The sequence below is a fragment of the Garra rufa genome, chromosome 2, assembly GCF_049309525.1.
Source record: "Garra rufa chromosome 2, GarRuf1.0, whole genome shotgun sequence".
NCBI classification, from domain to species: Eukaryota; Metazoa; Chordata; class Actinopteri; order Cypriniformes; family Cyprinidae; genus Garra; species Garra rufa.
In genome coordinates, this window is record NC_133362.1 from 18569371 (window position 1) to 18641459 (window position 72089).

At 36.8% G+C, this 72089-nt stretch overlaps 4 protein-coding genes across 4 annotated transcripts in view; 3 read left to right on the plus strand and 1 right to left on the minus strand.

Annotated features, from left to right (window-relative positions):
• The window catches only part of vti1b (vesicle transport through interaction with t-SNAREs 1B), a 15652-nt gene extending 5842 nt beyond the window's left edge, over nucleotides 1-9810 (plus strand). Inside the window, exons 4-6 of the mRNA XM_073834932.1 lie at nucleotides 8039-8212; nucleotides 9282-9343; nucleotides 9444-9810. Coding sequence (XP_073691033.1) covers nucleotides 8039-8212; nucleotides 9282-9343; nucleotides 9444-9537 — 330 coding nt within the window. The 3' untranslated portion in view covers nucleotides 9538-9810. The remainder of the gene's footprint in view (nucleotides 1-8038; nucleotides 8213-9281; nucleotides 9344-9443) is intronic.
• Nucleotides 9811-11761: 1951 nt separating this feature from the next.
• On the minus strand, nucleotides 11762-19103 carry arg2 (arginase 2). Its single transcript, XM_073833821.1, has 8 exons — nucleotides 18692-19103; nucleotides 18534-18606; nucleotides 15106-15280; nucleotides 14569-14728; nucleotides 14324-14418; nucleotides 13649-13753; nucleotides 13075-13211; nucleotides 11762-12984 (listed from the first exon to the last, which is right to left on the minus strand). The coding sequence occupies exons 1-8, from the start codon at nucleotides 18800-18802 to the stop codon at nucleotides 12797-12799; spliced, it is 1044 nt and encodes a 347-aa protein (XP_073689922.1). The 5' UTR covers nucleotides 18803-19103; the 3' UTR covers nucleotides 11762-12796.
• A 2264-nt stretch (nucleotides 19104-21367) lies between these two features.
• On the plus strand, nucleotides 21368-37303 carry rbm25a (RNA binding motif protein 25a). The gene is made up of 18 exons (XM_073833823.1): nucleotides 21368-21504; nucleotides 21720-21819; nucleotides 21894-21943; nucleotides 22182-22340; nucleotides 23020-23077; nucleotides 23266-23426; nucleotides 23741-23929; nucleotides 26062-26145; nucleotides 29467-29714; nucleotides 30268-30379; nucleotides 31592-31681; nucleotides 32835-32908; nucleotides 33099-33249; nucleotides 33326-33701; nucleotides 34568-34875; nucleotides 34998-35096; nucleotides 35179-35226; nucleotides 37008-37303. The coding sequence occupies exons 2-18, from the start codon at nucleotides 21738-21740 to the stop codon at nucleotides 37098-37100; spliced, it is 2382 nt and encodes a 793-aa protein (XP_073689924.1). The 5' UTR covers nucleotides 21368-21504; nucleotides 21720-21737; the 3' UTR covers nucleotides 37101-37303.
• Nucleotides 37304-40377: 3074 nt separating this feature from the next.
• On the plus strand, nucleotides 40378-42315 carry kcnf1b (potassium voltage-gated channel, subfamily F, member 1b). The gene has a single exon (XM_073834933.1). It carries the CDS (start codon nucleotides 40679-40681, stop codon nucleotides 42131-42133), a length of 1455 nt encoding a protein of 484 aa, XP_073691034.1. The 5' UTR covers nucleotides 40378-40678; the 3' UTR covers nucleotides 42134-42315.
• Nucleotides 42316-72089: the final 29774 nt, after the last annotated feature.

Consider the following 72089-nt stretch of genomic DNA (forward strand, 5'->3'; position numbering starts at 1 on the left):
TTTAAAAAGGTTAGGGTTAGAAGGTGATGATTTTCTCTTACCTGTGGAACACAAAGTGATTAATGGGGGAAGATGGTCATACAATAAGGGTAAGCAAATGATGTCACAGTTTTCTGTCTCGGTTGTACTGAACCTTTAATGACAGCAGAGAACACATTTATATAATGGTAAACTCATGTTACCAAGGATAGACAAATTTTACCATCATTGACTTGGATTTACACTTACACATATAATACTCCTTGATTACACACACGACTTCCAAACAGCTTGATTGACAGGTGATCTGACCAATCGTGACAATGAATCCTCCATTATGTCTGACAATCAAATCAAACAGGAAAGTAGAATAACTTCGGTGGACATAAACTTAAAAAATTGTGTGTATTGACATCTTTCTGTGCTTGAAAATATGTTCTGATATCCATTCATGTTTATTTTGTGTTCAAGTAAATAAGAAAAGATAATCGGTTCACGTTTCGATTGTATAAGGCAATACAGTAATCTGTCATGACACATTAAAGAGCCACAAAACGGTATTTATTGTTTGAATTTCTTAAATGACAACATTTTAAAGTGGAGACTTTGTTTCATAACAGAAGTAACCTGCTCTGTCTTGTCTGTCTGTGTGTTGTCAGTTTCCTCTTTTTTCCGCAATGTTCTTTTCACTGTGTGAGATTATGATGTGTAGTGTGAGAGTGGCATTGTTTGTTGGACATAGCAACATTAACTAAAGTGGGTGGGTTTTTGCGAAGGGTCAATTGCACAATGATGATTACTAGAAAATTTCTACATCTTTCCTGTTGGATCTAGTTCTCATCCAGCTGTAACTGGCTACACCACAAATGGGTATTCCTAAAGGAAGTACGTAAATCTGTTGACCTTTTTAGATCTTAATCATCATGTGTGTTTTTTAATGACACGCCTGAAGTTGTCTGCATTCCATAAGTTAATGTGTTTCACAATAACGTCCTTCTCACCTCAGGCTTCTGGTAATTCTGTTGTATGTTATGTTATGAGAGAATCTGGTTGCTTGTTCTCAGAATGCGTTAATAACATACCAAGCTTAGCTTAATAACAGATTGCTATACCATACTCTTTGGCTATACCTTGAGGGGTAAACTGATATCAGATATAAAGAATGCACTGTGTTTTTTAGCACAAGATGGTAAACATCTTCTTGGTAGCTAGACTTTTGATTTTTTGATTAGTTGATTGAGGGGAGGGGAATATACATTCAAACTTCGTTAATCTTCAAAACACAAATTAAGATATTTTTGATGAAATCCAAGAGTTTTTTGACCCTGCGTAGACAGCAACACAACTTCATTCACAACAGTCATTCCGTGTGAATTCAAGTCAAGTCAAGTCAAGGCAAGCTTTATTGTCATTCCATTACATGTGTGAACATACAGTGGAAAGAAATTGTGTCTTGCGGGACCAAATAAAAACACACAACACTAGACGTAAGAGCAATTTTCTAAACCTATACATAGCTAACTTACTGAAGCGGATATCTAACTATACATATAATATAAAAAGTTGACTATACACAACCTAAGACAGACTATGTACTACATAATACTGTACAATATTGTGCAAGATATTGTGCAAAAGAGATATTAAGGTCAAAAAGCACGTCATGCAATATGTTAAATAAATACACATATATGCATTTGTGTTATCTTGTTGAGTCTTTGTAACATGGAGTGTTTGTAAGAAAGTGTCTGGTGCATATAGAGAGAAGAGTGTTTCTAGAGGTGGTTTGATCAGCCCACTCAAGTGTGTAGCAAACTCAGAATTGCACTAATTTTTTGAGGTTTTCAACAGATTTCATGTCGTTTGGCGAGACATATTTACCGATATTTTTTTCTGAAGAAAGTTAGACATGTAAAGTAATGAAAGCCAAAATTTTAAATGTCAGGGATGAAAATTTACTGAGTAATTTACTGTTTTGTAGAGGGGGAACAAAATGCCAAAATTCACCTAAGATTCAGTCAAATTACAAATGACTTAAGAAAGATGGCAGCATCATAATGTTAATTTTACACAGAGATTGGGAGGTCTTTTAGTAAAATCTGTTGACTTCAGCATTCTTTGTTAGATTATATGCCAATAATGACCATTCAAAAATGGGGAAACAGCACTTTTTAAGTTTTTTTCTCAAAGGTTTGCATGCCGGCAACTCAAGAAGTATTAAAGATATCTTGATGTCCTCTGATATATTGGGTCTTAACAAACTTCTTTTGGCATATACATTTTTAATGCCCTGTATGATTAGGTTCCAGAGATTTTGGAATTTTAATATGGCTCCAAGAGTAAATCGTTAAAATGTACACCCATTTATGAATGGTTACCATTGGCACATAATGCAATAAAGACAACAGATTTTACTAACAGACCTACCAATCTCTGTGTAAAAGTAAAATTCTGAAAATTGCCATTTTGATCCCTTCTTCACAAAATAATAGATTGCTCCGTACATATTCATTCATGACATTTATAAGTTTGGCTGTCATCACAATACATGTCTACTTTCTTCAGAAAAAATAATAGCAAAATCAAAAAGGGAAATTTGGTTGATTTGACACGGAATGACCCAAATGACACGTTCAAAACGTTCTAAATGTGTGTTCCGAAGACGAACAAAGGTCTTACGGGTTTGGAACAACATGAGCGCGAGTAATTATTGCCAGAATTTATATTTTTGTGTGAACTAACCCTTTAAGTAGACACAACAAACATATTTCAAAAATTACAACTAATGCTTGTAATAATAACAACATAAGGATAATATTACAACGTAGGGATATAAGGACAGCTTTGTATATTGACCCAAAGTTTTCGTCATTGTTATGCAATTCTAAAAATAAAACTGAGATCTATAACAGATCCACCCTGTTTGCCATAAACATGCATAACATGAGGCTGCAACGATACCTGTTGCACTGGAATGGAACAAACTTTCTCTTTTGCATACACAGAAGGTTGCCTTGAGCAAGGTTATGCATTATGTCCCAAGAGTCCTGTTTCTAAACTCTTTGAAACTGAGGAAGTGAAGGTCATCAGAAAGACCTGAAAAGAAGAACATATTCTTAATTTTAAATGGACTTTACAGATTTATAATGGATTTATTTGTGTGCGTTTTTTGAGTACTTGTTTGATTCAGTGACAGTCAAAAGGAAAGGAGGTGAAGTGAGGCCAAGTATGGTGATCCATACTCGGAATTTGTGCTCTGCATTTAACCCATCCAAGTGCACACACAGTAGTGAACACACACACACCGTGAACACACACCCGGAGCAGTGGGCAGCCATATTGCTATTGCTGCAGTGTCCGGGGAGCAGTTGGGGGTTCGATGCCTTGCTCAAGGGACTCACCTCAGTCGTGGTTTTGAGGGTGGAGAGAGTGCTGGTTATTCACTTCCCCCACCTACAATCCCTGCCGGACCTGAGACTCGAACCCGCAACCTTCGGGTTACAAGTCCGACACTAACAATTAGGCCACGGCTGCCCAAAAGAGCAATAGTCAGCAACAGTTACTGCTCACTTTTCTCATCGGTGTTCAGTTCGATACATAATCGTCCCATTCATTTTTTGGTCACCTTTCTTCAGTTAGACATGCTAGACAAGACAAGTTTTGAATCGCATCAATCAGCGTTGAGATGACAGACTTACATAATTGGAGTCCATGCCAAGAACATATTTAAAGATCAAACTAAAATAAAATGACTCATCCCATGATACATTTTGCATAATTGGAATGAACCAAAAAAAGCATACATAATAGGACTGTTGTGTAATGCTATATTACATAAGGTTTTAAATTATGCAATATAAGTAGGTCATATTATAATTAAATCATTCAACAGAAATGTCCACTTTTGGTATGGAAATATGTCTTAAAATGTATTTATTTAAAAATGTATTTTATTTAAACTTAGACTACATTATTAGATTACCTTTTGACTTTATGAATACTGTGACGAGTCGGCTGCCTCCCCCCCTAATTTTCATCACCACCCCGTCCCTTATTCGCCGCCCTTCTCCAGGCTCCTGACGGGAGTGGGTGTGTAGGGGAGAGGAGGGGCGAGTAATCGGCTCGGGCTGGCGGCGTGTGATGAGGACACGTGAAGGAAATGAAGCCTCATCACCGCCGCTGTTTAAATCCCGAGCGCGCCTCTCCTCAGGAGACCGGTCTCTCCCCCGTGCATGCACGCTGGTGTCCTCGCGGGTTCAGGAAGGGGTGAAGAGGGAATCCCGCGCCGACCAGGAGGACGAGCCGCCGGACCCGTGGTCCGGCTGAAGCCGCCAGATGCCGCCGCCCCAGCACCGGACATCTCGAGAGGGATGAAGCAGCCAGAGATGCCGCCGCCCCAGCACCCCGGTGCCAGCACGGGGAGCGCGTGCGGCCGCCGGACTCCGCCCCTTTCCTGGACCCTTCCCCATCGGACACTCCCCATCCTCCACGCAACCCTAGCACTCGAGGACACCAGATCCCCCTTTTATTTTGGACACTTTATTTCCCTTTTGGACACTTTTCCCCTTATTTTCTGTTTAATAAAAGCCTCTCCGAGGCCTGACGCCACACCCACTGTGTCTGTCGTTTGCCCCTCCCGCCACAGTGGTGGAGAATGCGGGCAAGGCGGGGCTTAGACAGCGCAGTGGGCAACACCTGATGACGTCATTCCCTCTCGCTCGCAAAAGTTCGTGAAAACCCGGACAGGGACGGAGAAACGACGGAGACGGCCTCCCAGCCGCAAGAAGGGTAAGTGATGTTTCAGTTAGTCCCTTATCCTGCGGTTGGTTGAGGCTGTCGACTAATACTGGTTTTTCTGTCCCTGTTCCGGTGTGCTGCGAGAGGGAGCGTTGCCTTGGAGAGGAATCCCCGCCCACTCCGACCGCTGGAGCCTGGATGAGGAAGGTAGCACTCCCGCGTGGGCGGCGACCTCATGACGGGGATGTCGCTTGGGGGGGGAATGTGACGAGTCGGCTGCCTCCCCCCCTAATTTTCATCACCACCCCGTCCCTTATTCGCCGCCCTTCTCCAGGCTCCCGACGGGAGTGGGTGTGTAGGGGAGAGGAGGGGCGAGTAATCGGCTCGGGCAGGCGGCGTGTGATGAGGACACGTGAAGGAAATGAAGCCACATCACCGCTGCTGTTTAAATCCCGAGCGCGCCTCTCCTCAGGAGACTGGTCTCTCCCCCGTGCATGCACGCTGGTGTCCTCGCGGGTCCAGGAAGGGGTGAAGAGGGAATCCCGCGCCGACCAGGTGGACGAGCCGCCGGACCCGTGGTCCGGCTGAAGCCGCCAGATGCCGCCGCCCCAGCACCGGACAGCTCGAGAGGGATGAAGCAGCCAGAGATGCCGCCGCCCCAGCACCCCGGTGCCAGCACGGGGAGCGCGTGCGGCCGCCGGACTCCGCCCCTTTCCTGGACCCTTCCCCATCGGACACTCCCCATCCTCCACGAAACCCTAGCACTCGAGGACACCAGATCCCCCTTTTATTTTGGACACTTTATTTCCCTTTTGGACACTTTTCCCCTTATTTTCTGTTTAATAAAAGCCTCTCCGAGGCCTGACGCCACACCCACTGTGTCTGTCGTTTGCCCCTCCCGCCACAATACACATAAATGACTGCTTTATGAATTTTTTTTTTAATCGTTTTTGTGCGTTTATTTAGCCATAAGGAAGGTGACACCAGTGACAATTTTGGTGGAAAATAGCTGTTGTAAGGTCTAAGGATGTCAAACCACATTGTCAATCATGGTATACTCACTAAATTAAGTAGTCTAATCCATTTGTATTCTTTTATAAGAATACAAATTAACGTGCTGCGTTAACGTGCTGCGTTAACGCGCTGCGTTAACGTGAAACTCTTATCGCGCGATAAAAAAAATATCGCCGTTAATCTATTCTCAAATTTGGGTTGGGAGCTGGGTCTAAACTACGCAAGCTATGATGACTTTCACCTTGATAGTTTAACGCGGATGTATACCGAAGACTATAGAATATGGTCGCGCGTTTAAGTCTCCTCCGCCAAAACACAGACGGGATCGCGTCGTCCTCCATTCATAAAAACCGAATCTACTATAGCGAAATGCCACGTAAATTCGTCGTTTTTTGGATTCATAAATCAAATGTTGGTCAGTCACTTAATTCAAATCGCGATATGGACTAGTGTATGTGAAAACTGAAATGCAAAAAGACAGTTTTAATATGAATCCGATATGTTCCGTTTGCCTAGCTGTATGTATGCATTGCGGAGACGAGCTTTTACTACACGCATACTGAAACACACGTGACGCTCCCGGTAATTTTTGGCATTTTCATCTCACATGAACAGATAAACTCAATCTCCCAAACTGCTGTGAGTGTCACTTTTACCGTTTCATTTGAGAAAACTAGCATCATATCATACTGTATGACACAGAAACTTCACGGCAACCTGTCAAAATAAAAGTACGGTGTAACATGTAATGGGCTGGGTAGGTGTTGACGTTAAAAAAAACACAATCTAATAGGTAGAAAAAATAATTTCATTGTTAGTTAGTTAGTAAACACAAGTACATCTAATTGAACATAATTTATTTTCATCAACAAATTATCATAGAACAGCTTTATGAGCTTTATGATCCATTCTCAAAGACTTTAAGTCATTATTTGGGTAGCACACATATTCTGAATGCCTTCAGCAGAATTCAAATTAGCCATTTTAATCTAGATTAATCTAGATTAATTCCAAGATTTAATCTAGATTAATCTAGATTAAAAAAATTAATCTATGCCCACCCCTAATATATATATATATATATATATATATATATATATAATTTTTTTTTTTTTTTTTTTTTTTTACAATTTTGGTTCATATGAGGTCATACCAGTGAGTTCATTTAAAGCTTCATATGAAATTATAAATTATGAGAATTTCTGAACCAGTGGACTTAGCATGGGCCTTTCTTCATAGATTTTCAGGAAATAGAAAGAAGGAAGTCAAATGATGTCATCAGTGTGATTTTTTTTTTATTTCAAAATAAGAAAAATTGTTAAACAGTAACACAGATGACACAACTCCAGAGGATTTAGTTTTTTTTAATGATATTTACATCATATATTTGAATGAATACATTTAAATTGTTTAAATTGTTGGCAAAAAACAGTTTTTGACCTCTAAATAAAGCACTTTCCCTTTGTACCAGGCTGTGGGGATGAGCAGGTTTGTGGTGCATGGAATTCGATATAATTAATAAAACAACAAATATTGCCACATGGCTCAAGAAGGTGTAATTGTTCAAATAACATTGTTTTATTTTAAAATATAAAGAAATTGCAACTGTAAAGTGTTTTTCAAGCGTAATATAAGTCTAGCGACAAAAAAAGGACCTTTCCATAGAATGACCCATCTTTATAACAATTTATCTATAAAATTTTTATCTATCTATTTATCTATATATACATATATATATATACACATATTTGTAAATAGGTTATGATAATTATGTATATCTATGAATATATATTTTTTTATGGTAGGTCTATCTTAAAAGATGTTTCATAACTTTTGGAATAATTATTTTAAGACTACATCCAAAATATTTAAAGTCAAGTTTGATGTCTGTCCTACTACTGCAGTTGTTAGAATTCCCAAAGTTCGGACTTGGATTTCTTCCAGTCAGTACTAGCCTTCTCTTCATTAGTAGCTAAATAGATGATCTTATTTCTATTTTTCCATGGCATGTGGATACTTTGTATTTTCTAAAGCTGGAAAAGATAAGAATGTTCCCAGTAGGGCAGCTCTGGTTCTTTCCATGATAAATGCCAATGCTTCATAACATTTTAACTCACTTTACTGCTGATTACAATTGTTATGAATTTAATTTTCCATTCAGTGAACGAAAAATTAAAAATTGTGCTCTGTTGCAGTAATGTCTGTATTTCATGTCAGTAATTATGAGTGAATACAGTTTACACTTGTATTATAACGGAGTATGCCGCAGTTAAACAGTTACTAATTGTTGAAATGTTTGTTTTTGCAGACTCATCTGCAGTCTCAGCGTGCTTTGCTTGTCCAGGGGACAGAGTCTCTAAATAATGCGTCAAAGAGTATTGAGCGAACTCAACGGATTGCGGCAGAGACAGACCAAATTGGCACAGACATCATAGAGGAGCTCGGAGAACAGAGAGATCAACTGGACCGCACCAGAGACAGAGTAAGAGAGATATCTAGCCCATCGCCTGTTGTTAAACAAGCAGATACAGTTGCGGTCAAAAGTTTAATGACCCTGTTCAAAAGTTTACATCCCTTTGATTCTTAATACTGTGTTGTTACCTGAATGATCCAGAGCTGTGTGTTTTTGTTTAGGGATAATTGTTTATGAGACCCTTGTTTGTCCTGAACGAGTAAACTGCCTGCTGTTCAGAAAAAATCCTTCATGTCCTACAGATTCTTTGGTTTTCTAGCATTTTTGTGTATTTGAACCCATACCAATGACTGTATGATTTTGAGATCCATGTTTTCACACTGAGGACAACTAAGGGACTCATATGCGATTATTACAGAAGGTTCAAACGCTCACTGATGCTCCAAAAGGAAAAACGATGCATTAAGAGCCAAGGGTGTAAACTTTTGAACAGAATGATGTGAACATTTTTTTATGTTGCCTAAGTGTAATATTTTTTCATTCAGTACTGCTCTTCAAAAGCTAAAGAAGATATTAACATGTTTCCCAGAAGACAAAAGAAGTTAAATTAAAAAAAAAAAATCTTTAAAAGTTAAATCTTCAAATTCAAAAAGTTTTCACCCCCCGCATATGAGTCTCTCAGTTGTCGTCAGTGTGTAAAGATGGATCTCAAAATCATACAGTCATTGTTAGAAAGGGTTCAAATACACAAAAATACTGCAAACCGAAGAATTTGTGGGATTTTTCTGAAGAACAGCTGGCGGTTTAACTGTTCAGGACAAACAAGGGACTCATGAACAACTAACACTAAACAAACAAACAAACAAAAAAAACTCAGCTGTGGATCATTCAGGTAACAACATAGTATTAAGAATCGAGGGGATGTAAACTTTTGAACGGGGTGATTTTTATATATTCAACTTTTCTCTTATTGACTATGTGTAAACATCTTTTATCTGAAATATCTTATTCAGGACAGTACTAAATTAAACTTTTGACCTCAACTGTAATACACCGCAGAAGTGAAATGTGTACAATGACTTCACAACTTATCTTTCTCTGCTCTTACCGCCACCCCCTTCTCTTACTTCATCATCAGTTGGTTCACACTGGTGAGAACCTGAGCCGCAGCAGGAAAATTCTGCGCGCAATGTCCAGACGGTGAGACTCTTATGAAACACATTTTACATCACTAGAATCGTTTCCAAATCTATTTCTGAGAACATACTGAGTCAAACCTCTTCCTTCCCTGTCATTACAGACTGGTGACAAACAAACTGCTACTATCAGTCATTATCATCATGGAGCTGGCTATCTTGGCAGGGGTGGTCTACTTGAAGTTCTTCCGCAAGTAGGCAATGAGACACATGAGACTTTATAAGACTCCACCTTTCCCTCTTCTTATTTCTGATGTTCATGGGTGTCTGACCCGACGACAATGTGCTGGATGCTTTTGTGACTGTGAGTGTCACATGGACGTGTACGGGCAGTTATTTTAAGCGCTAAACTGTATTAGCGTTAAGTACTGCTCTCATGGTTAAAGTTGAGTATGGTACATTGAGACTGCTGGAGGATCAGGACTTGTACAAAAATGGCTGATGCCGTTACTTCCTCCTTAGCTGTCTTGAACAAGGTGCCATATGTAGTGGATGTATGGATTGACGAGTAAACAGAAGGAACCGGTGAAAGAAGTGACAAATAATATATATGCAACCTGTCTACATTTTTACACACCTCAATCATTTTAAAGTGATGGATCACTCAAAAATGATAATTCTGTCATAATTTACTCACTCTTATGTAGTTCCATACAGTGAAATGGGGTCCAAAACATCACTGGTTGGGAATGGAAGGATTTTTTTGTTTCTGAGTGAACTGTCCCTATAACTAATACTGAACTTTGAACTTTTAACAAAATGATCTCAATAGAAGTACATTTTGTATTAGACTTTTTTTGAGACAAGTGTTAACGTGGCATTAAAGGTAATGGGTCTTGGGTTTCATTCTAAAAAAAAAGGGTGTGTTTTCCTTTTAGCTTTTCCTCCAATCAGTCAGAACAGAGCTGAGTGTACTCCAGGACAAGAGAGTGACAGCTATAAACATGCACGTCACTTGCTTCACAAGCCCTGGTTGGATGAAAAAGGGGTGTGTTTAGCCTGTCAGATACGGGGGTAGACATTACTGTAAACATGACTGAGAATAAAGTGACACGAACACCTGCTATAGTGGAAATACCAGTGTCCAGGGCTATCAGGTCACCTTGACATACTGACTTTTTGCCAGCTGACTGATGGTATTTCTAGTCGTGTTAGGGCAAAACATCAGAAGGATGAGTGGAGGGCAGTTATACGCAGTTGTGTTTATGTGAGAAGGTCATTCACCTCTTATACGTTGTTTATAATCCCCATCACGTTCTGCAGACATGTGCTGACCTTTTGATAAGTAACAGGTGAATCAGGTGTTGACTGAGTTATAAGTTAAATCATGCTCGTACTGTTTACTAAAGTAAGCATTTGAGTAATTAATCATCAGAAACAGTAATAACATTTTGCTTATTAATCAAATTAAAATGTGTGTCTGTCTAACTGTAAGTTTCCACATTGTCTTATAAAGTATTTGCATATACGTCACCATTTGTTCAGTTACCCGGACATGTGGCCATATCCGTGATACTTGGATGTAAACAACAGCAGGATTGTTCTGCTAATTTATGCTGTCTAAACCACAGAAAAAACATGTTGAAGCTGCTAAATCATAACGAGAAGGACTTAGTAAGCAGGAAAGGGTGCAATATTTTGACAAACAAAAGTTAAAAGGCAAAGAAGCAGTATTAATTAAGATATTAGCCTAATATTTCACCTAACTGACTGGAAATAATAAGAACCAATATGAATGTTGTCAAGATTCTTGCTCTGGAAATCCTGGTTGAGTTTGGCCAACCACAAACACATTTTGTTTCTCAGACAGTTTTTTGCACACTTCTCCTTGATTTGTTATAAATTTTGGCAGTCTATAGTACTCTAAATGTTTTTCCCAGTCCGGCTGATTAGTACAGCCCAAAACATAACAATGAGTGATCATTTTCAGGAGGAATAATCAGCAAAGTTATGCAAGTTTATGTTCAGTCTTTGGGCACAAAAAGTATTCTCATAGCTCCGTAAATTTAAGGTTGAACCACTGATAGATGTTCATATGGACTATTTTAATGGTGTCTTTACTACCTTTCTGGGCCTTGAACATGGTAAATGCATTACTGTCTATGCAGGGTCAGAAAGCTCTTGGATTTCATCAAAAATATTTTAATTTGTGTTCCAAAGATGAATGCAGGTCTAATGGGTTTGGATCATGATGAGTGTGAGTAATTAATGCATTTTCATTTTTATTCCATTTCAGTTTTCATTTTTGGGTGAAGTATCCCTTTAAAAGTGTGAGGAGTGTTATCTGCTTGACAAACATAAACAAATAAGTTCTGTATGATAAAATAAGTTTAAGATTATTCTTGAATATTTTAATTTGATGTGGTTATCAACTGGTCATCAGGCGTTTGTCTAATGAATCAAAGACAAGTCACAGTCTATCTCCAGGATGTGCATTTATTGCAATAAAACATTTTTACTGAAACAGAAAAATGCAACAAATCAAACTACCCTTCTTTAAGAACAGGGATGTCAAACAGCCCTGCAGAGTTTAATTCCAACCCTGCCCCAACACACAAACCATGTAGTTTTCAAATAAGCCTGAAGGACTTGATCAGGTGTGTTTCATTAGTGTTGAAGTTTGACACCCCTGCCTAAGAAGATACTGGTACTGGTGGTAAATTCAGATCTGAAAGGGTGTACAAAATGCAATCAAACATGATTTTTCAAAGGTTTATTTAAATAGATATGAAAATTACTAAAATAACTTACTTCAGATGCCCTATTTAAAAATAAAAAGATCACTCAGTTCTAATCTGACCAGACATATAGGATTAGATCAGCCAATAAAAGCAGTCCCACTATACAAAAACAAACAAACATAAAAATACAATAAAAACCAGTTCTGGTCCAAAAGTGCAAACATGTTTCAAATTAAAGGAAAAATCTATCAGTCCAGCACAGTAAGGAGTCACCTCAGCCTGCAAAAATAAGTTACGTATATTTGCATTTAGATGACTTTTCCTGTAGCAAGTCCCAGAGCATGATCAGGGCTACCTACTAATCCCAGCTGTCAAATGTTAAAAATATTTGTTTCTGCTAGATTAGTCTTCAAACATAAGGCCAATTCACACTGCCCCAACAAACACCAACAACATGTCAGGTAAAAACAAACTCCGACCAAACGGCAACAGATGCTTACAAGGAGGTAACGCTGATTCAACAAAACCAAACAAACGTGTTCGTTGGAATTTGTGCGGTTGGAATTAGTCTATAGAGAATCCTGATCTTAGCTCTTTATTAACCGAAGCAAAATTAGTGGTAAGCTTAATAAAATAAATCTCACCCATGTGCTTACATCAGCAATTTTTTTTTTTTACCAAGACTACAGTCTCTGCAAACCCTTCAGTGTTGTTCTTTTAAACTTTGGAATGCAAAGTGGTTGGTTCGTCAAAGTCCTCGATGAATATCTGGTGGTCTAAAGCCGCAGCTCGGTGTCTTCTTGTGGTTCGGGAATCTTCGGGAAGGCGATGTGCGCACCTTCGCGCGTCTGACCGAGAGCAGATGCAACAACGTCGACGGCTAGGCTAGTTGTGGTCTCCACGGCCTCAGGTGTTGCTCCTAGTGTGGGGTTCACTTCAACCACGTCCATCACAGACAGTAAACCTATGTAGACCGAAATGAAATATATTAGCATCAGAATTGTAGGATTTATTTGATTTCAAAGACATGGTTATGTGCATGGTAGATATGTACCTGTGTTATGGATCTCCTCTGTTATGTAGATGCCCTCCCTATAAGTCAATCCTCCATTAACGGGGGTTCCTGTGGCGGGAGCCAGGGACGGATCAAACGCGTCAATGTCAAAGCTCAGGTGGATTGGCCTTTGTTTCCTGATATAAAAACAAAACAAAGTGTGCTACATTGTATTTTAAGGTGACGTTAAATTGACATTTCACCCAAAAATGAAAATTCTGTCATTAATTACTCACCCTCATGTCGTTCCAAACCCGCAGGACCTTCGTTCGTCTTCGAAACACAAATTAAGATCTCTAACCCTCCATAGACAGCAAGGATCCTACCATGTTCAAGGCACTTGCCGTTTATGGAGGGTTAGAGAAGCACTCAGTTTCATCTAAAGTATCTTAATTTGTGTTCCGAAGATGAACGAAGGTTTTACAGGTTTGGAACGACATTAAGGTGAGTCATTATATAACCCTTTGAACATGCAAGTCAGGTTAAATGAGGCCACTTGTGAGCAATTTGTCTCTGGTTGTTTACAGAAGCACAACTACTAGTTAAACAAGTGCTTTTCGCAATTTCACTATACCTTGCCAAGAGGTGATCCAAAGTGACCTCCATTACCCTCTGAATTCCCATTCTGTCAATATCCCGCATGGAGAAGTATTGGATTCCCAGGGTCTTCAGGATTATACTGAGAAAGCGCAAGAAAAAGCAAATTGGTTAGTTCAAAGTAACAACGCAGCTTTCTCTTTGCCTTCATCCACCAGGCTTCGGGTCTCATTGTGTCCAGCTATTTTTGGCTGTACAAAACAGCTTGTCTTGCAACTTGATATTGCAAATTGGTGTGTCTTACCATGTTATTTTAATGTTTTATCTTAATAATGAACACACTGGTTTGTAGTGCAAACAGTTTTACTGTTTACCGCACAGTGCTATTCTTCTCCTTTTTTCCCAATAGCGGCAAATGAACTGGTAGTCTTATCCATAGGCTTACTTCAGTGTTAAAGAAAAGGGTGGATATATAAGGTACACACATACTTTATATATTATAGTGGATTCACCATTGAATTGTGTCTGATTTAGTCACAGTCTTGTGTTGGATTCATCATAAACATTTTAATTTGTTCCCTGTTGGTGCTTACAGGTAATGTCAGTTATATAAATAGGCTACAAATTGTCACAATTGGTGATTTAGTAGCCTAGGCTTTAGAAAACATGCAACAGGTGCCAAATCCTGGATGACAGAACATAGGGTACTTACTGCTCGCCTGGATCCACATCTCTGAGGCCGATGTAGACCAGATCTCTAGCAGACAGGAAAGGCTTTAGCCAGGAAAACCCAGGAACTTCTGGCATCTGCAGGTAAGAAGGCAGAAGATAATGGCTTTAGATGTTTTCAGAGACATGTTTTTTCTCTTTTGAGATAAAGGAAGTCGTGTCAGAGGTCGCATGATATCAACATTTCTTTGAACTGTTGACGTAATTGTGCACATGAATGCTAATCACCTTGTTCTGCAGGTCCTTAAGCAAGAACGCTACAGACTGGCCATGGAGGTTTCCAGACGGTGAAGTCAGGGGAGTGTTGATATCTGCGTGAGCATCCACCCATATCAGACACAGGTCAGGGCACTGCTGAGCGTGACCTTCTACCGAACCAATCGCTAAGCTGCAGGGATAAAAGCATTGCAAATGTTAATGTTTGATGATTCAGGATTTTAATAGAACAAATTCAACACAGTCTGAGATTAAACTGGTTTATTCGTCAGACTAGTCATGATTGGATAATTTTGGATTACGCTATCTGGAAATGCAAACAGCTTCTTGAGTTGAAGAGATAAACCTTGACCTTGTAGAAGTAAAGTTATAAAACGGATCTGTTTGGCCAGAGCGCCACAACATTTATTTGTTCCTTGAATGAACAGAATAGGTAACTAATTATAAACACTATTATTTTCTATTTGCAATGACTCATAACTAAAGCTTTGTACATAAAAATATGTATTTTTAGCCCAAGATTTTACAAGGCTTTAAAATTCTGTGTACCTATGGTCTCCTCCCAGCATGATGCAGGTGTGTCCCGCTCCCACCGCACCGCTCACAGCTCCCGACAGCAGCTGATTGGCACGTCCAACTGTGCGCGGGAATGGCACGTGCATAAAGTGCTCATCTTTTTCCAGATGCTTGAAGGTCAGGTCTCCAAAATCGTGCACAGCGTAGTCTACAACAAGACAGGGCATATTAATAAACTAATGACATGTCAAGGTTTTCTTCACATTTCAATCTACTCTGACCAAGCACATGCTTCTATCCAAGTTTACTTGGTTGACAGCTTCTGTTACTCAATCCCAACTTGAATCTGACCAAGCCATGTAGTGTCATATTGAAATGTAGGTAGAGCCTCCCATAGGTGGACACTCATGAAGGTCTAAACAGCTGATGGGGCCCAGGATGACAGAACCAGACCAGTTGCAGAGTGAGTGTTAAATTACTCATCAGATTTTAAATGACCAATGATGGACTTGCATACCATCAAGTGGCCTCTTAACAGGAATAGACATGAACATGGTGGCCCAGTTAAAGTTTAAAAAAGTATGAGATGATTTTTGATTGAAAGTAAGCAAACTATGAAGGACTTAAGGAGTTGGCCATGATAGAAGCATGTGGGATGGTCTTCATTGGCTAAGATGGAGGGAAGGCTGAAACTTGTATTGACTTCACTGCGTTTGAAGACGTTAGGTTCAACCTTTGCAGTTCTTGCTCATCCAAATTTTTGGATTTTTAAAGGGAGCGTGTTAAATTACAGCCATCTTTTGTGTAATTATCCTAACACCTTGCTGTATACAAGACATTTACAACCAACAGTTGGTAAAGAGAGCAAGACATCTATATATATTGCATTGGATAGGGTAAGCTCTGATATAGTTTAGTCAAGAATGCTTGCCATATAAGGTGCTATGGTTATTTTCACAACTCCAAACACGTGATGCCAAGCCTCTGCTAAAGTGATGCAACAAATCTTCATTGCATCAGGTTGTACAAATAATTTTATACAATATAGCGGAAATTTTCGGCAATTCTGATATTAAACTCATGAAGTGTCCGAAGAAAAGAAAAGAAAAAAATCTGCAAGAGACATCAGTCTGTAAAAGAGCTAATTAGACAAAAAAATATATACACAGCGCCCCATTTTTAGCGATAATAAGGGAAAATCCTCCACAGTTGAGGTGAAACGGGGTCTTCGATGCTGTGTCATAAGTCATTTGTTCACAACCGCCGACGGAAAAAATCCCAGGCTGAAGATAGCGGGAACTATCGCATTACATGGAGAACATGGAGTTACGTAAAGCGACCCTGCGGTCGGCACGATGTTTATGCGATTAACAGCTGACTGTCTGCAGGCGAGACTGACTAGGTGACTTGCACATTCTGACTAGTAACTCTGGAATGTAATGACTGTGAAGCATTTGACTTTGAAGAGGAATTACGCCTTCTTTGCTGTGGTTTTATTTATTATTGTTGTTAATATTCGTAATATGAATAGTAAGGTATGTCAAAAGTAATACTCTGGTAGCAAGTCAAAACTAAAATTAAAAAGACGTAATTATATCACTCTCTCTACAGTACCAGCAATGGCGAGCGCACGCGCCACACGTGGATTCCTTGCGCGCTCGCGCCTAGCGGGTAACGTGGGCGCTCAGGTGCTTATTCTAGTCTATGGCACGAACAGCTTTCAAAATTCTGTGAAAATCCTTGGTAATATTCATGGGAAACTATAACAGTAATTTTTGAAATAATAAAAATAAAAATTCATAACTGAAACAAAGCAATGTAGCACTGTTTTGTGTTGCCTGTATTTTGTTTAATATTAGTTTTTGCTTTGGTATTTGGGCCATTCTACAGAATTGGTTCAAAGTCAGAACAAAGTTGAAATTATCTTTGTATGCTGATTTAATTATGATTTTATGTATGTTTACTGAGAAATGGATCGTGGTAACATCTAGAATACTTAAATGCTTTTTAAATGTGTTCTTTGGTTGTGGGACAGCAGTTTACACCAATTCTGTAGAATGGCCCAAATTGATGTGTCGAGAATAGTGACAATTCACTGGCGTTGCTGTCGTGACTACTGTAGACAGTGGAAATTTTCCCTATCCACCTCATTCTTTCCAGACAGAAAAAATAATGCACGACGCAGTCATTGTTTATTTAGCTCATAAGGAATAATTAATTATGGAAACTTGTAATTAAAAACCACGAACGTTCTCCAGTAATTTGAAGCCACCCGTCCCAGAGCTTTTGTAACGAAGTCCTGGCGGGAACTGCTTTCACATTTACTGGCAGCGGTTAATCCACGACAGATATCCCATGACCTCATCAGGTTCTTTTCTGACTAGCCGGAGCGACCTAAAATAACATCTGCCTGAATTACGCTCCTCCTGAAACCTGCATTCAGGTACAGATCATTTTACACGAGTCTGCAGCCTCAGCTCAGTGAAACCTGATCCTCACTACAACCCTATATAAAAGCACAAACATTAATAAAGACCATTAAGACCAGTAATAAAGACCCCTCTCTCGCCTCCGCTCCTCCTTTTTCTGAGGAATTCTAGAAGTTTTTGTTTCACTTCTCATTGTCGAACCTCTGTGATGAATCGCTTTTGTTAAAGGGTCATCCACGGGACGCGGGGCAGGGAAATGACTAAAAACTTAAGTTCCAGTCAAGATACACGTTATTTAAAAGTTAAGCCGCGGTTTTACCTAAAAAAGCATTGCAGAGGAACGGTTTGAACACACCCGTATAACGTTCTTGAATTTACCGTTGCTTTAAATAGTTGAGTTTATTAATTACTTGCAAGTTCCCTACTGCGTCATCTCTAAAGTATTTTGTGAATGACAATACTCTATTGTTATGTGCATCTCTGATTGTGTGGAGGAACTGCAGTGACTCACGTAACAGTTAGCCTACATACTGTAAATCTACTCCTTCCTTTCTCTCTCACTGCGGCCAGACAGCATCTAAAACTTATTTACTGGCCGAAACTCTTTGATTTAAGGTATTCCAGTTATAAAATACTACAGCCAAACTATTATTGCTATATAAAACAGATTGTGAAGTGGCATTGTGAATTTATTCAGGTTGGACCGTTGGATGATGTAACAGCTAATCCAGCGCCCCCTTTTCAGATTGTCAGCAGTCAGCCCGCCACGAATTTATTTAAAGAAACATTTCACCCCAAAAACGAAAATTCACATTCATGGCGTTTTAAATCGGCATGCCTTCTTTGCTTAAGTATGATAGACAGAATGACAATCTCAGTCATCATTAACAGGAAAATGATGCAATAAAGTACATAGTCACTTAAAAAAACAGTACCCATCCTTTAGATGTAAACTTAAACCAATGATGACAGGATTTTCATATTTGAGTATTCAAGATAATACTAGATAAATAATACTAATGATGTACTTACCCAAATTTGAAAGTCTCTCCACCAAGCCCGCATCCCGGATGGCTTTGGGTCCATGTTCTACCCCTCTCCTTTTCTGAGTGAAAAATATAAAAAATACCGTCACATCACTGTGTTATACATTTATGCGAGTTGTAATTAAATAAATGTATATTTCTTACCTGTCCTTTGGAAAACGGAGCTCCCAAAATGGCAACAGAATGCGACCGGTTCTGTTGGCAGGAACTCAACGTGGATCTCAATAATCTAGAAAGTGGTCCTCTCAAGGCCATGCTGACTCAACTGCTGAGTTCTGAAATAAAATAGAAAAACGCAACGGAAGGCTGTCTCAAACGAATAGTCTGTCGCCCGATGCGGCTTTTTACTCTTCTGGCTCAAGCTGTTGAATTTGAAACTGCCACGACGTGTTTCTTTAAGTCTTCCAGTTAATTCATATTCATGAGTCGGTAAATAGCGGAAGGTGAAGATCTAGCTACACGCTTTGGATGAAATCTCAAGACCGCCCCCAAAAATCTAACAATCCTCCAGCATCCAATTGTTTGCTACACAGTTTCTCTATGCATCCGCTCAGTGCGGCTTGAACCACGTTTTTCTATTCATAGAGCGGGCGACTTGCGTCACACCCGATGACACACCTTCCTCCCAGCCAATCAGAAGCTCCGCCAGCGTGGGTTTGTTTCGATGAGCGTGGCTTTCGGCGAATGAGATGTGGTGCCTTTTTTGTGGTGTTGGAAATTTCCATCTCTGCACTGTCGACCTGACTGCATGTGTTTTTTGGCTTACCTAATGTCTCGTCAACAAATTCCCATCTTACTTTTTGGAAAACAGATCCAGTGTCCATAGCATGGCTGTATGTCTGAATATTTATGTTCTATAGAAATGTCTGGAATACCAGTATGATGAGGAGTGGCAAGTTGTTGACAACATAAATAGTCCTTTGGCCTAATATCAGTGTTTATATCCACCACGAGCAAATACACAGAGGTTACTCATTATATATAACTACATATTCATATATTATATTGAATTTCCAAATGTGTTGGTTGGTCAGTTTACTTGTTCAGCTAATAACTGATCTGTAATACAGAATATATATATATATATATATATATATATATAGAGAGAGAGAGAGAGAGAGAGAGAGAGAGAGAGAGAGAGAGAGAGAGAGAGCGAGAGAAAGAGCGAGAGAGAGAGAGAGCGAGAGATCAGTGAATTGAATCCATATTCTCTGCACTTTGGCTCCATCTGGTGTTTTTTTTTTTAATGTTTTTTTTTTTTTTTTAAGATTCTCTTCCGCCTGTATTTATTTGATCTAAAATACAGCAAACGCAGTAATAATGTGAAATATATTTACTATTTAAAATAATAAAATCATTCTAATATGCTGACTTGCTGTTCAGTAAACATTTCATTATTGTTACAGTTGAGTATTTTTTTTTTATTCTTTGATGAATAGAAAGATTGAAAGATCAACATTTATTTGAAATAAAAAGCTTTAGTAACATTATACTACCATTAAAGCTTGGAGTCAGATTATAAAATTGACCAAAAGTGATGATAAAGACATTTATAATGTCACAAAAGATTTCTGTTTCAGGTAAATGCTGTTCTTCTTTCTATTAATCAAATACACCTGAAAAAGTCTACTCAGCTGTTTTCAATATAATAATAATAATAATGTATCTTTTTGAGCAGCAAAACCTTTGAAATCACAGGAATAAATAACTTAATATATTCAATAGTAAACAGTTATTTTAAGTAGTAAAAATTTAAAATGTACTGTTTTTGTTCTGTATTTTGTATCAAATAAATGCAGACTTGGTGAGCAGAAGAGACTTCTTTAAAAAAACATTTTAAAAATTTTGACTGGTAGTGTATTTCGCTGTTACACGGCCACATTTTGCATTTAATGTCATGTTGAATTTGTGTTTATGTCAGACTGCCTTGGTAATGCATTATTTGGCCGATATTATTGTGCCTTTATTGGTCTCCCAGCCTCACCAGCTAAGGAAGTATACAAAACTTCTCTAAAAGCAGCCTGCTAAATAAGACCAGGCTAGATGACTAGTTTAAGCTTTGTTTTAGCTGTTTTTCTTTTCAACAGGATTGCTATTTCTGCAAAAAGAAAAGTCAGCTGGACGTTTGGTGGCGCTGTAGCATTGATGTGATGTTGTGTGCTGTATATCAAACCATTTCCGGGATGCTTTACTCGTTGGGTGGAATGTTATTAGTTTTTGTTTCTGTGCACAAACAGCAGTCTTTCTCTAGGGGGCGCTTTCGGGCTCAACAAGCGAATTCTCAATTCGATCGCATTCAAATCGTAGGATGTTTTTGCCTTTCTAAACGCATTATAAATCTAAAAACGGTTATAAAATATAGTAGTCAGCATTTGAAGTGGACAAAAACCTTTAATCACAGTTGTCCTAAAACCAAAACATTACTCGTTCTAGCCTTAGGACAATTTTGATGAACTGTTTTTGACTTAAAAAGTTGACTACTGTAAATTAATCAATTTTAGCGATTTGTGTCTGACCAACAACAGTCGCTTAATCCAACGAATAAATACCAAACAAATGTGATTGGTCCGTCCTAATGTGCGGTGTGAAAAGTATCAGTCAACGTGTTACGTCAGTTATCTTCTTGGAAATATTTTAAACTTTAATAATCACTCTTACAACTTTTAATAACCAGTTAAGACACAATTCTCGGTGAACACTTGAGAAAATATTGTAATCCTCCATACTAGGTCCCTAAGCCCCTCCTATCTGTAACACAGTTGCATGCTAAAGTGCCATTCTTGTCGCTGGCGATTTTTATTTGGGTTTTCTATGGATGCTCTTTATTATCAGAGGAACGCATGACCAAATTAAAGGAGAAATATTCATTATTTTACTGAACGTGTTATATATATCTATTCCTGTGACGGACAGAAGATCTTATTTTTTCACCGGCGTTGATACTAAAACCGAATTGGGTGAGTCTTGATCAATAATATAGTAAATACAGAGGAAGATCTGTATTTTCCAACCGGCCTCCTAGTTCTAGTAGGCTATAATGGAGTGTAAGGATTTATTGTGGATGCAATGGATGTTGATCATATGATTGGTATTATACCCAGAGCGAATCATAGTTAAAATGAATTTGTATGGCCAAACGCTTTTTGGATCTGACATAATATCTCTCTGACAGGTCGGTGTATCAGCAGACATGTCATTCCCTCCTCCTCTGAACCAGATAGCCCAGTTGCCCCCTGGCATTTCCCCCACACAATTTGCTGGGTTTCCTACAGGTACGTCATGAAGATAAGTATGTTCACATGTGTTGACATTTGAGGTTGTTAATCTTTGTTTATTTTTTTCTCAGCAAGTCCCTTAATTCCAGTCCCTGTGGGAATGATGACTCCTTCTCCAGCGGTAAAGAAAAGCTAAAATGTTTTACAATGTGCTGTATATGTGTAATGTCTTCGAGACCATACCATCCAAATTCCATACTGAATCCTATGGTGCTTTACTCCTGATCATTTCAAATAATAAGCATACAAGCCTGCATTTCATACATTTCATAATCAGATGCATGGAATTGTCAGTCTGGTTGTGTTCATTTTGCTCTGTGCAGTTGAACGTTACTGTTTGTTCCTGAAATGTGCTGCAGGTTTTGGTACAAACTGCAGTGCCAGTAGTTCAGAAACTCACTAAGGACTCCATTGCCCGTAACAAGAGCCCAGATGAAGGTACAGGGCCGACCACCACAGTGTTTGTGGGAAACATCTCAGAAAAAGCCTCTGACATGTTGGTGCGGCAGTTGTTGGCGGTAAGTGTGGGGAATCTATTCACCAACTTTTATCTGTGCAGTAATGTTAAAGTTTTAAGACACAACAGCTTTAAAGTGTTACTTCGTCTCAAAATTTAAGTTCTGTCACCTTTACTTACTCTTTTATCATTCGTATGTCCACCTTTATTCTTTAACATGGAAGTAAGCCTATGGGTGAGACTTTTGATTCATTAGCCGCTATAGGGAAATAACAGGAAGAATAACAACAATCACAAAACGGTAAAACTGTTTGCACTACAAACCAGTGTGTTTATAATTAATACATTAAAAATAATATGGAAAGACACTCCAGTTTTCAATATCAAGCAGCAAAAGGAGCTGTTGTAAAAATAGCTGGATGCAGATGAGACCAGTTTCAACCCAGAGCCATAAAATTTACTAATAGTGGCGCTCACTCTTATGGAAGAAATAAGTTGGATAGAGCACATCAAATATGGTAAAATGAAGTTTGAACTTACTTGCTTGACACATAAGAACCAATGAGATTTTTAGTATGTGTGCTGATCAAATTATCTTCGTTGTTGTTTAGAATATTAATAAAAGTCATGTGGGTTTGTAACAACATGAATAAATGATGACAAAATTAAAGTTGATTAACACATGCATTGCTTGATCTGATGTTCATGGGAGTGTTTGTGCTGTTTTCTTTCTTCTGCAGAAATGTGGTTTAGTCCTCAGCTGGAAAAGAGTCCAGGGGGCTTCTGGAAAACTGCAAGGTATAAAGTAAGACTATAATAATTATCAGTGCGTAGTGTGTCAGTCTTTTGTACACCACAGTTATTAACAAAGATCTTATTGGTAAGTTCTAGCTATGCAGATTTTACATCTGTCATCTGTCCACCCTGTCTGACTCTGACCCAATGCTATGAACTTTATATATTTTTATGTCTGTTTGTATGTTTAGCGTTTGGGTTTTGTGAGTACAAAGAGCCGGAGTCCACATTGAGAGCTCTCCGACTGCTTCATGAGCTACAAGTGGGTGATAAGAAGTTACTTGTGAAGGTGGATGCTAAGACCAAAGCTCAACTGGATACCTGGAAGGCCAGTCAGAGGAGACGAAATGGGGTAAACCAAAAAAAAAAAAACTTTTATTCAGCAAGGACACATTAAATTAAATGAAATTTAAAAGCAGATTGAGCACTAAATCCGCATGTTAGAATGAAGTCTGAGGGATCATGTGACACTGAAGACTTGAGTAATGGCTGCTGACATCACAGGAATTAATTACATTTGAAAATATATTAAAACAGAAAGCAGTTATATAAATATAAATGTTCCTTACCTGGTTTATTGATTGAAAGAGCGTGTATGAGCTCTTGTTTAGAGGAGATTGCAATCAATGATATTTGTCACATACAAATATATATTCCCCTATACAGGCTCCTCAGACTGGAGAAGAGACTAAAGATGAAGAGGAGGAAGAGGTTCTGGACGAGGAGACGAAGCGGCGTGATCAGATGGTGAAAGGCGCCATAGACAGTCTAATCCGGGAATACTCAAGTGAGCTCTCAGCCTCCTCACAGGATGCTGAAGCCCATCAACGCAAGAAGCGTAAAGAGAAGAAGGAGGTATTTTTGCTTTCACCATGGTAACCATACTGACCTTGCAGCCCTGTCATAATGGCTTAACTGAAATACTGGGACATTTTCCAGAAAGTTTTACTTAAAGAAATAATTAGTCATTATTTGCTCACCCTCATGTTGTTCCAAACACATATAACTTTTTTGCTTACTTTCTCAAAAGATATCGTATAACACATGTATAATAGCATTTAAGTCATACAGTGAGGAAAAAAAAATTGATCTCGTGCTGATTTTGTACATTTGCCCACTGACAAAGAAATGATCAGTCTATCATTTTAATGGTAGGTTAATTTGAACAGTAAGAGACAAAATAATGACAAAAAAAAAAATCCAGAAAAATGCATTTCAAATAAGTTATAAATTGATCTGCATTTTAATGAATGAAATAAGTATTTGATCAATCTATCAGTCAGCAAGATTTCTGGCTCCTGTGTGTCTTTTATACAGGTAACAAGCTGAGATTAAGAGCACTCTCTTAAAGGGAGTGCTCCTAATCTCAGTTTGTTACCTGTATAAAAGACACCTGTCCACAGAAGCAATCAATTAGATTCCAAACTCTCCACCATGGCCAAAACCAAAGAGCTGTCTAAGGATGTTCAAGGATGTCAGGGATGAAATTGTAGACTTACACAAGGCTGGAATGGGCTACATGATCATCACCAAGCAGCTTGGTGAGAAGATGACAACAATTGGTGCGATTATTCGCAAATGGAAGAAACACAAAATAACTGTCAATCTCCCTCGGTCTGGGACTCCATGCAAATCTTGGGTGAGAACCTCCTTCCCTCAGCCAGGGAAGGGTTCAAATACTTATCTGTCACTCACTGTTCAAATAAACCTGACTGAATGTTAGACTGATCATTTCTTTGTCAGTGGGCAAATGTACAAAAATTTTCTTCAAAGCTCCAGTCTCTATTCATTGTAATTGTCTGAAAAATATCAACTGATAAATTATTTAAAAGTCTAATTTTGTGTTCCATGGATGAAAGGTACTTTCGAACAACATAAGAATGAATAAATAGTGACAGAATTTTCATTTTTGGTTAAAATGTTTCTTTCAAGATTATTATTTAGGAAGCTGTGGACCACTAATTCTGAACTATTATGCCCTTTTTTAATAATATAATAATAAGTAATATAAGTCTCAGGTGTCTCCAGAATGTGTCTGTGAAGTTTCAGCTCAAAATACCCCACAGATCATTTATTATATCATTTTGAAAATGCCCATTTTGAGTAGAAGCAGAAACACGCTGTTTTCATGCATGACTCTTTAAATGCAAATGAGCTGCTGCTCCCCACCCCCTTTTCCAGAATATAGCTGTGCCTTTACAGATCATACGTCAGAAACTTTTGATTATGATGTCTATCGCACTGAAATCATGCGTTTTTAAAGTCATATCAGTTTAAAATTTTAAAATCAAGGTTTTCTGAGCGCACACGTCCGAAGCACATGCACAGAAAGTTGCTGTCACTTGGCATGTAGTACTAAACTAAGTTCTTTCATGTCTTACTGCGCTTAAACTGTCAAATACACACAAGTTTATGTTAAAACACACATGAGGTACAAAAACAGTCGGTTATGTCTGTGAAGGTAAACAGCTGGGAAAGAAATTGCATGTTTATATTAGATCAGTGTGGCAGCACCGTACTATACAGTAAATAAATCAATAAATCCACTGTTATTTTGTCTCCTTGTTCTTGTTCTGTGCTCATCCGTGCAGCCAACGACAATGTTAGCATGCTTTGCTTGAACTTTCACCATGGCGTTAGAACTGGTACACTGTTTTCGCTTGCGAAAAACAAAATGACAGCGCCATGGGTGGAAATGTGCATTAAGGGATGGAAATATTATAATAAGATCCTCTAACCACGTCACAGGGAGCGAAATCTGATGTGCTGGTTTTTGCAAATGCTTGCAGAAAAAGGCTCAACAAAACAAAGTTACTGGGTTGTCTTTTTTTCATGTTTTCTGGGTTGGTAGATGCACTGGGGACCTGATTATAACACTTAAACGTGGAAAAAGTCAGATTTTCATGATAGTCACCTTTAAAAAAAAAAGAATCTATTTGCTCATATGGTCTAATCTATTCAACTTTATTTCCCCCCCCCCCCCCCAGGATGATATAAATGCAATGGAGCTGGAAGATGACAAGCGAGACCTGATTTCCAGAGAGATTAGCAAATTCAGAGACACGCACAAGGTAACACACTACTTTTTGCTTTTCTCTCTCTCTCCTTTTCTTAGCCTAGTCTGTGGACTGAAGACGGCCACATCTAGAGTACTCTAAACCCACGTTATTATAACTGAAACTACACCTAAGTAGAGTAAATTCACACAAATGAACTCTGTAGGAATTTAATATATCCTGCCCATTTTAGACAGCTGCACAGAACAATTTATTATTCTAAGAAACATCATTATTCACATTTATTACGAATAAGAACTCTTTTGTTGTGTTTTTTTAATCTTGCAGCATCTAACAAAATAGATGCTTAGAAATTTGTCAGATTACAACTTTACAAGCTGTTCTCTGAAAGAATGATTATAGATTGATTAAGAGATGGCAACAATGGCAGCAGTTGGGCAGGACCAGTTCAGGCTAGATTTACCACACACAAAAAAGTGCATGAACGAACTGTAAACCTCCCTCTAAAGCTAATCTGTTCATTAAACCCCACCATTACGGTAGAGGTCATATGGTGACTAAAGCAAGATGAATCTCAGAGCTTTGGAAAAAACTTGCTGGAATTGAGGATGTAAGTATGAGCTTCCTTTTCTATTCTTCATATTTTGGGCGCCCCCTTCTGGAGGATCCACAAAGGCGCAACTGGCTCTGGGTCTCGGATACTGTAGTGTTAAAAAGACCCACTGAAATCTAACACACTTTGATGTATTGACCTCAGGAGACAAACTGTAATCCTGAGTGTGTGCGATCAGCGATGGTTGCTCAGTAAACCATATTTTTGGATGGTGTTGTGTGGGCAGAGCTCAGTGAACCTTTGTGAGTCCTCTGTGTAAAAGCGTGGTTTTGGTGAGAAATGCAGTACTGAATAACCACTGCAGTATTTTTCACTGCAGTCTGAGGGGGGCGCCCTTTCACAGCACGCACAAAGCTGAAGATTCCTCAGGTAAGAAGTCATATTTCTTTCATGTCCCATTTCCTTTTTCTTTCCGTTTCTGTCTGTTTTTCTTTCTGTTGTTACATTACATTTGATACAATAATGCGTTACATCTGTGATGTATTATCCAATTTTATTGGCCTGTATATGTGTATTTAAGAAATCCTCAAATTTTCCTTGATATGTTGAGATTCAAGCTAATTGCATGATGGAAAACAGACTGATTAAAAAGGTCTCTAATCATTTAACAATGTAAAATGATGGCAAACCTATAACTTAAGGGGACAGAAGTAAAAATTGTCTGTGCGAGGTCAGTTCAAGGGTAGAAAATGGGCATGCATAGACTATTTAAATTAAGAGATATAAAAATAATAAAATAAAAGCTACTATCTGAACCAGCTGTCTTTGTTTATTAAGAGGTAAGTTCACCAAAATTAAACTTTGCATAATAGACTTTTGGCTCATTAAAATTCAGCGACGGCAAAGTCAGTCCCACACAATTTCACTTCTTTTGTGCGCATCTTTTATTCCTTATTTTCTCTCTGTTTCTTTTAGCATTTCTTCTCTTTTGTAACCGCTCACCATTCAGAGCAGAGAGTTGCTGTTCCCATCAATCATTCAGTAAAGCAGACAATATCGCTTCTGTTGCTGTAGCTATTTGAAACTTTCAGTTTTGCAGTAGCCTCTCTGTCTTTGGATGGTCAGCAACTGTATTTATATTTGTTAATATTTGTTGGGCGACTGAGGCCTGGGGAACAACAGAAGACGACAGTTGGGTGAGATTCCACCTCTCTGATTTCATTCATTTTGCCAAAGTGAATGTATTTGGATGATACAGTGTATTACAGATCTCTGCAAAACCGATTTAAAAATAAATCCGTAATTGGAAATAATGAACTTTAAAATTTGATGGTGAATTGTGAGAGAAATACACAGGGTTTGTTTGGAGTGAGGATGTACAGGGTCAATACTAACATACAGTGTAGTATCAGTCAATTTGGTACCAGAGGACTTTCTGACTGACAGGTGCGTATTTCTGTGACTTGGACAAAATGGCCGTCTTGAAGAGGTATTCATGTAAAGGTTCTTAAAAATTTGTTTTTAAGGATTGTGTAAAAACATATTTGAAGTGTAAATGCACCACATAGATTTGTTGCTGTGCATTATGTTATTAATATTAATCAAACACTGCTGTTTACTCCAGTAATTAGGCTAAAAATGCTATTTTCCTTAGTTTTAGTTTTGTTAATATTTATGTTAACATTTTTACTGTATATACAGTTGAGGTCAAAAGTTTACATTCACCTTGCAGAATCTGCAAAATGGTAATTATTTTACCAAAATAAGTGGGATCATACAAAATTCATGTTATTTTTTATTTATTTAGCACTGACCTGAATAAGATATTTTGCATAAATTATGTTTACATATAGTCCATAAGAGAAAAGTTTTGTTTAAATGTTTACGTATGCTTGGTTCTTAATGCTGTGTTGTTACCTGAATCATCCACAGCTGTGTGTTTTTGTTTAGTGATAGTTGTTCATGAGTCCATTGTTTGTCCTGAACAGTTAAACTGCCTGCTGTTCTTCAGTAAAATCCTTCAGGTCCCACAAATTCTTTAGTTTTTTTTTGAATCCTTACCAACAATGACTATATGATTTTGAAATCCATTTTTTCACACTGAGGACAACTGAGACTCGAACACGATACATTAACTTGGGGGCGTGGGGGGTCATTGTTGGAGAGGCAACTATCACTAGAAAACAAAAACAAAACTGTGGATCATTCGACAACACAGTATTAAGAATTAAGTGTATGTAAACTTTTGAACAGGGTCATTTTTATAAATTAAACTATCATTTTCTTTTGTTGACTATATGTAAACGTCTTTTATGTGAAATGTCTTCTTCAGGTCAGTACTAAATAAAAAATTACATGCATTTTGTATAATCCCTCATTTTTTGGTAAAATAATTAACATTTCACAGATTCCGCAAGGTGTATTTAAACTTTTGACTTCAACTGTATATATTTCACAGCAATCCTGGTAGAGAGGCCCCATTAAAATTATTACTTGCTTTATTTTAAATATTTCAGATGTTTTAAGTGGACCGTAATCATGTGTGATGAATTATATTATTACTCAAATTTTTTTTTTTTTCACGGTTTCTCCAAAATCATGTGTAGAAGGATGAAACTTTATATGGGAGAGGAATACTGTGTGTGCATCTGTTGGAGTGTAAGTGTTGAAATCATGAGATTTTCATCATACTGAGACACTGGCTTCATTATTTAAACCTCTTTCTGTTTCCAGGGAGATTCTGGAACTTTGCCCTTGTTCTATATGTGTGTTCTCACACTTATTTGAACTAATATCTCTCTTTCCCCACCGGAACCCTGCAGAAACTAGAGGAGGAGAAGGAGAGAGAGCGGCAGCAGATTGAGAAAGAGAGGAGAGAAAGAGACAAAGAGAGAGAGCGAGAGAAAGAGCGACGCGATCGGGAGAGAGAGAAGGAGCGGGAGAGAGAGAGACAGAAGGAGAGAGAAAAGGAACGAGAGAGAGAGCGAGACCGCGAACGCGAAAGAACGAAGGAGAAAGAGCGGGAGAAAGAGAGAAGTCGTGATCGCAGTAAAGACAGAAGCAGATCCAGGTGTGTATGAATGTAGAATCTTTACAAACATCTGTTTTTCTTTTTGCCTGACCTTTGACGGAAATATAGCATAATAAAGTTGTGCAAGATTTCATTTATTATATTATTTTAAAATTATTTTCCATTTCACTTGAAAATAAATCACATTACCTACTTATAGGGTTAGTTCAACCGAAAATAAAAATTGTGTCATTAATTACTCACCCTCGTCATTCTAAACCTGTAAGACCTTCATCTTTGGAAAACAAATTAAGATATTTTTGATGAAATCCTCTGACCCTCCATAGACAGCAAGGGTCCTACCACGTTCAAGGTCCAGAAAGGTACCAAGAACATAAAAAAGCGTATAAAATACAGAAAAAAGCTGTTGATAGGTTTACTTTTAGTGAGCTTGAGACTTTTTAGAACATTTCTAGAACCACCTAAAAGGTTCAGCTAGAATCTTTGTCTCTGTATCCTTTGTAAGTGTTGTTTAGGTTCTGTAAGAAGTGTAATTGCTAGTTTCTAATGTACAGAATAAATGTTGTGTGTGTGGGTGCATTGTGTTTTGAAGGGAAAAGAGTCGAGAAGAGAAGAAAAGAGAGCGCGAGGAAGATGAGGAGGAGGCGTATGAACGACGGAAGCTGGAGAGGAAGCTACGTGAGAAGGAGGCAGCCTATCAGGAGGTTTGGAATCTAAAATGTATTGTTTTGGATCATTGTAATGGAACATCATGCAAAAACATGATTTCCTTGCTCTTTGCACATTAACCCTCAAAAACCGAGACAGCCGCCCACAGCTAAAAATAACCATTGATCTTAAATGTTTAATAACTTTTGAACCGCTAATCCAATTTGAATGCTTTAAAAAGTCTCGTAATGCATACAGTCTTATTTGGATATTTTTTTCTGTTGCATTCAGTATGTTTCTCTCTCATTTTTTTGTGTAGTTTGTGAATAATTTGGACTGTTTGAATTTTTGTTGTGCAATTGTTTTCACTACTTCCTACACTGTTTGTGTTTATCGTTCATACTCAGATTAAGAATATATTTATCTAAAAAAGTAACTTTTTTACTGTGCTTTGTTATTATATAACACTGTTTCTACTATGGCCTTACTCCTGAAACGTTTTTGGACACATCTATATAGTCAATAAACTAAATGGGCCTGTTTTTCACTGAAAAGCGCCTATATTAATATTGTAATAAATGGAAATATGTAGACACAGTTTTATTTGGAAGTGTAAAACGCCTAAATACAAATTTCTAAAGGAAAAAAAAAAAAAAACTTAAGGAAAATTGAGACTTTAAATTAGCTAGACATAAAGTTCAAGTTCTTCTGTTTATAATGATATATGGCACTTGATGCTGACTGCTATAATAGGTCTGAAAAACAAAGAAAAGTACAAGTGCGTCAGGTGCCAAAACTGTTCTAGGGGTTTAAGGGTTAAACGGTTAGTTCACCCAAAAATGTCCTTACTATCTTTCTGGACCTTGACTGTAGTATTTCCATTGCTGTCTATGCAAGGTCAGAAAGCTCTCAGATTTAATCTAAAATGTCTTATTTTGTGCTTTGAAAATGAATGAAGGTCTTATGGGTTTGCAACGACACGAGGGTGAATAATTAATGACAGAATTTCATTTTTGGGTGAACTATTCCTTTAAAAATGTTATCTACTCTAAATGGTCAAGTTAAACTAATATATGAGGTTTTTGATCCATAAAAGTACAAAAAACTGGTGAGCAAAAGTCTGTGGTGTTCCAGAGCAGTGCTTCTGTCTCTGGAGCTCTGTAGTGTCCTGCTTGTAGATCATCTGCCCTCCTTTATTCTCAAATGCAGGACAAACAGATTTGTGCTTGTAACCGAACACAGTAGGATACTATGATTTGTTTTTACAGCGCCTAAAGAACTGGGAGATCAGAGAGAGGAAAAAAGCAAGAGACTACAGTAAAGAAACTGAGAGAGAAGAGGAAAGGCACAGAGAGATGGTGAGAATAAATTAGTGCTTTTAAACACATGATATAGGTAAAGCTTCAAGCATTCATACTGGCACTTTTGGTCAATTTGATGCATTTCTGACCCCAAACCTTTAAATGGTAGTTTACATGTACACTACCGTTCAAAAGTTTGGGATCAGTAAGATTTTTACAAATATTTTTAAAGAATTCTCTTATTCTCATCAAGGCTGAATTTACTTGATCAGAATTACAGAAAAAAACTGTAATATTGTGAAGTATTATTACAGTTTAAAAATTGTTTTCTAAAATTTAAATCTATAATTTATTCCTCTGTGCAAAGCTTTTTTTTCATCAGCCATTACTCCAGTCTTCAGTGTCACATGATACTTCAGAAATCATTCTAAAATGCTGATTTATTACTTTTATCATCAATGTTGGAAACAGTTGTGCTGCTTAATATTTTTGGAACCTGTGTTTTTTTTAATGAATAAACAGAAGAGTTTATTTAAAATAGAAATCTTTTCTAACAAGTCTTTGCTATCACATTTTTTATTTAATAAATCCTTGATAAATAAATTAAATTTGAATTAAATATTAAGAATAATTTACTGACCGCAAACTTATAAATGGTAGTTTATATTGTTACAAAAGATTTCTATTTTAAATAAATGCTGTTCTTTTTAACTTATTAAAGAATAAAAGTATCGCAGGTTCCAACAAAATATTAAATCAGCATATTAGAATGATTTCTGAAGGATGATGTGACACTGATGACTGGAGCAATGATGCTGAAAATTCAGCTTTGCATCACAGGAATAAATTACATTTTATTATATATTCACATAGAAAACTGTTATTTTACATTCAAATAATATTTCACAATATTACTGTTTTTTTCTGGATTAAATTCAGCCTTGATGAGCATAATAAACTTCTTAAAAAAGCAAAAAACATTTAACTGATCCAAAACTTTTGAACAGCAGTGTATTTTTTACTAAAATATATTTTCCATCTTTTTGTCTCATCTTTTTTGTCATATTTTTGAGTCATAGCACAAGGAAGGAAATTAGTCTAATGACAAACTCTGTAGGAAACTTAATATCCACAAAATCATCAATATATGTCTTGGCCCTAATTGGTTCCAAGAGAAAATTATGCAAATAAAACTCTTTTTTTTCGGCAGACTAAAGAAGCCAAACGCCTGAAAGAGTTCTTGGAGGATTATGATGATGACAGAGATGATCCCAAATACTACAGGTACAAACCCATAGAAATGATGCAAATGCTAACAAGTTAATTGAATAACAGTAATGGAGTCGTTTCCACTTTTAACATTTTTCAATTAGTACCCATAGTTGGAGAAAAAACTATATATTCTGTTCTTGTGTCCAAATACATATCTCACCCTGTCTATAATTCTTGTCTTGCTCTCTCTTTTTTCTCCTAGGGGTAGTGCGTTGCAGAAGCGGTTGAGAGACAGAGAGAAAGAGCTGGAATTAGATGAGAGGGACCGAAAAAGAGAGAAAGATGAGTTGGAGGAGATCAGACAGAGACTCCTAGCAGAAGGACACCCAGACCCTGATGCTGAACTTCAGAGGGTGCGTATGTGTGTGCGTTTCTATGTCTGCATTCATCTGTGCCTGTGTGTCTAACTTTGTTTTTTTGGCCTTAAAGATAGAGCAGGAGGCCGAGAAACAGCGGCAGCCTCCTCTAAAGGAAGAGCAGAGCGAAGAGGTGCTGCACGTCTCCTGTGAGGAGCATCAGAGAAAAGGAAGCGCGGAGCAGGAGGCGTACTCCTCAGACAATAACATCACAGACCGAGAGGAAGACGAAGAGGAGGAGGATGATGACCGAGAGGTCAAGCCATGCTTGAAGCCCACACTCAGACCCGTTCCCACAGCGCCCTCTATCTCTTCAGCCAGTGGCAATGCCACACCCCTCTCACCTGGCAGCGAATCACCACACGGCGTCACGACGCATGAAAATTCTACACATGAGGCCCCACCCACAGAAGAGCTCAGGCCTAAAATAGGCCTCAGTCTCAAACTAGGTCTGTGTGTTACTTAAAGGGTTGATGAAAATGAAAATTAGACCATTATTCACTCACCCTCAAGGCATCCTTGGTGAATATGACCTTTTTCTTTCAGTAGAAAGCATTAAAAAAATTTCTGGCTTTTCCAAGCTTTATAATGGCAGTGGATGGGTGTTTTTCTTCAACAGTCCAAAACAAGTCCAATAAAGTGCATTCATCCATAATAAAAAGTGCCTCACACGGCTTCAGGGGGTGAATAAAGGCCTCCTGTAGCGAATCGATGTGGTTTTGTAAGAAAAATATCCATATTTAAAACTTAATAATCACTTTTCTCTAGCTTGTGCCAACTGTCGTACACAGAAGTGAGTCTCGCGAAAAACCAATGTTTGTTTACAGTAGCAAAGAAAGCCAAGTTTTCTTACTTTAGCAAAGGAAAACCAGTTGGCACAAGCTAGAAAAAAAATAGTGGTTATTACATTTTAAATATGTATATTTACTTATTAAAACACATCGATTCTCCTTTATTCACCCCCTGGAACCATGTGAGGCACTTTTTATTATGTATAGACGCACTTTATTGGAGTTGTTTTGGACTGTTGAAAAGAAACACCCATCCACTGCCATTATAAAGCTTGGAAAAGCCAGAACAATTTTAATATAACTCTGGTTGCATTCATCTAAAATAAGGAAGTCATACACACCTAGGATGCCTTGAGGATGAGTAAATAATGGGCCAATTTAATTTTTTGGTGAACTAACCCTTTGTAAGGAACTGATGTGCATTCAATTTAGATTTAGTGAGACTTTTCCTATATAGGAATAGGAATATAGTCATTTTCTTTTGCTTTACATCAAATGGCTTCAAACTGCTTTTTGTCTCTCAGGTGCTGCAGGCAGTCCTAAATTGCCCCAGGCAGGAAGACGAAAGGCTCTTGCTACGGTGGACAGCGTCTTTAATAAGTTTGATGAGGAGGAGGCGGAGGAAGCACCCAAAAAGAGGAAGCTGGTACCTCTTGACTACAGTGAGGATGAGAGGGGAGGCCTTAGTCTAGATGGAGCAGAGGTCACAGGGTCACGGCCTGGTGTAAACACAGAAGAGAAACGAAAACATATCAAGAGTCTAATTGAGAAAATCCCCACAGTCAAACAAGAGCTGTTTAATTATCCACTGGACTGGAATATGGTGGACACGGTGAGAGAGAAACTATTAGTGTGACTGCTTTAAATGGTTGTTTATTTGTATATTGTGGCTTGTAATTGCTCAGCATAGATATTGAACAGTTTATGTAAAAGATGACTCTTTTGCCCACACAGACATTGATGGACAGGAGGATCCGCCCATGGATCAATAAGAAAATCATAGAATATATTGGAGAAGAGGAAGCCACACTAGTCGACTTTGTCTGTTCAAAGGTGTGTGTTTGTGTTTGTATCTTGTTGGGAATATTGCCTGTTTTTCTTTTTCTGTATTAATGTGTTTTGTCTTTTGTTGCAGGTCATGGCTCACAGCACGCCAGAGGGAATTCTGGATGATGTTGCCATGGTAAATAGCACATTTAAAAGTGGTTTGATATTTGCACATAAATTTCATTTGGTGAATCTCACAAAACCTGTCATGTCAGTATGATATTTTACCCTTTTCTATTATATTGTATTGTAGTAGAATCAAATATTTAGAATATATTGTAAAAGTAAAATTGTATATTTCTTTTCATGATAATTAAAGGATTAGTTCACTTCCAGAATAAAAATGTCCTGATAATTTACTCACCCTTATGTCATTCAAGATGTAGTTTCTTCAGTCACAAAGGTTTATGAGGAAAACATTTCAGGATTTTTCTCCATATAGTGGTCTTCAATGGGGATCAGCGGGTTCAGTCCAAATAGCAGTTTTAAAATGCAGCTTCAAAGAACTCTACACAATCCTAGCCAAGGAATAAGAGTCTAGTCTATCCAAACTATCAGTCATTTTCTAAAAAAAAAAAAAAAGATATACTTTTTAACCACAAATGCTTGTCTGAGGACTAGCTTGACTTCATGCCTTATGTAATCACGTGGAAAAGGTCATGTGTGACGTAGGTGGAAGTACAGGCTTTACAGACAGTGTTTACAAAGGGAACGTGCAAAGAAAGTCAAACGCCCTTTACAAAAAAAAACTACAATGTCAGATGATTTTGAAGTTGGTGGAGAAAAAAGATGGAGTTTTTCGATCTACCCTACCTTTTTGAACCGAAGTACACAGACAAAGTACTAATTGCACGTGACCTTTCCAACGTGATTGCGTAATGAGTGAAGTCATAGACAGGCATCGCAGGGCTAGTGCAAGATGAGCAGGGTTCCTATGGGTCATGGAATTTCTGGAATATCATGTAATTTTGAAAGGTCTATTCCAGACATTGAAAGTCAGGGAATTTTACATTTTTTGGTCCAAATCATGGAATATCAGGGATTTTTGTTTTTTGCTTTAAATTTTAGTTTCCATTTATCAAAATGTAATGTCTACACTGTGTTTTTTTTTTATAGTGTTGTTTAACGCTATTGTTATGGTTAGGTTATTTTTTAGCACCATTTTATTCCCTTCCCGCTCGTCAACTGGCAATCAGGAAAATATGCCAGGAAAATTTAAATTTCAAGACCTTTGGCTACTAAACGTGCCAAAGACGTGGGTGTTCAAAGTAAATGATAGAAAAGAAAAAACTAAATGTAAAGAAATAAAACGAGCATTTAACCCCTGAAAGCATAAAAACCATAAATTAATTTCAGTAGAAATAATACAGAAAAATATCAAAGTGCATTTAATAGGTTAAAATCTGGAACGTTTTGCTTTTTAGTCAGTGGAAGTTGGGGAATTTGACATTTGACTTAGAGTGGGAACCCTGGGTGAGAATTTGTGGTTTAAAAAAAAAAAAAAAAGAAAAAATTATTTTATTGTTTTTTTTTAAATGACCGTTTCGCTAGACAAGACCCTTATTCCTCGGCTTGGATCATGTAGAACCCTTTAAAGCTGCACTGAAACTGCAATTTAAACCTTCAAACCTTGAAGTCCACTATATGGAGAAAAATCCTGGAATGTTTTCGTAAAAACCTTAATTTCTTTGCGACTGAAGAAAGAAAGACATAAACATCTTGGATCATATGGGAGTAAGTAAATTATCAGGATTTTTTTTTTATTAATTTTTTTATTATTCAGTCATTTTTTTAAATAAGCACTTTTTGTGAAAACATTTTTTCCTACTTTTAATTTTGGGGTAATTTATGACCTGGAGCTGGTTTGAGAGATTTACCTCTTTACTGTGTGGATAATCATGGCTGTGTTTCTTCCAGGTACTGGATGAGGAAGCAGAAGTGTTTATAGTGAAAATGTGGAGACTTCTGATCTACGAAACAGAGGCTAAGAAAATCGGCCTGGTGAAATAACATGAACTGTGAGTGATAGAAACAAGCAGGAGAGAGGGTGAAGTGAATCTGGCTTCGCTTTCTTGCTTTTAGAGCCTTTAAATTAAAGTATGGTGGATGAACACCACAGACTGATGCACTTCAACTCTTCCTATATACTCCAGAGGATTAACTGCACAGCTACTGGTGCGAATGAGTGTGTGAACCTGTGTGATGGAAAGAGAGTGTGTGTGTGTGTTTGTGTATAATAGGCATGTGCCAGTTGGTCTGACTGCATTGCCAAAACCGTGAAAAAGTCGAAAGCTTCTTTCATGCCCAGCTTAAATGGGGAGTCTAGTTTGACTGGCTGTTTTCCATTTGATTTGGTTGTAGAGTTTATTTAATTATTTCAGTCTCAAATTTTTAGCACAACCAATTTAAATCAGCTTACATTGTTTCCTTTTATTATTTGAGTGAACTCGGTTGGGATTTACTGTTTACTTGCCTCATTACAGGAAAGAATGATTGTTTCTAGTGTGCTGTATTATTATACAAAAACCAATATTTGAATAAGGATTAAATGTCTCACTGTAAACAAGCTAAATGAAGCCATACCTGTGGAGATAATGGGATTTTCTCCAGGTTTGTCTGGTTTTGCAGCGGTGGTTTTGAATGTGGTGTATTTTGCACATACCAGCCCATCAGAAGGTTTGTTTCCATGGTGATTGATTTGACTTTGAAATATTAAAATGTCTGATTTTCTAAACTAGCACCAGTTCTGTTGCTACTTTAATCTTTTTTTACTTTTATAGTTCTCAGATCTAAACCAAACTGACCAAAGAAAGTTGCCGAAAACAAGTAGCACTATATAATGTGTTTTTTGTAAGTTGACAGCTGATGATTAACAGATCAGGACTTCTTATTTATTCACCAATGAATTAGGGAGACCAGGGTGAGTTGTCACAGGGTTAACTGGATTTTGAGTCTTTTGGACTTTGTCTTCTAATTTTGTTCTCTGGACAAAGAATTTTTCATAAATGGCATGTTTGTTTTATACAATTTACAAATTGTAACATGTATATAGTTATTTTGACCAGCAGAAACTGTTTAAATCTTGAAGTTCCATTAATTCTGCCCTTCATACAGTTGAAGTCAAAAGTTTACATACACCTTGCAGAATCTGCAAATGTTTATTTTACCAAAATAAGAGGGATCATACGAAACGTTAATGTTTTATTTAGTACTGATTTGAATAAGATACTTCACATAAAAGATGTTTACATATACTGTAGTCCACAAGAGAAAATAATAGTTGAATTTATAAAAATGACCCCGTTCAAAAGTTTACATACACTTGATTCTTAATACTGTGTTGTTATCTGAATGATCCACAGCCGTTTTTTTTTTATTAGTGATAGTTGTTCATGAGTCCCTTCTTGCTGTTCTTCAGAAAAATCTTTTAGGTCCCACAAATTCTTTAGGTTTTTATCGTTTTTATGTATTTAAACCCTTTCTAACAATGACTGTATGATTTTGAGATCCATCTTTTAACACTGAGGACAACTGAGGGACTCATATGCAACTATTACAGAGGGTTTAAACACTCACTGATGCTTCAGAAGGAAAAACAATGCATTAAGAGCCAGGGGTGTAATTTTTTTAACAGAATGGTGTGTACAATTTTCTTATTTTGCCTAAATATCAAATTTTTTCCCTTTAGTACTGCCCTTCAGAAGCTACAGAAGATATTTACCCGTTTTCCAGAAGAGAAAATAAGTTAAATTTACCCTGATCTTCAAATTCAAAAAGTTTTTACCCCCTGGCTCTTAATGCATTGTTTTTCCTTTTAAAGCATCAGTGAGCATTTGAATCTAATGTAATAGTTGCATATGAGTCTCTCAGTTGTCCTCAGTGTGAAAAGATGGATCTCAAAATCATACAGTCATTGTTGGAAAGGGTTCAAATACACAAAAATGTTGAACCAAAGAATTTATAAGACCTGAAGGATTTTTCTGACGAACAGTGGGCTGTTTAACAAAACAAACAAACAAACAAAAAAAAAAAAACAGCTGTGAATATTCAGGTAACAACAAAGTATTATGTATCAAGTCTATGGATGGGGTCATTTCTATAAATTAACTATTATTTTTTCTTATGGACTCCATGTAAACATCTATTATGTTAACTTAATGTTAATCTTATTCAGGTCAGTACTAAAAAAAAATAACAGGCATTTTGTATGATACCTCTTATTCTGGTAAAATTAACATTTAGCAGATTCTGCAAGCTGTATGTAAACTTTTGACTTTTGATATATATATATATATATATTTTTTTTTTTTGTCTAAACTTTGCTTAAAAGACATTAAACTGCAGCTATATAATAGAGTCATAGTAGGTTCCCATTGTGACAAAAAAAAAAGCGTGTCAGTTTAAATTCCCTAGATAACGGTAGAAATGTTCAGCTCATTTGTAAGCCATCAAAACATCGATGCTGTCTAAATTGCAATTCTAGTAAAATTTCTAAGGGTGGCGCAATTACTCAGGGATGCCGGTGGGCGCCTCTCCTCGAACAACTATAAGCACTAAACGTTGAGTGACTAATGCTAATTGAGAAAGGCTCTATTCAGTGTTTTTATTTAGCACATACATTCTTCCTGTGAAAAAGGCCTGTGATGTAAGAATCAACTTGGACTTGATGGAAACAGTTTCTTGCCGTGAGCTGTACCAATAACTCCAGGTGAGTGAACAAATCTTTTCACAGCCACGGTGTGAATTACATGCTGTTGTAATGAAGTTTAATTTGGAGCTTCGCAACAATTGCATGTGAAAACTGAAACAGATATTTTACATGTTTATATAATTTTATTTTCACAGTTGTCAAAAAGTAATCACAAAAGTTTAAAGCGCAAGATAGAGCCCATATATTCACCTCTCGCGTTCGCCTGAGGTAAACACAGTAATAAGGATACGTTACTTGAGATGCTAAATTACGTGTTTTGTCGCTGTTTATAAACACTATTGTTTTCTTTAAAAACTGTCCATAACCGATGTTTAGGTTACTGTATCACTGACGTTCAATTTCAATTTGCGTTGCGCCAGAAAAACCTCAAAAAAGTATTAATAAAAATGTCAGGAAACATTATATGCTATATAAGTCATTTAAAAAAGGACCACCTTCTTTATATCCCCTTTTTTCTTAAGTTGAGCAAGTTGTTAAAAACGAGGTTGGAAATAGCAGGAAACACCAGGCTACATATCTTAATAAAGGATTGGGGTTACAGAGAAGGAGAGAGAGAGAGACAGAGACAGAGAGAGAGAGGTGCACAGGGAGGAGGGAGACCTGTTACTGCTGTGCCAACTGCGCGCTTTCACTGCGCAAAAGCGCACAGAAATGTTTTCTGCTCGAATCAAGATATCATTCTCTTGATTCCTTTCTTTTAAAAAGCTTTTCTTTCTTAAGACAAAATGCATTCGTTTTGCTCTCTTAGCATGTTTTTAGTCTTTACGAAGTCAATTAGTATCCTCTTTTGACATAAGAGGATCCTGCGTCTCCATGCGATTTTCCTACAACCCGCCGTTTAACGCCATTTAAATGTTTTGAGACTAGGACTGTGAGGATGTGGACGCTACCGAGGACCCGGTTCGCGCACTGTAACGGCTCGTCGAGCAGCGACGAGAAAGAAATCGCCGTAAACATCGGCGGCGTGCGGCTGGTGCTGTGCGGGGACATTCTGAACCGCTATCCGGACAGCAGGCTCGCCGAACTTGTGAACTGCTCAACTCGGAGTTTTGATGTCATTTCCTCGCTCTGCGATGATTACGACCCTGGGAAGCGAGAATTCTACTTCGACAGAGACCCTGACTCGTTTAAATGCATCGTAGAGGTGTATTACTTTGGAGAGGTCCACATGAAGCGCGGGATCTGCCCTATTTGTTTTATCAAAGAGATGGAGTTTTGGAAGATTGACTTAAGCTACTTGGACGAATGCTGCAAGAGTAACTTGACTGAGAAGGAGGAAGAGTTGGCAGAGATTGCAGACAAGGTGAAACTGATCCTGGATGATCTAGACGGTGACCCTAATGTGAGCCGCACTGAAAGGTGGCAGAAGTTTCTTTGGAAACTCATGGAGAAACCAGAGTCCTCGCTCCCCGCTCGCGTAATTGCTGTTGTGTCCTTTTTGTTCATTCTAGTGTCATCTGTGGTTATGTGTCTAGGGACTATACCCGACCTCCAAGTGGAGGATTCCGAAGGGAACCGCGTTGAGCACCCGACACTGGATGCTATCGAGACGGCGTGCATCGTCTGGTTCACGGTGGAGTACGTGCTGCGCCTCGCATCGTCCCCAAATAAGGTGCGCTTCGCGCTCTCCTTCATGAACATGGTAGACTTTTTAGCCATCCTGCCGTTTTACGTGGTGCTGGTTCTCACGTACCTCGGCACGGCCATGATGGAGCTAGCCAACGTGCAGCAGGCGGTGCAGGCGCTCCGCATCATGCGCATTGCGCGGATCTTCAAGCTTGCGCGCCATTCTTCTGGCCTGCAGACACTCACGTACGCGCTCAAACGCAGCTTCAAGGAGCTGGGACTGCTCCTCATGTACATGGGAGTGGGCATCTTCGTGTTCTCCGCGCTCGGGTACACCATGGAGCAGAGCCACCCGGAGACGCTGTTCAGAAGCATCCCGCAGTCCTTCTGGTGGGCCATCATCACTATGACCACCGTCGGCTACGGGGACATCTACCCTAAAACCACCTTAGGCCGGTGCAACGCGGCCATCAGCTTTCTATGCGGGGTGATCGCCATAGCGCTGCCCATCCACCCCATCATCAACAATTTCGTCATTTATTACAACAAGCAGAAGGTGCTTGAAACCGCCGCCAAGCACGAGTTGGAACTCATGGAGCTGCGCGCTTTCGAACTCGAAATGAGAAGCTCCTCGCGCAGGTCTGACGCGCCCGGGAACGCGTGGGAAGGTGCCATGCGCGCGTCGCGTAGCGATACATACATCCCGCTCCTTTCGGGAGCGCACAGAACTGAGAAGGAGCCTGTAAAGAAGAAAAGCCTGACTTAGGGCAAAAAGTGAAAGAAACTTAAGAAAAGCACTTTAAGTTTCACGAGAGCTTGTGTTATTATGGTCATTGTGCGCTATAAACTGCTGTGCTACAGTGTGACCGTCAAGCTGCTTGTGGTGTTTTCACTGGACATCAAAAATCAGTTCCATTTCAAAAGTGTTATTTTGTCTCAATCAAATAAAGTGCATGTCAAACTTCACTCGTATACGTGTGTATTAGATAATTATGGCGCAACCAAATGTTTACATCAACATCATCAGAATCATATTTCACAAACGCACACATACAATGAGCAACAGGTGTGAAATCAGTATCATACATGGCCATTATCTGTTATCCAAGCTGTAAGTGTAAAAATATGAAGGATTAACAGGACACAAACCGAATTTGAGGTAAGAAATTACTTTTTTTTTTCTTTTCTATTCTTTTCTTTGGTTTATGATCATGTTTAACGGATGGTAAATGATTAAAATGATATTGTGGATTGGCAGCTTGTTTTGTTTAATTTAATTTGAAGGTGAAATTGTGATGAGGGTCGCATACAAATTCATAAGCAAAATTATTATTATAATTACTACTTATTACTTATTTTATTTTGTGTTACCACTCTTTACAGTACTGGGGTAGATTTAAAAAATATTAAACCTTACTTAAAAATATTGAATATGAATATCTTATATAATGTGTGACCCTGGACCACAAAACCAGTCACAAGCAGCATAGGTATATTTGTAGCAATAGCCAAAAATACATTGTATGGGTCAAAATTATCTATATGCCAAAAATCATTAGGATATTAAGTAAAGATCATGCTCCATAAATATATTTTGTAAATTTTCTACCATAAATATATCAAAACGTAATTTTTTATTAGTAATATGCATTGCTAAGAACTTATTTAGGATCACTTGTAAAGGCGATTTTCTTAATATTTTGATATTTTTGCCTTGAATTTGAGATTTTCAAATAATTGTATCTTGGCCAAATATTATCATATTCTAATGAACCATACATCAATGGAAAGCTAATTTATGATTTATAAATCTTAATTTTTTTTTGGCCAGCATGTCCCTTGTCACTGGTTTTGTGGTCCAGGAACACATACATATATATATATATATATATATATATATATATATATATATATTTTTTTCCTCATATGCAGATTTTATTGGTTGCTAGGAAGCAGCTGTCTAATGACAAACACCAACTGTCTGTCTATTTTTATAATACTGGTGTGTCTTTTTTCATTCTCAGTATTATAAGGACTTACAAGCATGTAGACATGAGAGAGGTATTTTCAGACAGTCTTTTCTGGAAGGAAGAGTGTTCAACTTAGATGTCGATGGAGCTACAGGTGAGTCTTGCCTTTTAAGCAGTCCATCCTCAAACTAAATAATTTACACAGTCTATAACTTTCTCATTTCATGCTCTTCCTCTCTATCTCTGTCTCCTAACCTCTTCACACTGATCCAATAACAAGTGGTACAGTTGTAAATGGGGTCCAAAACAATTTGTAATTATTTGCAACACATTTAGAGGTATGATAACTATAGTGTTGTCCTCAAGTACACTATATGCTCAAGTTTGTTTAAAAGCACACTGCTCCTGTGTAAGCGGTCAGCACAACAGGTGTCTGAAAATTGAGCTGAGATCCTGAAATGTTGTTTTTTCACCTTTTTGTTGTAAATCTTGAGAGAGTTTTATTTTCATTCTTATGTAGTCGTTTCCTGATGTCCAATTCCTGACTCAACATTCCACCACAGAGATAAAAACAAATGAGTCACAGAATCCACCCAAACATGCCGGAATTCAGCGAAGAGCCACTGGAGGCTAAGAATAGGACCTCCAGCATGATGTGGGCTGGTGTCAGTCATGAGAACTGATACTGAGCGTTTATGGAGGGAATGTGTGTCTGCTTGTTATATAGAGAAGCATTTGAACATGTCTGCACGGCAGGGGGTTCTCACATACACCCTCGAAATGCTCGTACAAGATGGCTGCCCTGGCACCTACAAACGTGATGAGATAGTTGACATGGTTTAGATTCACAGCGTGAGGAGTGGTTCTGTGTGGGTTTGTGTGAGTAGTTTACAGGTTTTTTCAGGGTGTACGTTTTAGACACAGTTTTAGTGTTTCTGAAAGTTTATATTGTTGATGGGATTTCCATACATCTACAGGTTTGAAGCTCTGATTTTTGCACAATGTGTTGAGCTCCACCTGTGCTGTCCTCTGATTGCATTCCACCAATCAGCTCTCTTGGGCCCTCATCACCATGGGAACATAGAGGATTATGGTTAGAGAACATTTATGCCAATTAATAGGTCTAAATGCGTTTAGCCGAATTTTGCTACCAAATTTTTTTTTCCATCTGGATCTGATGTGTGATAAGACTGTGTTTCCCTAAGTATGGTCCCACAACTCTGATTATTTATGCAGGATTCACATGGTTATGGGAAACAGGAATATCAGATATTAAGGTGTTCTCAGAAAATTTCAAACCACTTAAAGACACTTACAAGCCAGTCTGCTTCTCAGGTTTTACGTGCAGTTAGAGAATGAGTGAGATTTTGTCTAATGAAAATATTTATTTTGCAAGAATGGATATGGCTAAAGTTTTGTACATGGGAGTGCATATGCATTGCATGCCTCACTTATGCATTGTACCATGAGATTGAGTGAATTGTGCTGTAATCCCTGCAGACACAAAATCGTTTACACACATTCTCAAAGTGAGTGTTTCATGCTTTATATGCTGAAGATTACACTTTCCCGTTAGTGTGAACATAATTACAGCTGTTCCACTCGTTGAAATGGTTTTAGAGCATGCTTGCATGTTCACAGCAGCACAGAGGTTAGAAACGTGAAGTTTATTTGTGAGAGAGGCAGAAAAAAGAGCAGCTGGAAGCACTTACAGTTGAAGTCAAAAGTTTACACCTTGCAGAATTTGCAAAATGTTCATTATTTTACCAAAACAAAAGGGATCATACAAAATGCATGTTATTTCACATAAAATACATTTACATATAGTCCCCAAGAACAAATAATAGTTGTGTTAATGTGTTACCTGAATGATCCACAGCTGTTTTGTTTTTGTTGTTCATGAGTGCCTAAATATATCATATTTTTTCTTATTTAGTACTGCCTATCAGAAGTTACAGAAGATACTTACATGTTTCCCAGAAGACAAAATAAGTTAAATGTACCCTGATCTTCAAATTTAAAAAGTTTTTGACCCCGGCTGTTAATGCATCGTTTATATTCTGAAGCGTCAGTTAGTGTTTGAACTAGAGCTGCAATAACGATTATTTTGATAATTGATTAGTTGGTCAATTATTATTATTATAATGCCAACTAAATGTAATGAAAACAGTGCTTAATTTATTAGACCACCGGTCGTAATAAAGAGAAAAGACAAATATCTGAAGAAAAACACTATAAAGCGCTTGACTTTTTTTTTTTCATCGATAACCACAATAATTATAGCATTACAAAATAGCCTACGGTTACTAAAAAGCTTATTGCATATTGCATATTGCATATTGGAGGACTAACCAATGCAAAAAGCATAAAAATTATTTTGGTAATTAGTTTTGAGCAGCAGTGGCACAAACCTTACATTATATGTTAAACACTTTACATACATTTGTTTTATTAAATTTGTTAAGTGCTGTATAGTAAACATAGTTTAAATCTCTACATTAAAAATGAAAAGAAAAGCCGAATACAGATAATAAAGACGAATAAAAACAAACTCTGTTAATCAACAGATGAGAGGAATTAATCGATAATGAGAATCGTTGTCGATTATTTTCATTATCTATAATAATTGATTTTATCGATTAGTTGTTGCAGCCCTAGTTTGAAACTTCCGTAATAGTTGCATATGAGTCCCTCAGTGTGAGAAGATGAATCTCAAAATCAGTCATTGTTGGAAAGGGTTCAAATACACAAAAATGCTAAAAAAAAACAAAAAAACAAGGAATTTGTGGGACCTGAAGGATTTTTCGGAAGAACAGCGGGCAGTTTACCTGTTCAGGACAAACAAGGGACTCATGAACAACTATCACTAAAAAACTAACAAAAAAACCCACAGTTGTAGATCATTCAGGTAACAAAACAGTACTTTTTTTTTTCTTGTGGACTATATGTAAGCGTCTACTATGTGAAATATCTTATTCAGGTCAATACTAAATAAAAATAAAATGCATTTTGTATGAACCCTCTTATTTTGGTAAAATAATTAACATTTTGCAGATTCTGCATGATGTATGTAAACTTTGATTCACTCTACAGGTCAGCAACAAACTCACAGAAGCAATGTATGGTTATTTAAAGGGATAGCTCACCCAAAAATGACAATTCTGTCATTTAATTACTCATCTCATGTCGTTCCAAACCCGTACGAACTTCGTTCACCTTTGGAACACAATTTCAGATATTTTTGATGAATTCTGTGAGACTTCTGACCCCATATAGACAGCAACGCAACCACCACGTTCAAGTCCAAGAAAGGTAGTAAGGACATTGTTAAAATAGTCCATGTGACATCATTGGTTCAGCCTTACTTTTATGAAGGTACGAGAATACTTTTTTGTGTGCAAAAAATATCGACTTTATTCAGCAATTTCTTCTCTTCCGTGTCAGTCTCTACCACACAATTACATGCGATATTTTGTAACTTTTGCTCTTGTAAAAGTTCACATTAGTATTAGTACTTTTAATTATATTAAATGAACTCAACAACTCAATTGATATATTTTGTTTAATCACAGCAGTGAGTTTTGGACAAAGCTGTAAGAGAATAATGCACTGCTAAAAGTGGCGTTCCCTGCTGAAAAAATCGGAACTATTTCTCACTCATTTATCTATGCAGTTTATTCATTCTGTCCATTCTGTAATCCTCCAGCAGCGTAATTGCCATTATGCGACTCAAGTGTTTGTTAACATTTAAACATCCAATTCTGTGTACTCTCAAGCACTTAATGGCATTTAATGTTTTGCTAAAAATACAATTGTTTTGGAATTATGATGGATAAAGAAAAAAACGTCCAGTATAAATGGTGATGTCTAATGAGTAGGAACTGATGATAAAAAGTCTGCTGTTAGAGCTAAGAAAGGTAAAAGGATCTTGGATGAAATCATTCATCCATCTTTTCTTCATAAGTTTAACTTAATGTCTTCAGTCTCATAAAAAGAAAAATCACAAGTGAGATCTCTTTTACCTCCATCTTCTAGACAGCAATCAAATCAGAAAGGTTTGTGGGACCAGCCATTAGTTCAGCCGCAGCTTGTTCTCTCAGCAAAGGTGACATTAGGAGCGCAGCTGGGTGTTTTGTGATTTACAGCTTGGCTGAATGTGTGTGTTTTAGTGCAAAATTTAGGAGATTGTCTTATTGTTAGTGATCATTTGTAAGCACTGATCATGTTCTGCCAGGAGCCGCCAGCTCACGCCTACAGTTCTGCTGCTCGTTAGGGTTCTAACAGCAAAAATAATTAGTCCAACACTCTGGCAATTCCAGTCCGAGATAATTACTCAAACACGGCGCAGTCCTTCACACAGATAGAAAAACTTGACCTTTTACTTCAAAGAGCGCCAGAGAGAAACGAGTAATGATTGTCTTTTATGAGACAGAAAAAACTGCTTTTTCACATTGTGCACCTAACCACCTCACCCTTTAAGAATTAGGAATTATTAGATGAATAGAGGTAAAGGTGGATGGACGGGACCCTTTTTGAATGGGTTTATCATTATAAACTTATAAAGTTGTGTCTATGTATATACAGTGTGGAGGATGTGTGTGGGGTTAGCATTTGCCATCATTGTTGGGATCAAATTTTGCCCACAAGGATAGTACAACCTGTAATTACATGGCGGGGAACAGCTAATTGTCCCTATTAGCCAAAATGGCTTTAATAAAGCATATTTAAAAATGCCTTAAAAGGACAGTTCACCCAAAAAGGAAAATTCTGTCATTTACAGTACATCATTTACTTACCCTTATATCTATTAAAATTGTATGCTCAAACCTTGTTGTAATTGTTAAAATCTCCACATAAAACTAGGACCAATCCGTAAGTCGCAAAGACTTGAAACTTGGAGGGATGGTAGTATTTATTCCGGGGGCACTACAACGATTAAAAGTACGAAATTGCTCATAACTCCTAAACTGTTCGTCACAGACTCAAGTGTCTTATGTTGTTGAAATCCTTGGCTCAACAAAAGGCACACGTTGACAAAATTGTTGGGTATTTAGCTTGTTATTAAAATCCTACTTTTGCATACTTGTCCTAGGTTTTTCACCCGATTGGAACCGAACCAGTGCAGGAAGAATCTCTGAAGAGTGAATATCAATAATTATCAAAAAAAAGTTGAACTTTCGACTCTGTTGCAAAGAGACGCCAAAACATTCGAAAGGGGCGGGGCTAGCTTTTACTAAAACAGAGATAACTTTTGAACAGAATGATATATCTTCGCAAAACTCACCATGCATATGTAAGAGCTTCTAGAACCACTGCTGTCAGTCAAACCGTTTATTAAATGATTGAGAAAATGTAAAAAAAACTACCTTTGCGAGCTAGGTTTTTTGCTCAATCTAGAAAAATCGATTTTTTTTAAGGGTGTAAACAATTGTATATTGTTTTTTCACACATGCACATTATTCGTGTCATATGAAATACCTCCGCATTCCTAACAACTTTGCCTCTACAGCCACTGCTGTAAATCAAACCGTTTGTAAAATTATTGAGAAAATGTAAAAAAAAAAAAAAAAAAAAAACTCTAGGTTTTTCAATCACTCTGGAAAACAAATCACTGCAGTACAATTCTCTAGACTCTCTAGGTCAATAAATATCAAAAAGATGTTGAAATTTACCCTTTGGGAAGGTATAACGGGGTTGTTTAGAAAAGGGGACTGTTCAAATATAGCCTACAATGAAAAAAAAAAAAAGTATATTCTTGGCTCACGTCGGACAAAAGGCACTCTATTTTATTTTATTTTTTTTTTTTTTTACAAAATTTGGGGTATTTTGCATTTTCTGAAAAACTTACTCTTGCATACTTGTCCTAGATTTTTCGCCCGATCAAAACCAAACGAGTGCAAGAAGGATTCTCCGGAGAGTGAATAATTATAAAAAAAAAAGTTGAACTTTTGAGTCTCTGTCGCAAAGGGATGCCAAAACGTTTAGAAAAGGGGCTTGTCCAAATATACCCAAAAGCCTATAAAGCCTAAATGAAAACTCGAAACTTCACAAAACCTGGTGAGCACATGCGACAGGTGATTCTAAAGAAGCATGCAAAGTTCTAGGCAGATCGGACCACAGCTGGCACTATAACAGTCATAAAACGTTAAAAAACATAATATTTTTTATGATAAATTACCTGGATTTGCCAAAAATGCTTTTTGTTTTTAAATCATTGATTTTGACCACTACAGGCTTGATAAATAATATGTAGTGTCTTTTTTTCATATTTGCTTAAATGCCTTAAAGCGCTTGAACCCAGGTAATGGCTGCTTGCAGCTATAGTTATATTAAAATTTTGTTGTTGTTAATATTATATTAATATTAAATATATTGTTAAACTAAATTAGAAATTCACATTAAACCCCAAATGCACATTATTGATCTAATTGTAAACAGTTCAACCCAACACGGTCTCACCCCAAGTCGTCACATATTGACGTTTGGTCAGGACCCCTTGGCGTCTCTGTCTGCTGTAAAGAATTCAAAAAATGCCGCCAGACAGCAGAAGCATTACGTCAGCCTTGGTTGTGAAATTCTATTGGCTCTTGTGTGTCTCGTGACCGATTACGTCATGCTAATGCTCGGGCGTATCTTTTTGAATAAGAACGTTAACGAAGTGGGATAATTTTTAGCGATTAAAACCTTATGTTTTACTGTCTTCTTCGCATAAAGATATCGTATGGCTTCAGAAGACTTGGAATGCAACACGACTTGTTTGTAATGCTTTTTTACTGTTTGTTTATGGTCAGTTTTTGCAATAAATACATGTGACTGTACTTATATTTGCCTGTGCTTTGTATTGTTCAGAAGTGGGTAGGTTTAGGGTAGGGGTGGGTTTAGGTGCTCCAGTCAAAGTATAAATTTATATAAAATTGTTTACATTTTTACAAATGCATGCAAACCAGTAAGACAAACAAGTGAAAACAGTGGAGGACCCTTCACATCAAAATACTACGCTAAAGGGGTACCTTAAGCGTCAAAATGCGACGCCAAGGGGTCCTGACCAAACGTCAATATGTGACGACTTGGGGTGAGACCGTGTTGTTCAACCATGTATTTGTTGTTTTTCATTTAGACATAGTCATTTTTAATTTGAATGTCAACTGGATTTTCTGATGAAATGCCAGACTTCTCTGTAGTGATGTATGACACTTCTCCTATAATTTTGTCTATATCAACCCAGCCCCTTTGTACAATCAACTACACTCACATTCATATATGCCTCGATCCAAACAAAAAAGGTGCCTTTGTCATCTTTTTCACCCATGATGAGTTTGCATCTATGTCATCAGTAGAAAGGATCTATCACTAAATCTGTTACATGGCAACTTTAATACTGGAACATTTATTTTAAAATATAAAATACAAAAATGTTTCTGCAAGGGTTAGGATAAAGGTTAAGGGATAAAAAATATATATAAAAAGCTTAGCTTAAACAGTTGGAAGCCAAAAAAAAAAGTCCCCACTGTGATAGAATGTGCATGTTTGTGTGTAGCAGAGAGAACCGAATACATGCTAGATGGCAAGATAAATGTGAGTGTGTGTGGGCTGTGAGAGAAAAACAGTCAGGAGGTTCAACTCATGGATTTATTGACTGATTCCTGGACAGACAGACAAAGAATAATGTTGGTGTTTGTTGACACTGCCTGCAGAGTGAGCAACCAAAGACTGATGAGGAAAAAAACATCAATTCATTATTTATCTAAATTTCATCTGGTGTCTTTAGAGAAAGAGGAGTAGGAGAGAGAATGTTACACAGATGGACAGAACAATGAATAACTGATCATTTCAATTAACCTGTTTAGTGGTGCAGGAAGTGAAACTGTTGGGGAAATGATGGGAAGTCGCATTTAATTGCTCCAAAGGACAGTGTGATTACTTGCTTCGGTACCCAGCTGACAAGAAGAGACAGTGAACAATCTTGCAGAAAAAAAAAGTGAAATAATGATACCGTACTCTGCTAGCATCTTGTCCTGACTGTGGATTCTTGAGCCATAGAGAAAGGACAAAAAATACAGAAGAGTCACATTGAGATCAATGATAACTTTTGAACACTATGCAGGTGTCTTATGAACTGCCTAGACTTGGCAAAGCATGAAATAGCAGTACGGCTTTCAATACGAACACAGCCACAGGGATTCTGAGCACTGCTTTCTAAGATGCTGCTGGTTTTGGAAACGCAAACAGTAGGCAGGGCTTAACGGAAGTGGGATGGTGGATGGGCCGTATCTGTCAATGATAAAAACAAATAGGTGTCTTGTTTAGAAATGTTCAGGGCTGATTGATTACGTACATAATCGCTCTTTTTCCTGCGTGTGTCTGTCTCCTACAGTTTACACTGGGAACCATTAATCCTTGATGATCAATGCAGTCTGACAGAGTCAACATGTCGCTCATTTTAAGCATGCACAAGCACGTAATGCACATGCAGAGTGTTTCTGCACTCTTAACCACTCAGAAAAAAAAAAAAAAAAAAGCTTGGTTAAAAACAACTCAGCGCTGGGTGAAATATGGACAAAGCCAGCGACTGGGTTGTTTTGACTCAATCTTTGGGTTAAATGCTTGACCCAATCTTCTGGATGCTTTTAACTCAGCTATTGCTTAAAAGTTAATATATTTCTTGCTTAAAATGGACACGAAATAGGTTGGAAATTAACATTTTGTAATATGTTCAATCATTTCTGTTACGGTTAAGTTTAGCGGCGGGGTTAGGTGTGGTCATTCGTACAAATTACTATGAATTTGATACCTAGTAAAATATATATGATTTTTCACAAATTGTATGGATTAGCCACCTTGTCAAAAATGTATGAATTGTAGTGAAATTGGGTTGTGTATTACAGTCAAACCAGATATACTTTTTTAAAGTATTTTTTACTAGTGGGTGCAGGACACTATAGTTTTCATACAGTGAATTACCAGTAAAATTGATAAAAATTTGATACCAAAAATTATTTAGATACTTTCACCTGACCATGTTTTGCTCAAGTGTTTTTTCTTTAATTGCTAGTGTGACCTTTTAACACCACAGACTTTACAAAATATTGTCATATTGTCATACTATTTTATTTCATTACATGATTGATATACTATTATAGTGTTTGTTAATATTTTAATTTGTATCTTATTTTATATTTTAATACTTTATTTGTTAAATGTTTAGTAATTTTGCGTTTATTTGTTTTTTTATTCGTTTTTATTAATTTGTCTTTAGTATTTTTAGTTGGTATATTTAGTAGTTTATTAGTACTTTAAGTTAAACTAAAAAAAAGAGAAAGGTTGCCTCATGAGCTAGTTGAAATCAATTGTTTATTTAAATACAGTTGAAGTCAATAGTTTTTCCGGTAACACTTTACAATAAGGTTCATTAGTTAACATTAGTTAACCATATTAGTTAACATGAACTAATAATGAACTGGACTTATGCAGCATTTATTAATCTTTGTTAATGTTAATTTCAACATTTACTAATACATTATTAAAATTTTGTTAACATTAGTTAATGCAGTGTGAACTAACATGAACAAACAATGAACAACTGTATTTCCGTTAACTAATGTTAATAAAGATTAGTAAATACAGTAACAAATGTATTGTTCATGCTTAGTTCATGTTAGTTAATACATTAACTAATGTTTAACTAATGAACCTTATTGTAAAGTGTTACCGTTTTTCCTTAATGATCCAAAGCTGTTTTTTTGTTTTTGTTTATTGATAGTTGTTCATGAGTCCATAGTTAATCCTGAATAGTTAAACTGACCACTGTTCTTTTGAAATATCCTTCAGGTTCCACAAATTCTTTGGTTTTCAGCATTTTTGTGTATTTGAACCCTTTCCAACAATGATTGTATAATTCTGAGATCCATCTTTTCACATTGAGGACAACTGAGGGACTCATATGCAATGATTGCTCGTATGCAATGATGGCTCACTGATGCTTCGGAAGGGAAAACCATGCATTAAGAACCATGGGGTGTAAATTTTTGAATAGAATGAAGATTTGTACATTTTCTTATTTTGCCTAAATATCATATTTTTTCATTTAGTACTGCCCTTCAGAAGCTACAGAATATACGTACATGTTTCTCAGAAGACAAAATAGGTTAAATTTACCCTGATCTTTAAATTCAAAATGTTTTCACCCCCAAGCTCTTAATGCACCGTTTCCCTCTGGAGCATCAGTGAGCGTTTGAACCTTTTGTAATAGTTGGATCTCAAAATCATACAGTCATATTGGAAAGGATTCAAATACACAAAAATGCTGAAAAACCAACTAAAGAATTTATGGGACCTGAAGGATTTTTCTGAAGAACAGCGGACGAGTTCTAAGGAACTCATGAACAACTATCACTAAACAAAACAAACAAAAAAACACAGCTGTGGATCATTCAGGTAACACAGTATTAAGAATCAAATGTATGTAAACTTTTGAATGGGGTCATTTTTATAAACTCAACTGTTATTTTCTCTTGTGGACTATATGCAAACGTCTCTTATGTGAAATATTTTATTCAGGTCACTACTAAATAAAAATAAAATGCATTTTGTATGATCCCTCTTATTTTGGGTAAAATAATTAACATTTTGCAGATTCTGCAAGGTGTATGTAAACTTTTGACTTCAACTGTATATCTGTTTCAACCAACAAAAATGTGTTGTTGTTTTTTTAGTTTCAGTTAACAATAATAACCTTTATCACAGATTCATGTGTAGTTGAATTGGTTCAAATTGTTCAGTAACCAATTTTCAGTGTGTCAGTGCCGGACTACTTTTAAGTGTTAAAATGTTAGATGCTTTCTGAACCTCTGCCTTACTCTTGTCCGCCCCTCAAGTCTGAGTGGAGTGGCATCCCATAACCCTTTTCCAGATTGAGATCTGCATCTTCAGCCTTTTTCAAAGATTGCACTTGTGTCTGCCTTTGTGTGTGTGTGTGTGTGTGTGTGTAGGATGGTGGAAGGGCTTGCTCAGTTAAAGGTCATTTCTGGTTGTGAAAAAGGAACATTTTTAGTTTGATGTTATCCAGGGATGGACTGGGACTAAGAAACCGTCCAAGACCTTTACCAACCAAATACCAGACCACAAACCATAACTTCTATATTATTTAGTTCATTTACAGGTATATTGTTTTTGGCAATGTTTTGATATGCCTGAAAGAATATTTTTACACTACCATAAAAATGCAAAAAGCTTTTTGTCTGTTTTTGAAAAAAGTCTCTTCTGCTCACAAAGCCTGCATTTATTTGATTAAAACAAATACAGCAAAAACAGTAATATTGTGAAGTATTATTATAATTGAAATAACTTTTTTATTTTAATAGTATAATTTGGTAACACTTTATTTTAAGGTGTCCTTGTTACACGTAAGAACACGGGTTTCATAGACAGGGCTTAGCCTAAACCAGGACTGGACCATAGTTCAATTAAGAATTGAATTTTTGTTATTCTGCAAAAGGGGGGCCCAGCAGAAAAAGTTTGGGAACCACTGCACTAACAAGACACCTTAAAATAAAGTGTAACCTAAAATAAAATTTCTTTAAAAAAAGTTGAAAACAAACAATACGGCCCAGTTTCACAGACTGGGCTTAGGTTAAGCCAGGATTAGGCCATAGTTGAATTAGGACATTTAAGTAGTTTTTATAAATATATCTTAGTTAAAACCTTACTGGTGTGCATTTTGAGACAAAACAATAAATCTGACATATTTTTAGATCAGTCAGTGCAAGTTTCAGACTTACATTTTAGTCTGGGACTTGGCTTAAGTCTTGTCTATGAAACCGGGGGTACATCTGTTAAATGTCTAGGCTGAGAAATATATGTTATCTCTTAAAAATAAAAGTGCTTCACAATGCAATAGAAGAACGTTTTTTTGTCTAAATGGTTCCATAAAGAACCTGAAGAACCTTTCTTTTTCACAAAAGGTTCTTTGTGGCAAAAGAAGGTTCTTCAGATTACAAAAAGGTAAGAAAGAGATGGTTCTTTAAAGAACCTTTGACTAAATGTTTTTTTGTGGAACCAAAAATGGTTCTTCTATGGAATCGATGTGAAGAACCTTTTAAAGCACCTTTATATCTAAGAGTGTAGAAACTTGTTTTAAAATCGAACAGATGTGGCCACATAGTTTTAAATGGGCTGGTGTGACAATGTTTCCCATTTAAATTTTTCCTTTAAAATCTTTGTGTGCCTTGTTTATCTTCTATCTACATTTAGCCTCATCCGCTGAACCGCAAGTTGACCAGCCCACATGGTAAAATTCACGGTGCTTCCCATGGTCAGTCTCCGTCTTGTACTGATTGATTGGAATTCCCTCTTTGTCTAACCTCTGCCCATGAGGTCCACCTGTAATTGAACACACTATCCCATACCCTCTGCTGCATTGTGGGTAAGAAAATCATCAGTGGTTAAATTAAATCGAATACTATACTTTTATTCAGCAAGGAAGTAATTCATTGATCAAAAGTGACAGTAAAGACATTTACAATGTTTCATATTTCTATTTTAAATAAATGCAATCCTTTTTACAAAAATATTGAGCAGCACAACTGAATTCTTGAGCACCAAATCAGCATGATTTCTGAAGGATCATGTGAAACTAAAGACTAAGAAGTTGCTATATTTTACAATATCACAAAATAAATCCAGCCTTGGTAAGCATAAGAGACTTTTCTTGTACTGACCCCAAATGTTTAAAGCATGTACAGTATATTGTTGCCCTTTAGTTTCTTTTTTCTGGGTGTTTAAGTCATAAATTCAACATCTTCAATTCATATTTTTTCTCTAAATCTTCCATTATTTGTAGATCAGTTACTGTCTGCTCAAATGAATCATTTCCTTTTGGGAGCTACAGTGCATTGAATTTGGTTACAGAATTAGTGATGTCTCCTCGAGTGTCTTTTTTTTATTTGCTGGATTGGACTGAGATGGATTTGCTTAATCACAAGCCTAGACAAGTATTTGGGTGTCCTCTGAAGAGTTGACCTCATCCAACTCTCCATTCTGTCATTTATTGGTAGTGCTTCTTATGTGTGATTCACTTGTGCGATCTGAAATGGGCTTAAGGTAGGACAGCAGCAGCACATATGCATTAATCAGAGAGCGATGTTGACAAAACACACAACCATAAATATATTCATGTGTATAAGACACTCATGAATCACAGAGATTAATGCTGGGTAACAGAGCGAGAAGTTCAACCAATCACTCATATTGATTCACTTTTAATCTCTTTGACACACACAAGGAACCTCATGCTGTCCATTCTGTTCAAACTGATGTTAGATTAAAGCGGGAAGTATCATAACCAGGCAGAGGGATCAAGAGATTCTGTGTGTGTGCACTTGTGCAGCTATTTTTGTGAGGGCCGGTTTGAGTTTTAGTCCATCGGTCTGAGGACAAAGAGATTGAAGTGAGGACGTTTTGGGCGGTTCTCACTTTCTGAGCCCCCTTTTAAAGGCTTGTTTGAGGGTCAAGACTTGGTTTTAGGGATCAGGTTATAATTGGGTAAAGGTTAGGTTTAGGGTTAAGGGTTAAGGGTTTGGGTGAGGTACTTACTTCTGACGAGCAGTTTTGGGGTAGGAGCTAGCGATTGCATTGTGTCAATGAATGTTGTCATAAAGATAGCTGTATGTGTGTGTGTGGTGAGTTTGTCATTCATCTATGTCTGTTTATTTGTGTGAGAATGTGTATTTTTTGTGTTGATCCTGAATTGCACAAGGAAGAAACATTTGAGAATTTTGCACTTGTAGACCTTTGTGTGGGTTTTTTGTTTTTCATGAATATGTGTGCACCAACATGTGAATTGAGGCAGAGTCTGTAGCTCGAGGAACTATGATTTTTTGCTTTTCTTTTTTTACAGTAGGTGTACATGTGTGTTTTTGTTTGCGCAGCTCCTTCAGGATTAAATTTGCCAACAGAATGTCCCAAAACCACCTTTGGGGACATCCAGGTCCTGAACTGGAAAAATTATTTATATAATAAATAATGGTAACGCTTTACAACAGGGTTCAATAGTTATTAATGCACTGTGAGTTAACAATAAACAACTGTATTTTTATTAACTGATGTTAACAAAGGTTAATAATAAATAATAACAATAAATGTATTGTTCATTGTTCGTTCATGTTAGTTAATACATTAATTAATTTTAACAAATGACACCTTATTGTAAAGTGTTACCTAAATAATATATACTACTGTTAAAAAAGATTGTGGTTAAGATTTTTAAAAATATATATTTTTGAAACTAAAGGTCATTGCACATTGAGTCCGAAATTTTCGTCCGTCATAAAAAAGTTAATATCAGGTTCGATTTTCTGCGTTGTCGCATTCGTAGCAAGCATTTTGATAGGAAAGGATGACGAATGCGGAAAAAAATAAAAAAAACGGATACATAAATTTCGGACTCCGTGTGCAATGACTTTGAGGCTGCATTTAGTGACAAGATACACTACCAGACTAAAGTTTTTGAACACTAAGATTAATCATGTTTTAAAAAAAATTCTCTTCTGCTTGCTTCTGCCTGCATTTATTTAATCCAAAATACAGCAAAAGCAGTAATATTGTGATCAAAGCAACATTTTCCCCATCGTTACTCCTGTCTTGAGTGTCACATGATCCTTAAGAAATCATTCTATTACGCTGATTTGATGTTCATGAAACATTTTTATTATTATCAATATTTAAAACAGTTAAGTAAATTTTTTCAGGATTCTTTGATGAAAATATACACTATACCATTTCAAAGCTTGAAGTCAGTATCTTTTTTTTATTTAGCAAGGATGCTTTAAATTGATCAAAACTGATGATAAAGACATTTATAATGTTACAAAAATTCATCAATGAAATCTGAAAAATTCTACTGTTTTCAACATAATAATAAAAATAAATGTTTTTTTTTTTTTTTAGCATGAAATCAGAATATGAGAGTGATTTTTGAAGGATCATGTGACTGGAGAAATTATGCTAAAAATCCAGCTTTGAAATCACAGGAATGTATGACATTTTAAAATATATTCAAATACAAAAGAGTTGTTTTAAATAGTAAAAGTATTTCAAAGATTTACTGTTTTTGCTGTATTTTGGATCAAATAAATGCAGTCTTGGTGAGCAGAAGAGCTTCTTTAAAAATTAACATTAAAACATTAAAAATCTTACTGTTCAAAAACTTTTGACTGACAGTGTATACTACTGTTAAATAATGTTTGTGGTTGATTTTTAAAATATTTTTGAAACCAAGGCTGCATTTTTTCACAATATATAACATTATGACAAAAATACAGTACAAACGGTAATATTATTACAATTTAGAACAATTGTTTCCTATTTTAGTGTATTTTAAAATGCAATTTAGTCAGCATCATTACTTCAGTCTTTAGTGTCACATGATCCTTCAGAAATCATTCTAATATGCTGATTTGCTGTTCAAGAAATATGCTGATTTGATGAATAAGAAATATTTCTTATTATCAATGTAAAAAGTTGAGCCGCTTAATAACTTTTGTGGAAAGTTCGACACATCTTTTTTTCAAGATTCTCTGAAAATTGTAAAACAACAGCATTTACTTTAAATAAAAATGTTATGCAACGCTTTTGATCAATTTAATGCGTCATTGCTAAATAGAACTATTAATAAAAAGGAACTGGATTAGGTCACGGTCCAGGATGAATTCACATCTGAAACTCTGTGAACTAACAGCTTTTGTGTGTTGTCAGAATGCGTACAACCCACCGTAACACAGGTCCAAATTTTCTAAAAATTCTAAAACACATAAAAAATAAATTTTAAGGTCAGAATTATTCTCTAGTCATTATACTTGACTTTATACAAAAACAATAAAGGCTATGTCCTAATTTAGGTAAATGTGTGAGTTTTGGGGATGCACAAGCCCTTATTATCATGAGAGTAAAATAAAGGAGAAGAGTCTTATCACATAGAAACAGGTGTGAAAATGACAGTGTGGGGGCGGAAGCACTCCCGCACACACACACACACACACACACACACACACACACACACACACACACACACACACACACACACACACACACACACACACACACACACACTGTGAGCAAGCTTTGAAGCCGTTCTGCCTGCAGGCTCTCTGTCCGCCCTGATGCACATTTATTTCTTGGTAGCAAGTGGTCTGATTGGTGTTTATGTGTGTGTATGACAGGGTTTTTCTTCCTCTTATGCTTTATATTCAGACCGAGTCAAATAAGATTTGCGTAAAATCTTCTTTAGAGAATCTAAGCCCATTACTAAAGACCAGACGGGCATACAAAAGTCTGAGAACACTAGTGAAAATCCTTCTCTGTTACAATCTTTTCTAAGTAGATTAGCATGAGCATTTGAGTGAAAAGTTGAAGTGAAAATGTTTTAATGAATTACAAAAGGTCTCAGTATTTGTATAGTATAACTTGTTTTAAAAATATATGTTTTTACTTAAAAACTATTTAAAAAAGAGGTTTTCAACAAACTGATCACCAATTCGAAACCATGCAGAAATCAACAAGTGTGTTTGGACATACCTGATGCTTATGGTCTCCTGCTGTCTTTCGAGTGAGATCCGGGAGCAGCAGGTCTCTGAGGGAGCATTTGTTGGCTCAACGGTGTGCGAATATCTTTTTATGGGTACCGGCAGATCCCTGGTGTATCTGAGCTTTTTGTGTGTGTGTGTGTGTGTGTGTGTGTGTGTGTGTGTGTGTGTGTGTGTGTGTGTATGTGTGTACCTGGTATTCATCACGTTGTGGGGACCAAATGTCCCCACAAGGATAGGAATACCAGTAGATTTTGACCTTGTGGGGACATTTCTCAGGTCCCCATGAGGAAACAGGCTTATAAATCATGCACAATGAGTTTTTTTGAGGAAGTAAAAGTATGCACAATCTCCTGTGAGGGCTAGGTTTAGGTGTAGGGTAGGTGTAGGGCGATAGAAAATATGGTTTGTACAGTATGAAAACCATTATGCCTATGGAATGTCCCCATAAAACATGTAAACCCAACATGTGTGTGTGTGTGTGTGTGTGTGTGTGTAAACTCCTGCTGCTCCAACCGAGTGTGTAGCTGTGATCATTCAGCAGAGCCCTGAGTAGACAGCATAGGCTCAGATACACAATACAGTATATAAACGACACAATGGGACACACATATCTCTCAATCTCACTCTCGATATGATGTCTTAGCCCTGTAGAGTGTTTTGTTTGTGTGCATCTCACATTTCCTCTTTTTTCCATCAGACAGACTGCCATGTTTCCCCTGCACTGTAACACTGCAGCAACGCAGCAGTAAGTCAATACTGGCTGTTTGGCAGCACATTTTTTCAACTTTCCAACACTTTTTAAACTTTAAAAAATGTCTGTATCAGTCAGTAGTAGTAAGTGGATTTTTCTTGGATCTAAAGAAGATTTTTTTTAAATTAGCCTTGTTTTACTCTAGTGTTTTTAAACAGATAGCTCACCCAAAATGAAAATTCTGTTATTAATTACTCACCCTCATGTTGTTCCAAACTTGCAAGACCTTCGTTCATCTTCGGAACACAAATTAAGATATTTTTGATAAAAGTTTGACCCTGCATATGTAACAGAGGCCAGCTAGTAGGTGCTGTGTGGGTAAACCTCACTCCCCTGATCTCAAGAGACGCACTAGTGACAGATGATAGAAGTTGCAGCCTTTTAGCCTCCTTGTTAGTGCGTCCGCCTCCCGTGCCGGAGACCCGGGTTCGAGACCTGCTCGGAGCAGGTGCGGTAGGACCCGGGTGTAAGGGGTTACATTGGTGCCGTGACCCGAACGGGAGTGAGGTTTAGGGGGGGTGAGTGTAACGGAGGCCAGCTAGTAGGTGCTGTGTGGGTAAACCTCACTCCCCTGATCTCAAGAGACGCACTAGTGACAGACGCTAGAGATTGCAGCCTTTTAGCCTCCTTCTTAGTGCGTCCGCCTCCCGTGCCGGAGACCTGGGTTCGAGACCAGCTCGGAGCGGGTGCGGTAGGACCCGGGTGTGAGGGGTTACACATAGACAGCAACGCAGTGTTAATTTTGACAGCAAATTTTGATTTAGTCTTGCTCAGTCTTTTGACTAAAATGCCATTTAGTTTTAGTAAAATTTCAGTCATCGGAATTGTTTTAGTTTTAGTCTAGTTTTAGTTGACTAAATATACGATTTTAGTCGACTAAATATCATAAGATTTTAGTCGACTAAATCTACAGTAGATTTAGTTGGCTAAAATCGAATTGGTTTAGAAACAGTGTAATGCATTTATTAGGCATTTCTCACTGTATAGGCTTGATATTAAGGTTTTATTATGATAGACAGATTTAACTGCTGTGACACACAACGTCTTTATATTAAAATTGAATGAAACCACTTCTCATGAAGAAACAAAAACATGGTCTTCTTTTCAGTGAAATACCAATAGTTATACATCTGCTTCTTTCTAGCAGACATATTTATTTATGTAAATCAATTTTAATTAATCTTTATTAGGGCTACTAAAGTGATTCAGTTAAGAGCAGTGAGTGATTTTTCTGTATTTCTTTTGTTACTTGATTAACATCAACATCAAGACAATAGCAACTAAATTAGGCTTTAAAACCGGATGCAATGTACTGATGCACGTCCAATATTCTCCAAACTGTTTACTTTCACATAAGACGTAACCGAATATGTTTACGTGAATACTCGTCAAAACTGACAATTCAACATAATTTTTTGTGTATTTCTACGTTCATGAGAGAGACGCGAGAGAGTAACTTACTCTTGTGCTGTGTGAGAGGCACTGCTTCTGTGTCTGCGCTCGTTAACCGGACTGAATAGGGTTCTCTTTTGCATCGTCAAATTTATCCATATAACTCCTTTCCTCTTACTTCCAGATATTGACATTGTTGAACGTTTTATAGGATATGTACCAGTTCAAATGTGTGAATCTAATGTCCTAACCAGGCAGCAGATTCGTTCTAAATGAATCTCTTCCTAAATCGTCCCTGACTAACATTTTAACCTCGGTTTTATTCGTTTAAAAAAATTTCAGTAGATTTTCATCATAGTTTTTGTCATTCAAAACGAGTTTACGTCTCGTTTTCGTCTCGTTTTCGTCTGTGAAAAAATGTTGTTGACAAAAATTATGATAAATTATTTGTCAACGAAATTAACACTGCAACAACGTATTAATTAGTGACAGAATTTTCATTTTTGGGTAAACTATCCCTTTAATCATTGATGGTTTGGTTTGCTACTGCAGAAGAATAGTATGAACTAATTGTGGCGCAGTCCATGGACGAAAATCCATGAAACGCATTATAAGACAGTTTTCCAAGGCTGTATTATATATTAATCCCATTTAAAAATCACAATAAAGCATAATACTGGCGTGAATTCACAAACAAATAAATACATGCAGTGCTGGTTTAATATACAGTATACGAACTGTTATCATTTACATGTGTAGAGCATCTCAAACTCCATCTCTGCATGTTGCTGTGAGTTTGAGTTTATTATAACTGTTCATCGCGATTTCAAAATAAAAGTTTCCCTCACTCTTTGTTCACACGTTTTGTTTTCCACATTCAAGAAATAACAGTGGCTGTAGCATTTCTGCCCTAAAGAAATGGCTAAATATTAAAGCTTAAGTGGACAGTTGACATAAATGTTGTTTAGTCAATATTAAACAAGGATTAAATCATGTATGCAAGTGTAAAAACGTCAGGCCGTTGGTGCCCTCAGCAGTCATTTGTTATAAAGCGTAATGTACCTTAGCTATATCGTTAATACATATGCACTTTAAACATTTTGTTCAATAAAACCATATGATAACTTGCTTTTGATACTTTATTAGAGCTTATTCTTATTGCCTCATAGCTATTATATATGTATTTTAAGTAGTTTTAAAGGTCATTGTTCACTTAGGTCTATATTGCTACAAAAAAATTAATTAGGTAAACTAATTGTTATAATTCATCAGAATAACCAACTGCTTACTCTATTACAAAAATAACCATTAGTGACAGCCCTATTACGAATAGTTAGAAAGAAGTGAAGTATAGTATTTTCTTATAAAACATAATTTTTCATGATATCTGGTTAGATGTTCTTACCCATGTTACATGTTACAGTGATTTTTACCATAGCTAAGGATCTTATAACATAAGTGTTGTCACAGTTTTGTGGTGAACTGGTTGTAAATTGAATTTGTACAATCTAATTTGTGTGTTTTAGATCGGGGGTTCCTCTCATTACTGAAACCCTTAGTGGAAACAGAGCGAAGTGTTACAGAATGCTTTTCTGTCTTCGCTTTCTTTCAGTTTGTGTGTTGCTTGATGCTTTAGCTTCTTTTGGAAGTATTTAAGTACTATTGGAACTGTCAGTTTTATCACTTTTAGAATTTTAAATGGATTGATTTATAGAAATTCCTCCTGACAGTTACTTCTTAGGTCATTTGTCTTGAGGTGATTTAATAGAGTATCTACTGTGGTTGGATGTTCAACATTGCATTAGACCCACACGGCACTTTTACTGTTCAGGGTCTGTCAGTCAAATTGAATTAGAGTCTCTTTATCTCTTGTTGGAAAGCCAAATCAGATTTACTGATGTTGTATTTAAATATTTATCAGATTCTTGCCCTAAGAAACATCAGCCATTAATCACAGTTACATATGCAACATGCAAAATAATCTCCAGCTGAGATGACTGTAAAAACTCAAATAGCATTTCAATGCTCTAAACCCCCTGTCATCTCTGTTGTGTACCTATCAACAAAAACATCCTGTGTTTATCATTGTCATCTCTTATCTCTCTCTCTATTGCTCTTGCTTTCTCTACATGACTTTACAATTGTGCGTTTGTTTGTGCATGTGTGTGTGTGTGTATGTGTATGATTGGTTGCATCCTCTTTCTACTTAACTGCCATCATCTAATGTTATTTTTTCAGTCTCGGTGCGTGTGTGTGTGCGAGATTCTTTGTGTGTGCGTCTGTCATTTTCTCACCTAATGAGGGCTTGTTTTTTCAGTTCCCATAGTAACGTCAAGATAATGATGCCTCTGTGTCTTGTCAAGACGTCTGACAACACGGTGGGTTGTCTGTGACATCCCTACTTACACGCAATGTGGGAAATGTCCCATGCGAGCTTGTGAGCTGCACCACCTCAGTCAAGGTTGAAGAAACTAGAGGAACTTTAATATATTGGAGTCTGTTAAAAAGACAAAATGGGAACAGATAGAAAGTTACAATGAGGGAGTGAGAGAGACAGGTATTTTTCTTGTTAGGTGTAGTTATAGTAGGAAACTTGCTTGTTTAAATCATGACAGCTCTCAGTCTCTGTGGTAACTCCAGACTTTATAGCAGCGTTCGCTACAGTTTCTACCAACACAAAAAAACAGCAAAGTATTTTATTCTTTTTTCACACTAATTATGATTACAGGGGCTGATTATGAATTCATAAAGAGTAAACTGATACATTTTGACATTTGCTTACATTCTAAAAAATGCTGGGTTAAAAACCCACCGCTGGGTGAAATATGGACAAATTCAGCAGTTTTCTGGGTAGTTTTATTTAGGGCGAGACACTGCAGGTGAATAGGGTAAAAAGATTAACTAATAGTTATCACCTTACTTACCCAGTTCTAAAATGTTAGGTTTAAATATGCAAATGAGGCATTATTTAATGAAATATACGCTAATTTGGGTACACTTCTAGTACAAAAATCGAAACACTGGATGAAGTCAGTTTCAAAATTCTTTTTTTTTTTTTTTGACATATTAGAGTCAAATGTTTTTTACAGGGAAATTTTGGGTATCTCATTTTTGTCACACCAAAATGCAGAAAATACAGATATTCCGAAAAAAAAAAAAAAATATATATATATAGTTGTTTTTTTTTTTTTTTTTTTTTTTTTACAGATTTTTGGGGAATAAAATGTATAAAATCAAGCAAATTATATTCAAATCCCTCTGTAAAAACCTTCAGGATATAGAAACGAATAAAAATGTAAAGTTTGGTGAAGTGGAGATTTATGGCTCAGTGTAGGATAAAAACTCATTTAGTGAAAACAGCATTTAAAAATATGTATTGCAATTGAAATCTATTGACACAAATAGATAGTGCCAAAAAAGAAACACTTAACAGTGTCTTTTAGATGTTTTCTTTCCACTAGTCTGAAAAAATACTTCATGAAAAACCAAAAAGCCCAAAATCAAAACTTTACAAGTGCATGAAAAAACAGTGTTTTGACTGCAGTGTCTTCTCTTAACTCAACTATTGCTTAAAAATGACTATATTTCTTTCTTAAAATGAACCCAAAATAGGTTGGAAATGAACATTATGTTCAATAAATGAATATTAATTGCATATTAATATACAATTAATATTAGTAAGTTAACAAGTTAAATAAATAATTATTAAATAATAAACTTTTTTAAAATAGCTTATTAATAAAAGTTCACCTTTTGAGTATTGCTGATGCCAAATATGTGCCTGATTTTTAGGTTACAACCTATTTTGGGTTCATTTTAAGCCGCCATATAGTAATTTTTAAACAATAGTTCAGTTAAATAAAACTATACCCAGAAGGTTGGGTTAAACATTTGACCCAACAGATATTTTACCCAGCATTTAAAAACAAAAATAGAAACTTAGGTTTCTTAGGTGTCTAAGTTTAAATGTCTGTAGTGGTTGTATGTCAGCTTTTCAAAAAATAAAAAAATAATAAAACAAAAAATAATAAAAACCTGAGCAATGAGTATCTTGGGAACAAGTTGAAGACTTGTTTTTTGAGTTTAACTTGTAAAGAAACTGAAAAATGTCTTTGAGTTTGAGAAACATAAATGTAACACCAGTTGTACAATGAATTAGCTTAAAAAAACTAATAGGCCTATTAGATGGCACAAAACGTTTAATTAAAACTTCAACCAAAGAACCACACATTAACAGAATGAAAGCAAAGGAGAGAATGAATCTGCTGGGGGACAAAAGGGCAAAAATTGAATTGACCAAAAATCATGATGTACAATATGCAGAAAACAAGCATCTGAGAGACATAATGAAAGAGTAATGAGAGACAAAAGGAATCACCCTCTCTTGTCTTCTTGCTCTGTTTTTTTTATACCTCATCTCTCATTTATATTCAACCCAGTCGTCAACAGACAAACACACAGTCCATTCACACAGTTGAGCTGCTCATACTGATCTAACATCAGAGAACAAACGCTTTCATCAACACACCTGATATGAAACACTGTGACAGTCCGTTTTGTTGTAAATTAACAGACGTTCAGGGACGACGGGTTGTTTGTCAGTGCCCACAGGCAGAGATAGTGGTCTATTCACAGGAGAATCTAGTGGCGATTTAAATGCACGCTCACGCATGCACAAAAGACGAGGGAACATCATCCCCTGAGTGAATCTTTCATGGTTCTCCTCTTTATTCCTCCTAAATAAAACTCGCTGCTGAAATATTGACGCTGTAACTTTACAGAGCTCCAGTTCTCTCCTCTAAACCCTCAATAATGCTCCTTGAGATTCTCAGCAACCCTTGAAAGACTTTTTCTCCTGACTCATTCACTTCTTCAAAGCACTTTTTTCTCGAGAAAAGAAAGTATACTGTATAGCTGAGACTTTGTATAGGGGCAGGTAGGTCACTGGCTTGCAGCTTTATAAACCGTGCCTGTTCTGTGACCTTTGAAGTCCTTTTTGGATTTTTTAGTATTTATAATTTGATTTTTTTGCTCCAAAATGGAAATGTTACATCATTCTAAACCCATATGATTTTCTTTTTTCCATGCAACATCTTTTCTGCGTTGCACCATCAGTTGAAGCAGTTATAAATAAGTTGAAATCACTTTTATATGCTACAGTTCAAAAGTTTTGGGTCAGTAAAATAAAAAAATAAAAAATTTTTTTTTAAAGAAATTAATACTAGTAATTTCTGAAGGATCATGTGACATCATGTTTTTTTTTTATTTAGTACTAAACTGAATAAGATATTTTACATAAAATATATTTACTTATAGCCCACAAGAAGAAAATAATAGTCGAATTTATAAAAATTACCCTGTTCAAAAGTTTACATACACTTGATTCTTAATACAGTGTTGTTACCTGATTGATCCACAGCTGTGTGTTTTTGTTTAGTGATAGTTGTTTATGAGTCCCTTGTTTGTCCTGAACAATTAAATTGCTTGCTGTTCTTCAGAAAAAAAAAACCCTTCAGGTTCCACAAATTCTTTGGTTTTCCAGCATTTTTGTGTATTTGATCTCTTTCTAACAATGAATGTATGATTTTGAGATCCATCTTTTCACACTGAGGACAACTGCGGGACTCATATGCAATTATTACAGAAGGTTAAAACGATCACTGATCCCCCAAAAAGAAAAAAACTATGCATTAAGAGCCAGGGGTGTAAACTTTTGAACAGAAGACAAAATAAGTTAAATATACCCCTGGCTCTTAATGCATTGTGTTTCCTTCTGGAGCATCTGGTCCCTCAGTTGTCCTCAGTGTGAAAAGATATGTACTATATGTAAACATCTTTTATGTGAAATATCTGATTTAAGCCAGTATTAAACAAAAAATAACATGGATTTTGTATGATCCCTCTTATTTTGGTAAAATAATTAACATTTTGCAAATTCTGGAAGGTGTATGTAAACTTTTGAATTCAACTGTATTAAAAAAGTTTTTTTTAATCAACTAAATGCATCCTTGGTGAGTATAAGTAAATATCAACAACATTAACAATCTTAACAACCCCAAACTTTTGATCAATAATGTATATGACTACCATCCTGCTAAGATAACAGTACAAGTTGTGAGTGTGTGTACAAATATAAAGAATTCATGGGAAAAAAACTATTTTGCAAGTACAATTTCACATCTGGTATCATCTGAATCAGCAGGCTTCCGTCTTTGTCATCCTGTACAACAACAAAAAACCAGGGTTATACACGTCGAAACAAAATCTCCCTTGCTTCAGCAAAAAGCAGTGTGGTGTGTTTGATCTCTCCGTGACATTTGAGAGAAGCTGTTATAATAAGGGTTTATGAATGAGAGCTCATGTTGTTTTCTCTCTGTCTCTGAACATCCTGCAGGCTGAAAAACAACCTCATTCTCTGCACAACAAACAAATGAAAGGCACAGTGTGTGGAGAGCAAGCCGAGTGAATCCATAAAGCCACCCTCTTGACAGTAAGTCTCGAATGCTCTTTGAAGTATATGCTGTGTTTTTGTGTTAAGAATAACAAAAGTCCATTCACTTTGGCTTCTATAAAACTGGTTAAAATGGGATTCATTTAAAGGAGACGTATTATGCCCCTTTTTACAAAATGTAAGTTAGTGTCCTCATAATGTGTCTGTGAAGTTTCAGCTCACAGATCATTTATTATATAATTTTGAAAATGCATATTTTGAATGGAAGCAGAAACACACTGTTTTTGTGTATGCCTCTTCAAATGCAAATGAGCTGCTGCTCCCCGCCCCCTTTTCCAGAATAGCGCTGTGCATTTACAGCTCATACCTCAGATACTCTGCTAAAAAAATCATAGTTTAAACTTGATTTTATGGTTTTCTGAGTGCACACATCCAAAGCATGCTCACAGAAAGCAGCTTTCACATGTACTAAACTAAGTTCTTTTTCATGTCTTATTGCGCTTAAACTGTCAAATACACAAATTTATGTTAAAAACACACAAGTTACAAAAACAGTCAGTTATGTTTGTAAAGGTAAACAGCTGCAAGAAATTGCATGTTTATATTATATCTATGTGGCAGCAGTGTAATATACAGTAAATTAATTTAAAAATCCACTACTCTCTTGTCTCATCTGAGTCTGGGACTCTAAATAGTGTTCTGTGCTCGTCTGTGCAGCCAGTGACAGAACAGTTAGCATGCTTTGCTCAAATTTTGCGGTTGTCACTTGCAAAAACAAAATGACAGTGCCGTGGGTGTAAACATGCAGATTAAGGGGCGTTAATATTATAATAAGATCCCCTTCTACGCCACAAGAGCAGCGAAATCTGAAAGGTAAATTTTTTCACAAGCTGGCAGAGAATTGCTTGCCAAAAAAAAAGTTACTGGGTTGTTCTTTTTCACATTTTCTGGGTTGGTAGATGCACCAGAGACACGATTATAGCACTTAAACACAGAAAATATGAAATATTTGGCCGTTTATCTTAATTTAACTTTGTCACCTACTTTTTAAATTCAGGATAATGGTGGTTTATGTTTGATTTGAGTCTGTGAGTGGGATACGAATCAATGAAGACCATGCAGATCGGATCAATTCTAATTAGCTGTCTGGCGATTTTCTGTATTGCAAGGCCACTAAGCAGCTGGGCATTTTAATCACACATCTCAAAGTGGCCGACTGAAAGTGACCTTTGAAAAAGAGCGGTAAGTGCTCGCTTTTAGCTCTAAACATGCTTGAGTAGTAAACTAGAATGAACATCACTGAACCATGAACGGAAAAATCATATCTTTCTTCCCTTTTCCATTTTTTTGGTCATACTTAAAGATCAGTCTCTCCTCACAGTGTAGAAGTGTATGTTCTTTGTGGAAGTGTATCAGACTTAAATGTCAAAAGGCTGTTAAAATGATATGGGGAAAAGACTGTAATCGCTATAATTCTCCTTCTTCTTCTAGGCCTTTCTCTCCGCATTCCTGTTCTACTTTATTCTCTTTTTTCCCTCCATTTCCTCTTCGTCTTTAATGTCACTGTATAAAGTCAGCATTAAAGATGCACCAGTCAGCCAGAAGCTAACGAAGCCTCTCTCTCTCTCCCTCTCTACAAGTAACTAAAAAGATGTACACAAAATTAAGGGAAAATAAATGAGCTTCTCCACAGTACCAACAGCCAGAGGGGCCGGACAGAGCTGCTCTTGTAGTTCAGTGATGATAAGAAGAAGAAAAACAGGCAGAGAAACACACAAGGGCTGTTCTTTACTCCAGTTTTGGGGAAGCTGCTTTAAAATATGAACAGCTTGTAGCTTAACACGTTTCAAAGTAGGTAAACTACTGTAGTGCAGCTTCTTTTTGCCAAAAATATGCTACTGAAATGTATCATTTAATCAAGGCTGTTGTGTCTAGCTAGTACCTTGCTGCTGGAAAAACTACACTATTCTCAAAACAGCTGCATCATAATTCATATCAAGTTTCAAAAGTTCATATTTCACATTTTTCAGATCATATTTCTCTCTCATTCTCACCTCTCTGTCTCTTCTTCAGCCTCACATAGACACTTTCAGCCTCCCCTATTCATAATTCAGTTCTGCCCCATATTCCCCCTAGAATTAATAGATTTAAGTCAGCCGTTACTGCTGATCCACGTTCAGTTATTTCTTGTGTGATATTCACTTGAAGTAAAAGAGTTATTTTAATTATGGGGTTGTTTTGTTTAAAGGCTGATGACGAGAACTGAGTTCAATATAACACAGACGTTAGTTCTGGCTGTCCTAAAACATTAATTTCAAACATGAAGTTTCAATTCCTGGCTTGTTTGAGCTCATGCCATGTTAGACTAATTTTTCTCGTTCACCTTCAAACTGTTTGTAAAACAGTCCGCTTTTCACCGGAAGTTCCTGTGTGGCATCCACATGGAACTTCCTGTCATTCTAGCCACATTGCTGCACTGATTACTGACTCAGCAGTGTAACAACATCAGCTTGGTATCAAAGCTCAGAAACTCAATACCACCTTTTTATGTCTCCTGGATGACCTGTTCAGAAAAATTGCTTTCCTATTTTCGTCTCAGTGGCTGATAAATGTGTTAATGAGAACCTTTTTTCAAGTGGGTTGTGGGAAGATTCTAAAGCTTTATTGCATGTTTTAGTGTTAGCAAGTCCTAACTTACATAAATTAGCAACACTAAAATTAGTTCTATTAATTAACAGTAAAATTAACTATACACTCTTAAAAATAAAGATGCTTCACGATGCCATAGAAGAACTTTTTTGTCTAAATGGCTCCATAAAGAAGCATTATCATCTGAAGAACCTTTCTGTTTCACAAAAGGTTCTTTGTGGCGAAAGAAGGTTCTTCAGATTATAAAAAGGTAAGAAAGAGATGGTTCTTTAACTGAATGGTTCTTTGTGGAACAAAAAATGGTTCTTCTATGGCATTGCTGTGAAGAACCTTTTAAAACACCTTTTTTTAAGAGTGTACATTTGTTAACTAACAATGCAAAATACTTAGAAGGCATTTATTAATCTTGGTTAATATTAATTACAGCATTAACTAATAGATTATTAAAAGTAATAGTTTGGTTAATATTGTTTAATGGACCTGAGCTAACATGAACTGTTGTATTTTCATTATCAATTGTTATAAAACATTAATAAATACTGTAAAAAATGTATCGTGTTAACTAATAGGTCTTTATTGTAAGGTGCTACCCCAAAAATTATACAGTGGTACTACTCTGGGGTATTTTTGGAAACAGTATTGTAGTAATAGTAATACATTAGATTTTTGTACATTAAGTGGTTAATATGATTAAATGCCAGATAGCAAGAACGTTTGGGCCAGATGTGGCTGATAGCTGTCACGTTTGGCCTAGGTATGGCATGGCTGAGCACATATGGGCCAAACTTGTACCATATATGTTTTGCCATGGCTTTAGAATTGGAGGGAATTTTCATTTGGGTAACTTTTTGTATTAAGGTATATGGCCCATATGACAGTACACAGACGAGAGCCATATATGGCTCGGATATGGCACATCCTGAAATATG

Bases quoted from the DNA above. Each gene is read 5' to 3' on its own strand.
- arg2 (XM_073833821.1), bottom strand. From the start codon at position 18,802: ATGGCCTTGAGAGGACCACTTTCTAGATTATTGAGATCCACGTTGAGT. The intron at 13,212-13,648 runs GTATAGTGAAAT...TTTTTATATCAG, and splicing joins TTGGATCACCTCTTGGCAAG to GAAACAAAGGCCAATCCACC. The intron at 12,985-13,074 runs GTACATATCTAC...CGGTCTACATAG, and splicing joins AGAGGAGATCCATAACACAG to GTTTACTGTCTGTGATGGAC.
- rbm25a (XM_073833823.1), top strand. From the start codon at position 21,738: ATGTCATTCCCTCCTCCTCTGAACCAGATAGCCCAGTTGCCCCCTGGC. The intron at 29,715-30,267 runs GTGTGTATGAAT...TGTGTTTTGAAG, and splicing joins AAAGACAGAAGCAGATCCAG to GGAAAAGAGTCGAGAAGAGA. The intron at 30,380-31,591 runs GTTTGGAATCTA...TTGTTTTTACAG, and splicing joins AGGAGGCAGCCTATCAGGAG to CGCCTAAAGAACTGGGAGAT.
- kcnf1b (XM_073834933.1), top strand. From the start codon at position 40,679: ATGTGGACGCTACCGAGGACCCGGTTCGCGCACTGTAACGGCTCGTCG.